The 72,089-nt window shown below is 47.1% G+C and overlaps 1 protein-coding gene across 2 annotated transcripts; it reads left to right on the top strand.

The window, feature by feature from the left end:
* The first annotated feature begins 12,460 nt into the window (after positions 1-12,460).
* On the top strand, positions 12,461-62,839 carry MED17 (mediator complex subunit 17). 2 transcript variants are annotated; one of them, XM_044286158.1, is made up of 13 exons: positions 12,461-12,774; positions 26,526-26,692; positions 32,748-32,967; positions 35,891-36,027; positions 40,526-40,610; positions 40,785-40,790; positions 44,089-44,241; positions 50,386-50,516; positions 50,612-50,796; positions 58,029-58,166; positions 59,174-59,291; positions 60,551-60,710; positions 62,568-62,839. In XM_044286158.1, the coding sequence occupies exons 1-13, from the start codon at positions 12,540-12,542 to the stop codon at positions 62,771-62,773; spliced, it is 1,941 nt and encodes a 646-aa protein (XP_044142093.1). In that variant the 5' UTR covers positions 12,461-12,539; the 3' UTR covers positions 62,774-62,839. The 2 variants fall into 2 exon arrangements, with proteins under 2 accessions (XP_044142093.1, XP_044142094.1); XM_044286159.1 differs by lacking the exon at positions 40,785-40,790.
* Positions 62,840-72,089: the final 9,250 nt, after the last annotated feature.

The raw sequence follows: 72,089 nt of genomic DNA, 5'->3' as shown, positions 1-72,089 counted from the left end.
GCGGACTGAAACAGCGACTTGGTAAACTGTCAGGAAGGTCCTTAAAAATATCACATGTATGAAAATGAATCCAGCACGGATCTGCGAGGATTTTCACACACCAGCGACATCTAGATCTGCCATTGCTGACAGTGGTTATTTATTACTGCCCATTGGTATAATTTTTGGACTGCAGGTTCAGAACAAACCATTGCTTTTTCTGATGCTTTTGTGTGTATAAACACAGGCAAGCATCTGTCTTAACCCCTTCATTACAGGGCCACTTTTTACCTTAAATTCCAGGCCGATTTTTGCAAATCTGACATGTGTCACTTTGTATGGCAATAACTTTACAATGCTTTTACTTATCCAAGCCATTCTATTTTCTCGTGACACTTTGTATTTCATGACTGTGGTAAATTTGAGTCAAAATATAAAATTTTTATTTTAAAAAAAATCACATTTACCGAAAAAATGTATCAATTTTCAAAATTTCAATTTCTCTGCTTTTAAAACACATACTGATACCTCCTAAAATAGTTATTACTTTACATTTCCCATATGTCTACTTCATGTTAGGATCATTTTGTAAATGACATTTTCTTTTTGGGGACGTTAGAAGACTTAGAAGTTTAGAAGCAAATCTTCCGAAAATTTCCAAAATCCACTTTTTAAGGACCAGTTCAGGTCTTTGTGAGGCTTACATAATATAAACCACCCATAAATGGCCCCATTTTAGAAACGAAACCCCTCAAGGTATTTAAAACTGATTTTACAAACGTTCTTACCCCTTTAGGTGTTCCACAAGAATTAAAGAAAAAAGTAGTTTTTTGTCCGATTAAATCTTTCCAATAACAAAGAGTTAACAGCCAAACAAAACTCAATATTTATTACCGTGATTCTGTAGTTTACAGACAACCCCCCCCCCATATCTGGTCGTAAACTGCTGTACAAGAACACGGCAGGGCGCAGAAGGAAATGAACACTATATGGTTTTTGGAGGGCAGATTTTGCAGGATTGGCTTTTGGGAGCTATGTCGCAAATGAAGACACCCTGAGGTAGCCCTACACTGGAAACCCCCAAAAGGTGACCCCAATCCAGAAAATAGACCCCTTAAGGAGTATTTCAAGGTGTGTAGTGAGCACTTTGACCCATCAGGCATTTCACAGAATTAGGGAACACTTGGCTGTGAAAATGAAAAATTACAATTTTTTCCAGAAAAGGTTGATTGACACCCACATTTTTCACTTTCACAAGGGTTACAGGACAAAATGCACCCCACATTTTGCTACCCATTTCCCTTCGAATACGCCTAAAACCACATATGTGCTCAAAAAAATAATGCATGGGCTCACAGCAGGGCTCCAGAGGCAAAGTAGAAAATATAGTTTTTGCAGGCTTGAATAAACAGACATGGATTTTAGGTGCCATGTCGCATTTAAAAAAAATCCTGAGGTCCCCAGGAATGAAAGACCCCAAGAAGTGACCCCATTTTGAAAAGCCACCCCCGTACGAACATTTTAATTCGTAGAAAGGGTACTTTTCAGCAAACAGGTGTCTCACAGAAGGCAGAAACACTTGTTAAATGATTTCAAAGCACACATTTCTGAAAATGAAAAATTACTAGACCAAATAAATAAATCCAGACCCCAATTTTTCACTTTCACAAGGTGTTAAAGGAGAAAATGCACCCCAGTATATGTTCTCCATTCAGGAAACACCCCATATGTGCTTGTAGCCTGCTGTATGGGCGCACAGCAGACAAACAGCTAAATATGTTTTTTGCAGGCCTGAATTGGCAGACATGGATTAAAGGTGCAATATCGCATGTTAAAAAATTCCTGAGGTCCCCAGAAATTAAAAACCCCAAAAAGTGACCCCATTTTGGAAAGAGCACCCCGTACGAACATTTTAAGTGGTAGAAAACCAAACCGGTGTCTCACAGAAGGCAGAAACACTTGTTAAAGGATTTCAAAGCATACATTTCTGAAAATGAAAAATTACTAGTAAACCCCAATTTTTCACATTAACAACGGGTTAAAAGAGAAAATGCACCCCAGTATATGTTCCCCATTTTCTCCCCATTCAGGAGACACCCCATATGTGCTTGTAGCCTGCTGTATGGGCGCACAGCAGGGCTCTAGACGCAAAGTGCAAAACGTGTTTTTTGTAGGCTTGAATAAACAGACGTGGATTTTAGGTGCCATGTCAAATGTTAAAAAATTCCTGAGGTCCCCAGAAATTAAAACCACAAAGAAGTGACCCCATTTTGGAAAGAGCTCTCCCGTACGAATATTTTAAGTGGTAGAAAGGGTACTTTTCAGCAAACAGGTGTCTCACAGAAGGCAGAAACACTTGTTAAAGGATTTCAAAGTACACATTTCTGAAAATTAAAAAAATTACTAGTAAACCCCAATTTTTCACATTTACAAGGGGTAAAAGGAGAAAATGCACCCCAGTATGTGTTCCCCATTTTCTCTCCATTCGGGAAACACCCCATATGTGCTTGTAGCCTGCAGTATGGGCGCACAGAGGCAAACAGCTAAATATGGATTTTGCAGACAGGCCTGAATTGGCAGACATGGACTTTAGGTGCCATGTTGCATGTAAAAAAAATTCTTGAGGTCCCCAGAAATTAAAAACACAAAGTGACCCCATTTTGGAAAGAGCACCCTGTACGGACATTTTAAGTGGTATAAAGGGTACTTTTCAGCAAACAGGTGTCTCACAGAAGGCAGAAACACTTGTTAAAAAAAAGTTCAAAGCACACATTTCTGAAAATGAAAAATTACTAGCAGACCCCAATTTTTCACTTTCGCAAGTGGTTAAAGGAGAAAATGCACCCCAGTATATGTTCCCCATTTTCTCCCCATTCAGGAAAAACCCCATCTGTGCTTGTAGCCTGCTGTATGGGCGCACAGCCGAGCTCTAGATGCAAAGTGCAAAATATGGTTTTTGCAGGCCTGAATGGGCAGACATGGAGTTTAGGTGCCATGTTGCATGTTAAAAAATTCCTGAGGTCCCCAGAAATTAAAAACCCCAAGAAGTGACCCTATTTTGGATAGAGCACCCCTGTACAAACATTTTAAGTGGCGGAAAGGGTACTTTTCAGCAAACAGGTGTCTCACAGAAGGCAGAAACACTTGTTAAAGAATTTAAAAGCACACATTTCTGAAAATAACAAAATTACTAGCAGACTCCAATGTTTCCCTTTCACAAGGGGTTAAAGGAGAAAATGCACCCCAGTATGTGTTCCCCATTTTCTCCCCATTCAGAAAACACCCCATATGTACTTGTAGCCTGCTGTATGGGCGCACAGCAGAGCTCTAGATGCAAAGTGCAAAATATGGTTTTTGCAGGCCTGAATGGGCAGACATGGATTTTAGGTGCCCTGTTGCATGTTAAAAAATTCCTGAGGTCCCCAGAAATTAAAAACCCCAAGAAGTGACCCTATTTTGGATAGAGCACACCTGTACAAACATTTTAAGTGGTGGAAAGTGTATTTTTCAGCAAACAGGTGTTTTACAGAAGGCAGAAACACTTGTTAAAGGATTTCAAAGTACACATTTCTGAAAATGAAAAACTACTAGCAGACTCTAATTTTTCACTTTCACAAAGGGGTTAAAGGAGAATATGCACCCCAGTATATGTTCCCCATTTTCTCCCCATTCAGAAAACACCCCATATGTGCTTGTAGCCTGCTGTATGGGCGCACAGCAGAGCTCTAGAGGCAAAGTGCAAAATATGGTATTTGCAGGCTTGAATAAACAGATGTGGATTTTAGGTGCCATGTCACATTAAAAAAATTATTGAGGTCCCCAGAAATTAAAAACCCCAAGAAGTGACCCCATTTTGGAAAGAGCACACCCGTACGAATATTTTAAGTGGAGGAAAGGGTACTTTTCAGCAAACAGGTGTCTCACAGAAGGCAGAAACTGTTGTTAAAGGATTTCAAAGCACACATTTCTGAAAATGAAAAATGACTAGTAAACCCCAATTTTTCCCTTTCACAAGGGGTTAAAGGAGAAAATGCACCCCAGTATATGTCCCCCATTCGGAAAACACCCCATATGTGCTTGTAGCCTGCAGTATGGGCGCACAGCAGACAAACACCTAAATATGGATTTTGCTGACAGCCTGAATTGGCATACATGGAGTTTAGGTGCCATGTTATATGACAAAAAGTTCCTGAGGTCCCCAGGAATTAAAAACCCCAAGAAGTGACCCCATTTTGGAAAGAGCACCCCTGTACGAACATTTTAAGTGGTAGAAAGGGTACTTTTCTGCAAACAGGTGTCTCACAGAAGGCAGAAACACTTGTTAAAGGATTTCAAAGCACACATTTCTGAAAATGAAAAATTACTAGTAAACCCCAATTTTTCACTTTCACAAGGGGAAAAAGGAGAAAATGCACCCCAGTATATGTTCCCCATTTGCTCCCCATTCAGGAGACACCCCATATGTGCTTGTAGCCTGCTGTATGGGCGCACAGCAGAGCTCTAGAGGCAAAGTGCAAAATATGTTTTTTGCAGGCTTGAATAAACAGACGTGGATTTTAGGTGGCATGTCACATTTAAAAAATTCCTGAGGTCACCAGAAATTAAAAACCCCAATAAGTGATCCCATTTGGGAAACAGCACACCCGTACGGACATTTTAGGTGGTATCAAGGGTACCTTTAAGCAAACAGGTGTCTCACAGAAGGCAGAAACACTTGTTAAAGAATTTAAAAGCACACATTTCTGAAAATAACAAAATTACTAGCAGACTCCAATTTTTCCCTTTCACAAGGGGTTAAAGGAGAAAATGCACCCCAGTATGTGTTCCCCATTTTCTCCCCATTCAGAAAACACCCCATATGTGCTTGTAGCCTGCTGTATGGGCGCACAGCAGAGCTCTAGAGGCAAAGTGCAAAATATGGTATTTGCAGGCTTGAATAAACAGACGTGGATTTTAGGTGCCATGTCACATTAAAAAAATTATTGAGGTCCCCAGAAATTAAAAACCCCAAGAAGTGACCCCATTTTGGAAAGAGCACCCCTGTACGAACATTTTAAGTGGAGGAAAGGGTACTTTTCAGCAAACAGGTGTTTTACAGAAGGCAGAAACACTTGTTAAAGGATTTCAAAGCACACATTTCTGAAAATGAAAAATTACTAGTAAACCCCAATTTTTCACTTTCACAAGGGGTAAAAGGAGAAAATGCACCCCAGTATGTGTTCCCCATTTTCTCTCCATTCGGGAAACACCCCATATGTGCTTGTAGCCTGCAGTATGGGCGCACAGAGGCAAACAGCTAAATATGGATTTTGCAGACAGGCCTGAATTGGCAGACATGGACTTTAGGTGCCATGTTGCATGTAAAAAAAATTCTTGAGGTCCCCAGAAATTAAAAACACAAAGTGACCCCATTTTGGAAAGAGCACCCTGTACGGACATTTTAAGTGGTATAAAGGGTACTTTTCAGCAAACAGGTGTCTCACAGAAGGCAGAAACACTTGTTAAAAAAAAGTTCAAAGCACACATTTCTGAAAATGAAAAATTACTAGCAGACCCCAATTTTTCACTTTCGCAAGTGGTTAAAGGAGAAAATGCACCCTAGTATATGTTCCCCATTTTCTCCCCATTCAGGAAAAAACCCATCTGTGCTTGTAGCCTGCTGTATGGGCGCACAGCAGAGCTCTAGATGCAAAGTGCAAAATATGGTTTTTGCAGGCCTGAATGGGCAGACATGGAGTTTAGGTGCCATGTTGCATGTTAAAAAATTCCTGAGGTCCCCAGAAATTAAAAACCCCAAGAAGTGACCCTATTTTGGATAGAGCACCCCTGTACAAACATTTTAAGTGGCGGAAAGGGTACTTTTCAGCAAACAGGTGTCTCACAGAAGGCAGAAACACTTGTTAAAGAATTTAAAAGCACACATTTCTGAAAATAACAAAATTACTAGCAGACTCCAATGTTTCCCTTTCACAAGGGGTTAAAGGAGAAAATGCACCCCAGTATGTGTTCCCCATTTTCTCCCCATTCAGAAAACACCCCATATGTGCTTGTAGCCTGCTGTATGGGCGCACAGCAGAGCTCTAGATGCAAAGTGCAAAATATGGTTTTTGCAAGCCTGAATGGGCAGACATGGATTTTAGGTGCCCTGTTGCATGTTAAAAAATTCCTGAGGTCCCCAGAAATTAAAAACCCCAAGAAGTGACCCTATTTTGGATAGAGCACACCTGTACAAACATTTTAAGTGGTGGAAAGTGTATTTTTCAGCAAACAGGTGTTTTACAGAAGGCAGAAACACTTGTTAAAGGATTTCAAAGTACACATTTCTGAAAATGAAAAACTACTAGCAGACTCTAATTTTTCACTTTCACAAAGGGGTTAAAGGAGAAAATGCACCCCAGTATATGTTCCCCATTTTCTCCCCATTCAGGAGACACCCCATATGTGCTTGTAGCCTGCTGTATGGGCGCACAGCAGAGCTCTAGAGGCAAAGTGCAAAATATGGTATTTGCAGGCTTGAATAAACAGATGTGGATTTTAGGTGCCATGTCACATTAAAAAAATTATTGAGGTCCCCAGAAATTAAAAACCCCAAGAAGTGACCCCATTTTGGAAAGAGCACACCCGTACGAATATTTTAAGTGGAGGAAAGGGTACTTTTCAGCAAACAGGTGTCTCACAGAAGGCAGAAACTGTTGTTAAAGGATTTCAAAGCACACATTTCTGAAAATGAAAAATGACTAGTAAACCCCAATTTTTCCCTTTCACAAGGGGTTAAAGGAGAAAATGCACCCCAGTATATGTTCCCCATTTTCTCCCCATTCAGGAGACACCCCATATGTGCTTGTAGCCTGCTGTATGGGCGCACAGCAGAGCTCTAGAGGCAAAGTGCAAAATATGTTTTTTGCAGGCTTGAATAAACAGACGTGGATTTTAGGTGCCATGTCACATTTAAAAAATTCCTGAGGTCACCAGAAATTAAAAACTTCAATAAGTGATCCCATTTGGGAAACAGCACCCCCGTACGAATATTTTAGGTGGTATCAAGGGTACCTTTAAGCAAACAGGCGTCTCACAGAAGGCAGAAACTTGTTAAAGGATTTCAAAGCACACATTTCTGAAAATATAAAAAATTACTAGCAGACCCCAATTTTTTTTCTCACAAGGGGTTAAAGGAGAAATTGTACCCCAGAATGTGTTACCAATTTACTCCCCATTCAAGAAACACCCCATATGTGCTGGTAGCCTGCAGTATGGGCGCACAGCAGACAAACAGCTACATATGGATTTTGCTGACAGGCCTGAACTGGCAGACATGGAGTTTAGGTGCAATATTACATGTTAAAAAATTCCTGAAGTCCCCAGAAATTAAAAACCCCAAGAAGTGACCCCATTTTGAAAGGGCACCCCTGTACGAATATTTTAAGTGGTAGAAAAGGTACTTTTCAGCAAACAGGTGTCTCACAGACGGCAGAAACACTTGTTAAAGGATTTCAAAGCACACATTTCTGAAAATGAAAAATTACTAGTACATCCCAATTTTTCACTTTCACAAGGGGTTAAAGGAGAAAATGCACCCCAGTATATGTTCCCTATTCAGGAAACACCCCATATGTGCTTGTAGCCTGCTGTATGGGCGCACAGCAGACAAACAGCTAAATATGGATTTTGCTTACAGGCCTGAATTGGCATACATGGGTTATAGGCGCAATATCGCATGTTAAAAAATTCCTCAGGTCCCCAGAAATTAAAAACCAAAAGAAGTGACCCCATTTTGGAAAGAGCACCCCCGTACGGACATTTTAAGTGGTAGAAAGGGTACTTTTCGGACTGTTTCAGCAAACAGGTGTCTCACAGAAGGCAGAAACACTTGTTAAAGGATTTCAAAGCACACATTTCTGAAAATGAAAAATTACTAGCAGATCCCAATTTTTCACTTTCACAAGGGGTAACAGGACAAAATGCACCCTAGTATATGTTCCCCCATTTTCTCCCCATTCAGGAGACACCCCATACGTGCTTGTAGCCTGCTGTATGGGCGCACAGCAGGGCTCTAGATGCAAAGTACAAAATGTTTTTTGCAGGCCTGAATGGGCAGACATGGATTTTAGGTGCCATGTTGCATGTTAAAAAATTCCTGAGGTCCCCAGAAATTAAAAACCCCAAGAAGTGACCCTATTTTGGATAGAGCACCCCCATACAAACATTTTCAGTGGTAGAAAGGGTACTTTTCAGCAAGCAGGTGTCTCACAGAAGGCAGAAACACTTGTTAAAGAATTTCAAAGCACACATTTCTGAAAATTACTAGCAGACTCCAATGTTTCCCTTTCACAAAGGGTTAAAGGAGAAAATGCACCCCAGTATGTGTTCCCCATTTTCTCCCCATTCAGAAAACACCCCATATGTGCTTGTAGCCTGCGGTATGGGCGCACAGCAGAGCTCTAGAGGCAAAGTGCAAAATATGGTATTTGCAGGCTTGAATAAACAGATGTGGATATTTTAGGTGCCATGTCACATTAAAAAAATTATTGAGGTCCCCAGAAATTAAAAACCCCAAGAAGTGACCCCATTTTGGAAAGAGCACCCCTGTACGAACATTTTAAGTGGCGGAAAGGGTACTTTTCAGCAAGCAGGTGTCTCACAGAAGGCAGAAACACTTGTTAAAGGATTTCAAAGCACACATTTCTGAAAATGAAAAATTACTAGTAAACCCCAATTTTTCACTTTCACAAGAGGGAAAAAGGAGAAAATGCACCCCAGTATATGTTCCCCATTTGCTCCCCATTCAGGAGACACCCCATATGTGCTTGTAGCCTGCTGTATGGGCGCACAGCAGAGCTCTAGATGCAAAGTGCAAAATATGGTTTTTGCAGGCTTGAATAAACAGATGTGGATTTTAGGTGCCATGTCCCATGTTAAAAAGTTTCTGAGGTCCCCAGAAATTAAAAACCCCAAGAAGTGACCCCATTTCGGAAACAGCACACCCGTACTGACATGTTAAGGTGTGGAAAGGGTACTTTTGACCTAACAGGTGTTTAACAGAAATGAATATGTAGTGGTTGGTGAAAAGTGGATCTGTAAGCTATGCGGACTAAATCAGAGATATCAGGTGGAAAAACTACAGGGTACATCATGGATGAAATTAAATGAATGCTCCATGGATGAGTGGTAGATTCTGAAACAATTTTTGATGCACAGGCCAGGATTTTCAGGGCAGGTCTCGCAAGTGAAAATGGTGTCTTTCCTCATCCCCCTTTTAGAACACACCTTGCATCTTTTTTAGGTCCTTCCCTCCCTCGCTGTTTGGGGGACTTCACCAGGGAAATGTTGGTACGCCGTAACTTGTAGAAGCTTTGGGGCCCTCAATAGCTTGATTTGGAAGGGCCTTTATCACCACCTCTTAAATTGTAGGAATGTTCTTGTCTGGGCTCTAGATCTAAATAGCACGTACGCATTGTACTGCGCCATCTGTACGAGGTGCACGGACAGCTTTTTGTACCACACTTTCGTGTGGCACTGTAGGGCTTCAGAACAGGATCTGAAAGATCAACCCCTTCCATCTGCCTGTTGAAGTCCAGAATGCAGTCTGGTCTGGGGACAGTGGTTGTGGTACCACGTACAGCGGCAGGGGAGCTGGTGTTACTGTGAATGGTGGTCAGTAAAAGGACATCCCTCTTGTCCTTAACCACCAGCATGTTCTCATGTAGTAGAGCACGGCTCTGATTTTTGCGTACTGTGCCGCACGCCACAGTACATCTGGAACTTAGTGACCGGAACAGTGGTAGACTTGTGTAGTAATTATCCACGTATAGATGGTAACCCTTATCCAGCAGTGGGTGCAGTAAGTCCCACACTATCTTCCCACTAACTCCTAGGACATTTGGGGGGTTCAATCCGGGTGTCCCTTCCTTCATAAACCTGGAACTTGTGAGTGTACCCAGAGCTACTCTCACAGATTTTATACAGTTTTATGCCATACCTTGCCCGCTTGCTGTGCAGGTACTGGCAGAATCTTACCCTGCCTTTGAAAGGTAATAGGGATTCGTGTATGCAGACATTTTGTTCTGGGGTTTACACTTCGGAAAACTTTGCTTTGAAGTGGTCAAGGACGGGCCTAGTTTTGAACAGACGGTCAAATGTGGGGTCATTCTAGGGTGGGCACTGCGCATTATCGTTGTAATGTAAAAACTTAAGTATTGATTGGAATTGATTACGGGCCCTGGTATTACTGTAAACATCCGCACTGCAATACTGAGAAATCCATATGCAGCAAGAGCCCCCAAAATGTCATCATCTCTGCTGCACTTACTGGGGTCCAACCTTGGGGTCTAGCGTATGGCGATGTGTGGTTCTGGGAAATAAATTGCTGGGCGTATAAATTTGTTTGGGTTACCATAAAATTTATTAAATCTTCATAAAAAAAAAAAAGATTTTAAAAAATATCAATTTCTGTGAAGCCCGCACAGTCTATCTGAATTCCTGAGTTACCCACAAACTCAGGAATTTGGGGCTGATAATTGTCAGGGGCTCACTCTGGGGGGCCGCCTCCGCTGCTACCCTGTGGCGCCTTCTAGAGGGTCCCTCATCAGCGGATGATTATGAGGGGATAGAGGAGTAGAGGAAAGTGGCATCCTCTTCTCCCTGCAGACTCAGTATCGGAGGCAAGTATGGCGTATGCCTCTTCAGCTAGTAGTATACTCATTGGGACGGATGGGCCATTTTTATTTTATTGGGGTGCGACGTGTGAAATGTGTAAACCTTTATTTAGTGTGAGGTGTGTGTAGTACTTGCACACGTGAAGGGCCTTGTAATAAATTAGAAATAAAATTTAGTAAAAAATAAATAAATCCCAAAAAAGTCTTCTGCACGAAATAAATTAACTTGCAGTGTAAACTGAGCAGACGCGATCAGTAATGGACACTACTGGGCGGTGCTCAGTGGTTGCAAAATGCACGTACGCAGATGGTGCGTTCGTGCAAAAATTGACACTTAGGGTCCATTCACACGTCCGAAGAATGTGTCCGGAACGGGTGCGGTCCCATTAATTCTCTATAGGGCAGGAATGGATGCGGAGAGAACACAGTGTGTTGTCCGCATCCGCATTTCCGGAGCACGGCCCCGAACTTCCTGTCTGTGGCTCTGGAAAAAAATAGAACATGTCTTATTCTTGTCCGCAATTGTAGACAAGAACAGGCAGTTCCATGGGGGTGCCGGCCGGGTGTATTTAAATTGCGGATCCGCAATACACTACGGACGTGTGAATGGACCCCAACTGAAATATATATCTAACTACCACTAACTGCAGGTGTTTTTTCACACAAATTTTTTTTTTAAATAAAATAGAAAAATGTGCAGATGCGAATGAGCACACTACTGATCGGTGCTCTGCAGCACGCACACAGATCGTGCAAAAACTGTAGTATAAAAATTCACTACAGTGTCAAAAAAGTGAACACTGGCTAAAAATTTACTTATATCTACATATATAGAACTCTATATATATATATATTTATTTATATAAAACCCTAACTACAATTTCTTATTTTTGAACAAAAAAAAAAAAGGAAAATTGGCAACAAAAAAAAGCGCAAAAAATAATCCCTAGGTGCTGATCAGTCACGTATGCACTGAAAAGCACGTGGCGGTCAGAGCTCGCACGCACAAAAAGTGGTGCAGAGCTGGAAAACTAAATGGCGTCCGGAAAAAAAGGACGGGGGGGGGGGGTTCTGCCCTTTCTTGTGCTGCTGTAGCGTTATTCCTGCCAATCACAGTGCTGGCAGGGGACGCCAAACACTGGCGACCCGTCTGACCTCAGGGGAGACTGGTGCTGACTAGTTCAGCACCAGTCACCCCTGTACCACCCCCCCCCCCCTGCAGCTCTATGAATAATGGGGGTGAGGGGGCGGAAAAACCTCCCTGTGCCCGTAGGAAAGATGGCTGCCTGCCGTGCAGATCAGCCATCGTATGCCGGCCACCGAGAGATTTCGTTCAGGGATCGGGGATACACAGCGCCGTACATGTACGGCACTGGGATTTATCCTACGGGTTAATACAGATAGATCGCCATCTGTGCTACCCATAGCTCTCCCCAACATGAGTATCAGCTAAGTCAAGTGACCACTGACATCACACCTCATTTCCCATCATGAAGGCCCTCAGCAAAGATCTGCGCCCTCGTGGCCCCAGAACACAGTACATGCCCGCTCCCCCTCAGATCTGCGCCCTCGTGGCCACAGCCGGATCTGTACTATAAACCCCCGTAATTGCACCAGATTCCCCTTCCACTCCACTTGAACCCCACCGCCCCCCGAGTATGAGCTCTATACGCTGCCCCTCAGCCCTCACTGCTCCCCACGAAGCTCTGTGCACTCCACCACTGCCGCGCACATTACGTCACTACGCCGCTCGCACGCACAGCCCCTCCTCCTTTTCCACCAGCAGTCGGGGTTTGTCATGTGACCTGAAGGAGCATGTGACCAGTGACGTCACGAACCTCCTTCTAACAACTCCATTCTAGCGTCTACCATTCAGCCATCACCGCTCCTGTACAGATCTGACCGATCATGTCGGGGGGGCCGGCGGTACAGATCAGCATCGAGTCTTCCGGCGAGAAGCAGATACAAGAAGTGGGGCTGGATGGCTCGGAGACCTATGTGCAGCCGCTGTCTATGTCGCAGAACCTGGCCCGCCTGGCGCAGAGGATAGACTTCGGCCAGGATTCTGATGAAGAAGGGACTGGGGAGGGGATCGCACCCCAGGAGAACGACTGGGGGGATCAGGAGGAGGAGGAGGAGGAAGGTGAGTGTGGAGGGAGATCGGCCGATGTGGTTGCTGTCATTTATGGTACGCGGGGTTTTGACTGATTGCAGATCTCATTGGATTTCCCATTGGTTATATCTTATTGCTGACATCCCTTTCCCCGATTCCACCTCCCATTGAACATGCCTGGCCAACCTGCGGCCCTCCAGCTGTTGCTAAACCACAACTCCCAGTGTGCCCAGACTGCCTACAGCTATCAGCACACAACAGAGCACGGTGGGAGTTGTAGTTTTACAACAGCTGGAGAGCCGCAGGTTGCCATAGAAGATGCTCTCTATAGATGTCAATGGGATGTGAGCCGATGATCTAATGTTGTGGCAGATGACGGGGTAGAGAATGATTGGCCATGTTGGATTTCCACATGCCCACTCCCTTTTTTTCTTTTCGGGGACACAAGCCTCCTCCAGAGGTGTTGAGCTTGTTCCCCTCTCTTTACGTGTAATGGGGGCAGTGACAGACGTCAGCTCCACCAACATTTAACCTACAGATTGCTCTAAAAAAAAAAAAAAAAAAACTGTGTGTCCTGCGTTTCATATTTAAAGGGCTGTCTCACTTCAGCAAGGGCCATTTATCATGTAGAGAAAGTTAATACAAGGCCCTTACTAATGTATTGTGAGTGTCCATTTTTCCTCCTTTGCTGGCTGGATTCATTTTTCCATCACATTATACACTGCTCGTATCCATGGTTACAGATCACCCTGCAATCCAGCAGTGGTGGCCGTGCTTGCACACTATAGGAAAAAGCACTAGCCTATGCACGCTCCCATGGTCCCGGCTACCAGAGAGGCTGACACTTTTTTTCCTATAGTGTGCAAGCACAACCACCGCTGATGGATTGCAGGGTGGTCGTAACCATGGACGAGCAGTGTATAATGTGATGGAAAAATGAATCCAGCCAGCAAAGGAGGCAATATGGGCAATCGCAATACATTAGTAAGAGCCTGGTATTAACTTCCTCTACATGATGAATGCTATTTACTGAAGTGAGACGACCCCTTTAACATAGGCTTTGAGCTCAGATCTAGGGCCAGTGGTTTTGGGGGGGAAAAAGCCACTAAAAGGCTATGAAGGGGGTCATCTCATCTGAGACATTGATGGCGTATCGCTAAGATAGGTTGGGTCCCACCTCAGAACGTGAGAGCAGCCACGCAAGCACAGTCACCCCCCGTTCATTTCTGTGGGACTGATGGAAGTACAATCTACAATCGCTCAACTATTTTCGTAACTGCCATAGAAATGAATAGAGAAGGCTCCATGGGGGGGGGGGGGGGTCTGGAGATGGGTCTCATAGTTGGGACTCATGCCTATCTGACATTGGAATGTCTCAGATAAGACAACCCCTTTAAGATAACATCTGTAATAACTGATGATGTGGAACCCACAGACTCAGCTCTGTTTGCAGATTTCTAGTGCGTGCCGTCTGCAGTATATCGCACTTTTAAGGGGTTGTCTCTAGTGTTGAGCGACCTTGTGTTTTCAAGTTCGGCATTCGGGTTATCTAAGAATTCCATTATGGATTCCGCTACCATGGACCATAAGTTATCCTCCATGGTAGCGGAATCCATAATGAAATTCTTAAATAAAAACCAAAATTTGTACTCTGAACTTGAAAACACAAGTTCGCTCAACACTAGTTGTCTCACTTCAGCAAATAGCATTTATCATGTAGAGAACGTTAATACAATGCTCTTACTAATGTATTGTGATTGTCCATATTACCTCCTTTGCTGGCTGGATTCATTTTTCCATCACATTATACACTGCTCGTTTCCATGGTTACAACCACCCTGCAATCCAGCAGTGGTGGTCGTGCTTAGAGGTCGCAATAACACCTGCTCAAGCATCTAGGCCGTTTTACTCCCGGGGAAAAGTCTAAGGCCTCTTTCACACTTGCGTTGTCCGGATCCGGCGTGTACTCCACTTGCCGGAATTACACGCCGGATCCGGAAAAACGCAAGTGTACTGAAAGCATTTGAAGACGGTCCTGGTTGCCATAGTAGTAGTGGGGAGCGGTATACTTACAGTCCGTGCGGCTCCCGGGGCGCTCCAGAGTGACGTCAGAGCGCCCCATGCGCATGGATGAAGTGCCATGCGATCACGTCATCCATGCACGTGGGGCGCCCTGACGTCACTCTGGAGCGCCCCGGGAGCCGCAAGGATGGTAAGTATACTGCTCCCCCGCTGCCCACTACACTTTACCATGGCTGCCAGGACTTTAGCGTCCCGGCAGCCATGGTAACCATTCAGGCCGGATCCGGATCAATGCCTTTCAATGGGCATTAATTCCGGATCCGGCCTTGCGGCAAGTGTTCAGGATTTTTGGCCGGAGCAAAAAGCGCAGCATGCTGCAGTATTTTCTCCGGCCAAAAAACTTTCCGGTCCGGAACTGAAGACATCCTGATGCATCCTGAACGGATTTCACTCCATTCAGAATGCATTAGGATAAAACTGATCAGGATTCTTCCGGCATAGAGCCCCGACGACGGAACTCTATGCCGGAAGAAAAGAACGCAAGTGTGAAAGAGCCCTTAGGCCCCTTGCAGACAAGCAGCGCAGCTCCCGTCCTGACCTCCCAGCGCTGACGGGGTCACATAGCATTAAGATGCTATGTAACCCTTAGGCCTCTTTCACACGGGCGTCATGTTTTTTGCCCGGATAAGAGGCGGGTGCGTTGCGGGAAAATGCGCGATTTTTCCGCGCGAGTGCAAAACATTGTCATGCGTTTTGCACTCGCGTGAGAAAAATCGCTCATGTTTGGTACCCAAACCCGAACTTCTTCACAGAAGTTCGGGCTTGGGATTGATGTTCTGAAGATTGTATTATTTTCCCTTATAACATGGTTATAAGGGAAAATAATAGCATTCTGACTACAGAATGCATAGTATAATAGTGCTGGAAGGGTTAAAAAAATAAAAAAGTTAACTCACCTTATCCTCTTGTTCGCGTAGTTCGTTCCCGGTCTGTTCTTTGCTAGCTGTGGGCTTGAGCTGAATGACCTGTGGTGACGTCAGATCACATGCTCCATCACCATGGTCCATCACCGTGGTGATGGAGCATGTGATCTGACATCACCACAGGTCCTTTAGCCCAAGCCCACAGCTAGCAAAGAACAGACCGGGAACGAACTACGTGATCAAGAGGATAAGGTGATTTAACTTTTTTATTTTTTTAACCCTTCCAGCACTATTATACGATGCATTCTGTAGTCAGAATGCTATTATTTTCCCTTATAACCATGTTATAAGGGAAAATAATACAGTGAATAGACTGTCACCTAGCAACCATGCGTGAAAATCGCACCGCACTTGCTTGCGGATGCTTGCGATTTTCACGCAACCCCATTCACTTCTATGGGGCCTACGTTGCGTGGATTATCGCAACGCACAAAGAAGAGCATGCTGCGATTTTCACGCAACGCATAAGTGATGCGTGAAAATCACCGCTCATGTGAACAGCCCCATAGAAATGAATGGGTCAGGATTCAGTGCGGGTGCAATGCGTTCAACTCTCGCATCGCATCCGCGTGGAATACTCGCTCGTGTGAAAGGGGCCTTACAGTTCTGGAACGTATTGGATAACACTGGCAGCATTATGTGCTGGGACATCAGGCCGGGAGCTGCGCTTCGAACTCGCAGCGTGACAAAACGCTCGTCTGCAAGGGGCCTAAGGCGTACCGTTACATCTTAGGGCTGTTTCACACGAGTGGATGCCGTGCGTGACATCTGCTGCGTGAATGACAGCCAAGACCCGATGCGGACAGCAGAGGCACGGAGCAGTAACATGACTGATAATGCTCCGTGCCTCTCTGTGACCTCTTTACTACGAAATCAGAGTGACAACTTTATCTCACTGTGATTTTGTAGTAAAAAGGTCACAGAGAGACACGGAGCATTATCAGTCATGTTACTGCTCCGTGCCTCTGCTGTCCGCATCGGGTCTTGGCTGTCATTCACGCAGCGGATGTCACGCACGGCATCTGCTCGTGTGAAACAGCCCTAAGACTTTTCCCTCACATTCATCAGCGCAGCCTGTAATAACCAATAATAAAGCTCCTTACAGCAAGGAGCGTTACAGGCCCCTGCAGCAGGGGAGGCTGGCGGGAGCTGGAAGAAGGAGGGGGAGGGGCGGCTGTAGTAAGGAGAGCGGGGTGCGCTAGCCAAACATGGCCTGGACATCAAGATGGACGCACAGAGCAATGTGACAGCAGCAGTGTGGGATGTATGTATGTATGTATGTATCTGTGTGTGGGGTATGTATGTATCTGTGTGTGGGGTATGTATGTATCTGTGTGTGGGGTATGTATGTATCTGTGTGTGGGGTATGTATGTATCTGTGTGTGGGGTATGTATGTATCTGTGTGTGGGGTATGTATGTATCTGTGTGTGGGGTATGTATGTATCTGTGTGTGGGGTATGTATGTATCTGTGTGTGGGGTATGTATGTATCTGTGTGTGGGGTATGTATGTATCTGTGTGTGGGGTATGTATGTATCTGTGTGTGGGGTATGTATGTATCTGTGTGTGGGGTATGTATGTATCTGTGTGTGGGGTATGTATGTATCTGTGTGTGTGGTATGTATGTATCTGTGTGTGTGGTATGTATGTGGTGAATGCACAGCAGGCTATTATAGCCAAGTGATAAAGTACAGGGAGGGTCCGCCATATTGGACTGGACATCACTTCGCTATAGTTACCTCATGTTAGTGGTTTCCTGCACGCTCACCTCTCAGGCCCTGTTCACACCACCGCTGTTTATTTATTTTGTTCTGCTCCATTAGACGACCAGAATAGCGAAACTAACGGGCACGTAAGGGTGGGTTTTTGTCTTGCGTTTAGCATACACAAAAACCATATGCGCTAACGGACGCCTCAGACAGATGCCATACTGTGTCATCCGTCTTCATAGAGTTCCATTGTAAAAAATTATTATTTTTCAGGATGGGAAAGCGTGGTGTATCATGTTTTTCCATCCTGCAAAGTGCAGCATAGGCTAACGTATACTGGTTTTTTTAATGTATTATTTTTTTTTACAATGGAACTCTATGGTGTCACAGTACGGCGTCTGTCTCGGGCGTCTGTTAACATATATACGTTTTTTTGTGTGTCCGTTAAATGTATGACAAAAATGTGATGTGAACCCGTCCTGACGGACCGGGAAGAAGCTGAACGGACCCCGCCGACTATGATGGAGTCCATTCAGTTTCCATTCATAGTCTTTTTTACCAGACAAATAAGTGCTGCACACGAGGCTTTTTTGTCTGGTCTTTCGACAGAGCCCTGACCGGACCCTCCAACGCCGATGTGAACAAGTGTAGGCCTGCGGATTATGTATTTGTGCTCCTGCCACTCTTGTTCTCCACCTCGGCTAAAAATACTCTTCAAAAATGGTAAGAGGGGTATTTTTACTGTTACAGAAAAAATGTAGTGCGACCTCTGGCCATAACAGTGCGTCATCCGCAGATCCCTGACATATCACTGGCGGAAGCCTCCCAACCCCCCCTCCCCTCGAGCTGCGGCGCGGCCCTGCTCAGAAGTGGGAAGCGGCGGCAGGGCACAGGGAGATGAGCTCTTCCATTGTGGAAGCGCTCATCTCCATAGTCATCTGTATCGCAATCGCCGTCCTCAGGACAGCGATACAGATGGAAGTGCTGCGGCGGTGCAGGGGAGGGAGAGGCGTGTCCCTTTCCCTTCCTCTGATCGGCTGCAGGCCTAGTGCCTATCAGAGGCCGGCGCAGGCGGCGCAATTACATCATCTCGCCGCCTGAGCCATACAGCGCGGGACACAGGCCGGAAGAGGCCTGCACCGCATCACTGACATGGCGGTAAGTATAAGTGTTCTTTTATTTTTTTTAGATGTACAATAGTTTTACAGGCACATTGGGGGGGGGGGGGGGGGGGCCTGTTATTCTGGCACTTGGGGGGGGGGGCTGTTATTCTGGCACTTGGGGGGGGGGGGCTGTTATTCTGGCACTTGGGGGGGGGGGGCTGTTATTCTGGCACTTGGGGGGGGGGGCTGTTATTCTGGCACTTGGGGGGGGGGGCTGTTATTCTGGCACTTGGGGGGGGGGGGCTGTTATTCTGGCACTTGGGGGGGGGGGCTGTTATTCTGGCACTTGGGGGGGGGGGCTGTTATTCTGGCACTTGGGGGGGGGGGCTGTTATTCTGGCACTTGGGGGGGGGGGGCTGTTATTCTGGCACTTGGGGGGGGGGGGCTGTTATTCTGGCACTTGGGGGGGGGGGGCTGTTATTCTGGCACTTGGGGGGGGGGCTGTTATTCTGGCACTTGGGGGGGGGCTGTTATTCTGGCACTTGGGGGGGGGCTGTTATTCTGGCACTTGGGGGGGGGGGCTGTTATTCTGGCACTTGGGGGGGGGGGGGCTGTTATTCTGGCACAGTGGGGGGGGGGCTGTTATCAGTGTCATCTACGGGGGGCACTAAGAAGGAGTATATTATACTTGAAAATTATGGGGGACACTGAGAGCATCTACTGGGACATTTTATACTGGTACATTATAGGGGGCACTAGGAGGAAGGAGGGTGTGGAGCACTATGGAGGCATTTACTGGGGGCACTATATAGGGGTATTTTATACTGGTACATTATGGGGACATTAGCTCAACTGGGGGCATTACAAGGGGGTATTTTTTGCACGGTCACATTATAAGGAGAATTATTACTACTGGGGGGGCATTATGGTGGGCTTTATTACTCCCCAATGGTATGACCCCCTAGTAGCAGCACCGGCCTCTCCCGGCTCTGCTATCCCTCTGCCCCTTCTCCAAATCCTTATTATGAAATCTTTCTCATTAGGATAAAACACCTCATCAGCTCCGCCGAGCCCCCGGCCAAAGTGTTGAAGTGGCGTCCGAGATCCCCAAGGGCCAAGCCAAGTAACTGTAAGTATTCATGTGGAGTATGTTTATGTTATGTGGGGGGGTTCAGTCAGCACAACCCTATGCAGGTGCAGATTGCTATGGCGAAATACAGATACAAACGCAAAAACACAAATGCAATCGCACTCTGCAACCAGCACTCTGCCCTGCCTCTATGCTGGATGTTGAATGATGCATTGGTGTACATTTTGGCCAAAGCGTAATAAGCCACTCACCACGTCAAGGTCGCCTCCATGAGTGGTCCCTAACACTAGTTGTGACAGCCACACAAATTCCAGGGAGCGCAGGCACAGCATGCACGCCAAGCACACTCTGCTTGTAACCTCGTCCGGTGCCATTACAACTTTCATCGGATCCACGGATGCAAGTACCAACATGCATGGCCCATAACAGTTAGGAACTAGTGTTAGGGACCACTCATGAAGGCGACCTTGACGTGGTGAGTGGCTTATTACGCTTTGGCCAAAATGTACACCAATGCCTCATTCAACATCCAGCATAGAGGCAAGGCAGAGTGCTGGTTGCAGAGTGCGATTGCATTTGTGTTTTTATGTTTGTTATACACATATAGCATACACTGTGCCACACAATATACAGTATACCGCTACTGTGCCACACAATATACAGTATACCGCTACTGTGCCACACGATATACAGTATACCGCTACACTGTGCCACACAATATACAGTATACCGCAGACACTGTGCCACACAATATACAGTATACCTCCACACTGTGTAGTCTGTTCTATAAGCACCATTGTTTTGTGGCAGCGGACAGAAAATCAGAAAATAATCTGGAAGTGCCCCTCCCGAGACCAGGCTCTGGATCCCCCACATATCAGTTTGTGTCCTGATGGCACAGATACAGTTGAAATCAGAACATGCGGGGGTCCAGACACCTGGGTACCGGGATTTGGATTTGGACCATGGTCCGCCCTTTCAGTACACCAGTAAGAGAAGGGAATACCACGAGGGGACTGCACCCAAAAAGGGAGCTAGAAGAGGCGCCATACTGTATTACTACAGGGACCAAACCCTGCCCCATGCTGGGAGGAAATGGAAGGCAGCCCGCTGTGATCAGAAAGATGGAGAAAGAAAACACATTCACTCATCAATAAGAATGGACGAGCAGAAGTACGATAAGTCACCAGCAATATTTATTCCTCAAGAAGTGGAGGTGGACCATGGCAGGTGCTGATGGATCGAGTAAGAATTTTTGCAGATCAGGAGGTCCAAAGACTAACCCAGGTTCTACTCAGGGGGTTCAGGCGGAAGTCCACCCCAAAAAATTAAGTCTCGTGGTAGTAGCTGTAGTCTGTGTGGTGCTGCACACGTATCGGTCTTGTCATTGCTGTTTATGTGCATGAAGTTGGATGGTGATGAAGATGGAGTCTTCCCATAGGTTGGGTTCTGAAAAGCAAATATAAATATGAACAGATGTAGCAGAGCTTAAAGGGTATTCCGGTGCGGTGAAAAGCCGGTCTGATGGGCTACTCCTCTCAGAAAACAGTCCAGGACGTTACTCACCTCCCCGATGTGATGATACCCAGACCGCGCTGCGCTCCACCTCCTGCTTGTGTACCCGACATGGCAGTAAATGGGTGGAAATGCCGTTCTGCCAGTCATTGGATGATGGGAGTAATTGCCGCAGCCAGTGATTGGTGGAGCGGCATTCCCATCTATTTCCTGCCATGCTGAGTCCACAAGCAGGAAGTGGAGAGCAGCGGCGCCCAGGACCGTCAGACCAGGAGCGAGAAGGTAATAGAGTAACATCCTTTATTGTTCTCAGACATTCCCTGCCCATCGGGCCGGCTTTTCATGGCTCCGGAATACCCCTTTAGTTCCTTATTGAGGTCTTGTGGCTGCGCGGTTATAACGCTCTGTGTTAGGACGTCTGTGGATCTTTTATATTACAGTATGAGATATTTATGGAGGAAAATGTCTTTAATCTACAATTGGATTTGGTGGGAAAATTATGGAAATTTTGCTGCATGTAAAAGTCACTTACCTGGGCAAACTCCAAAGACTCTTACAGCAATTTTCACGCCCCCTCGGAGCACTGCGCAGTTTTCTTCTATCTTGATGTTTATGACAGAAGAAGCGGATGTTGGTCTTGTGCTCCTTTAAATGCAGTCCCTGCGGCACAGGGGACAGCGGTGGCTGTTTTGGAGCCATTGGTCGATGCAGGCCTGGTGGTAGATGTGGCCGCAGGGCAGTGATGTCACCTGCTCACCCCGGATGAAATCAGTGAGGCAGATGACACACGACTGTTTCTCCTCAGCATTGATGGTCCTTGCAGGGAGGTCTCCAATTTGCGCGGCCCTGGAGCTTGGTGGAGGCTGGTGGGGCACACCCAGTGGAGCCGGTGTTGGGGGCTCCGGCGGTGGTATGGCCTGAGGTCTCATGGTGCCCATCCCCTGCAGCTGTATTAGAATGTTAAAGAGGCGTTCTGCAGGGTGTATGGGAGACCTCCTGGGTGGCTGCATCTCCCTGGTCCTGCGGCTCGGTGGTATGGGCCGAGGATGATGGAACTCAGGGGTGGTGGTCTCTGCACTCTCCCGGCTGCTCTCCCCAGATGGTCGGGGGGCTTGGGCCGGCGCAGGTGTTATAGGAGAGCGGCTCCTCTCTCTGGCAGATGGTATTTGCCGATGAGGAGCTCTGACTCCGGAGACATTGCGATGTTGCCTGTCTCTCCTGGATGTTCGCTGAGCGGATCGCAACCGTTCTCGCAGGATAGTCTGACCTAAAAGAGTAACAATGGAAGTATTTCTAGTATGTGATTGTTATAGAGCCCTACAGACTATAAACACAATGGTCAGGACTCAGGAGAGGACCTCACTGACTTCTATGGGAGAGTTTTCTAGGCATGCTCTGTGACCTGTGCAGAGGTCATTGTACAGGGAAAGAAGAGATGAGCTCTGACCATCACCTGGTGGATCCTGTGTTATCTGTCATCCAAATCCTGCCTGTAATGGTATAATCTCTGTGTACAGATAAGGGTACTTTCACACTTGCGGCAAGGAACTCCGGCAGGCTGTTCAAGCGGGTGAACAGCCTGTCGAATCCGTGCTGCCGCTAGTGCACACATACCCCCGAACTACCGCTCCGGCCCCATTGACTATAATAGGGGCGGGCTGGAGCGGTAGTCCGGGGCATGCGTGCACTAGCGTCGGCACAGATCCAGCAGGCTGTTCACCTGCCGGAGTTCCTTGCCGCTAGTGTGAAACTAGCCTAAGCAGGTAACTGCAGTTAAGTGATCTGTACAGACCAAGAAGTTGCACCTATTATGAGGCTTAGTGGAATTCATGCAAAAACTGCAGGATTTCATGTTTTTTTGTTAAAGTATAGCTATTGACTTAGAAAATTAAAAAAACATCACCAAAAATTCACGGGGCCGCACGCATGCGCATTACCTCCCATTCCCGGCCATCTCTCATTCTCCACATTCATGTAAGAAACAGAACACGGCAACCTCTTATCATTGGTTGTGACGATCTGGACAGGGTCTGCTCCACTGAGACTGCTAGTGATTCTGATACACTAGCAGCCTCAGGAGTGTGCATGTACAGGTAAGGGGCGGGATTATATTATTTAAGCACCGCTTGCCTGCTGAATCACTTACAGCAGAGGCACCGCCCCCACTACAGCTCGGGAAGTGCCCCGGGAGCCGTGCACAGAGGACTGAAATGAGCAGGTGAGACAACCCCTTTATAGAGGACCTTTTATCGGTCCTGACATTACAATATAAGTACCTGGCACTGTAGGACATGTTGAGGAGATGTCCTTAAGCTTATTCTTTTTCCTATGGGCTGCTCCGTTCCCCTATTGTGCCCCCTGTTCTGGTTTCCCTCCCTGTATGCTAATCCATACCATCTGTACAGGAAGGAGGACACAGCCATGACACCCTCTGAGAAACATAGCCATCTCCTCCTCCCCTTACGAATGGTATGGATTAGTAGAAAGGGCGGGAAACCAGAACTGGGGGCACAACAGGGGATCGGAGCAGCCCATAGGGAAAAAAATAAGCTTGAGGACATTTCCTCAACATATCCTACAGTGCCAGGTACTTATATTGTAATGTCAGGACCGGTGGAAGGTCCTCTTTAAATCCGCTAGACAGGCTAACCATACCACCCACTTTACATATCTTGAGTGAGTGGTGTAAAAAAAAAAAGAATTCTCAAAATATGTGAGTAAGTAAGCTCCAAAATGTATAACATCTTTAAAAGCAGAATTTTGGTGTACTGCCCCCCCTCCCTCCTTCAACATCTTAATATTCACCCCCTTAAACATCTCAGTTATCACCAGATGACATAGTTGCCCCCATGTGTCCTGTTGGAGTTTAGACTGGTTGTCCCCACTACAGATAATGAAATTAAAGTCTGCCCAATTCTTCTTCAGAGTGTCACTTACCCTGGTTCTCGGGGCGACTGAGCCAGGTGTTGTTATCAGCGTTTAGCCGTCGTAATTCCCGGGATCCCATCTCTGGTTTCCCGAGCTGGACCTGATGACAATGTCCTCAAGTGGCCCCGATGTTTTTGGGCCTTGAAGGGGAAAATAATCGGAAGCAAACACTAGAAAACGTTCTAGCTCTCTCTTCCGGAGCCAAAATGCAGTTTACACCGAGGTGTGAACTCAAGAAAATGGCGCTGAGCCGACTGTGCAGAGGTGTCTTCTAGGTTCCTGGACATTGTGATGTCATAGAGAGGAACCTGTTGTAGATCACTGCTCTGTGACATCACCACAGCCTGGCCGCCATGATGCTTCCTGCCAACTGCTCAGTATCTACAATGGTTGTTATCTCCTCTAGATTATTAGCCTTATTTTTCACTTATGTGGTATTTTATTAAACTTTTTCTTCTTTTTGGATCCCCTCCCGGCTTTGTCTGTAGTGAAACTGCATCATGAAGTTTATGTGTGTCCAATAGTGGCGGAAAAAAAGTCAGATTGTGGCGCATGCTGTATTTACACCATAATATGTGACTTTTTGTGCTTGTCGCTAATTTACCAAAGTAGTTAAAAAGGTGAGGAGCGAAGCCTCATGTCTAATCCAGCTCCTGGGGGACATGGATTCGACTTTGTGGTGCACGGAGGGTCTGAGAAGTGTCTGATTTATTAAGAATCGTCTTCCCCTTCATATATCTGGTCCATCTCACTCCGGCGCCCAGAAGATCAGGTCTGACGTAGGAATCTCCAGTCTGGATGAATCCGGGCACAGAGTCCCTGCCGCTCAGGACTGTGCAGTGTGGGCCCTCATTGTGTCGCTGTATGGTGCTCTGTGGGGTCCATGTTACATAGAGAATACATTGGTTATATGGCGCCCAGGGGAGCGTGCCGCCATTTATTTTCAGTGGATTGAATAGCGACCCCTTTATGCCGCACACTGCAGGGCGCTGACATAGGAAATCCATCCCTCCCCCATCTCTTAGTGCAGCTCCCCAGTTCTTGGCCCCTCGCATGGATTCTGTGTGTAAACACTGGACTCCAGCATCACGTCCATAGCAGTGAAAATGGCAGTTCAAAGCATTCAGCGCATGTGCAGACACGCAGCAGGATCCCTGTATCTGCGCATGCGCTGAATGCTCTCTGAGCCGGCACAGAAGAGGACACAGCCGGGCACACGGGTAAATGACGTGACCTCCGCCATCTTGATTGCTGTAGACGCGGCTGCTGCTGGCGGCCAATGTTTGCACATGGAGTCCATGGACGGCAGGTTTCCCAGCACCCACCCACCTTGGCCTTGTAAAGGGGGCTTCAAAACGTAATTGACCCCTTTAATCATCTCCATGTGGAATACAGTAGAAGACCACCACCGGTATTTTTTGCCTATAAGATACACGACACAGGGGTCAGCAGCCTTCCACACTTTAGCCCTTAGCTGGAACTCTATGGTGACGGATGCCGCAGTATGTCACCTGTCTGAGGCGTCTGGTAACATACATACGTTTTTTGTCTGTCTTTTTAAATGTATGACAAAAACGTGATGTGAACCCAGCCCGGCCAGCGAAGAAGCAGAAGAGACCCCTCTGACTAGGATGGAGTCCATTCAGTTTCTGATCGGGATCCTGTCTTTTTACCAGACCAAAAAAGTGCTGCACACAAGGCTTTTTTTGTCCGGTCTTTTTGACAGAATCTGCAACAGCGGCTCCAAACGCAGATGTGAGCAAGTGTAGGCCTACGTATTATGTATCTGACTTACCGCGGCTTTCATACTCCTCCTCGGGTAAAAATACTCCTCAAGAATGGTAAGAGGAGTATTTTTACTCTTCCAGAAAAAATGTAGTGCGATCTCTGGTGGCCGAGCCTGCAGGAGCCCACATAGGCTGGTGCTTTTTCCTATACTGTCCAAGCACGACCACCACTGCTGGATTACAGGGTGGTCATAACCATAGAAACGAGCAGTGTATGATGTGATGGAAAAATGAATCCAGCCAGCAATGGAAGCAATATGGATAATAACAATACATTAGTAACCTTGTATTAACTTTCTCTACATAATAAATGTCTTTTGCTGAAGTGAGACGACCACCTTAAGCCTCATTCACACGACAGTATTTTGGTCAATGATTGTGAGCTGAAACCAGGATCTAAGGTCTAAGGAAAAGATCTTCTCCTGTGTTTAGAGCCGCACCTGGTTTTGACTCAATCACAGATGGAAATCACTGACCGAACACGGACTGTGTGAATAAGGCCTTACCCAGCCCTGTTGGAATGTAGAACTCTGTGCATTTTACGATGTGAGGTCCGGTAGCTTTATACTCCTTTTTTTTCTGGATGAAAGTGAATAAATGTTTTTAGTATTTTATTCACTATTTACGAACCTCGTTCCCCGCAGGTCTGGTGAAATTTCAGCCATCCCTGTGGCCCTGGGACTCGGTGCGGAACCATTTACGAGGAACCCTGACTGAGATGTGTGTATTGCACGATGTGCTGGCTGTGGTGAAAGACAAGAGGTTCATGCACCTGGATCCTGTCTCCCAGGAGTCGCTAACCCCAAAGCAGGTATGTACGTTCCGGGGTCACTACTGCAGCCTGTAGGTTCATTCCTATTGTGGATCTTTATGCAGATTTGTGCAGCCGCCCTCCATTCATTTTCTATAGGGCCACCGAAAAAAAGCCGAGCGCTGACTCAGCTATTTTTATGGGGAGACTGCTTGGTGGTGGCCGGACCAGAGTCCTCCAGCCACCACCTTACGGGCTGCATTCCCGATATAGGCACCGGCATATATAAAACAATGGGGGCATATCCTAGCGAAATGCCCCCGTTGTCTGTGATGAGACAACCCCTTTAAAGAAGCTCTGGTATAAAAACGGTTCAATCTCAAGCCCTTCTCTCTCCTCATCTGAACCATCGTCTAAGCGGATTTATGGCCAAATCAAACTTGAACTTGGTTCTAAATCAACATAGAAGATAATTTAGGGATGGAGAGACAAGGGCTGGAGACTGAACCGTCAGACGAGATCTTGATTTTTACTGTGAACGGCATTCTGCAGCTGATAATAGCTGTGATACATAGAAGCAGCAGAATCCAAACAATGCAAAATTTTAATAAAACCCTATTGCAAAAATACATGGATCTGTTTGCTGTAGTGATAGAACACTTGGCGCTACGCATTAGAGAGGATGAAACCTTTTTGGGGGATCTCCAGGGGAAATAGAGAAGAGAAAATAGGGCTTTATGCTGATGATCTACTCCTGTTTATGGGGGAGCCTGAGCGGACTCTCCCGAGTGCGATTGATGTGATAGAGAGGTTTGGCACCTATTCGGGCTTGCACATAAACTGGACGAAATCTGCTATTATGCCTCTCTGGACACATGACTGGCCGGGAAGCTTCCATAATTTACCGGTGGTGTATCACTTTAAATACATTGGTATTGTGATCACAAGGGACCCTCATGCGTCAGTGGCAAGAAATATAGACCCTATAGAATCTTTGTTCACTAAAAAGTTTAAGACATGGAAGTCATTGCCGCTTTCGGTAATGGGCAGATTGAACTTGGTCAAGATGGTGTTACTTCCAAAGGGTCTCCATCTCCTGTCACATGCTTGTGCCCCGGTCTCTAAAGCCTTCTTTGACAGGTTGCATTCGCTAACAGCGGCTTTTGTCTGGGGTGTAGCTAGGAGGAAGCTTTCCCTGAGCGTACTACAGAGATCTAAACTTCAAGGCGGGGCAGCCCTGCCTGACTTTTTCCTATATTGCATAGCTAGTCAGCTGAGGTATATAGCGGCATGGGTGAAGCAGGGGGACTTGCCGGGGCCGGAGTACTGGCTGAAAGAGTATCTTAATCTGACTATCCTGTGGCCTGTGTTGGAGTCCCCTAGCCTGATACTGCCCATAGGCTGGCTAATCAAGTCTGGAAAGCAGCCAAGCTCAACTCGTATAAGGATTTACCTGATGCAGTTCCAGTCTGGGATAATCCCATGTTTCCGCACTTAGCGAATCTGGAGGGGTCGGTGGTTTGGAAAGGGTGTGGGGTTCGGTCCTTGGAGGACTTGTATGTAGGGGGCGTGTTAAGATCTCTACAGAAATTGCAGGAGAAGTTCGAGATTCCCCACACTCTTTTCTACAGGTATCTCCAGTTAAGGCACCCCCTAGCTGCTCAGTTTAGTGGCGCGAATCGGAACATCTCTAAGTATCCCTTGATAGGGGTGCTAAGATCCCAGGGTCCCAAGGGTATAATTTCTGTATTATACACTCACCTGTTGGGAGACCGCATGGTATTCCAACCTTTGGAGGTAGAGGCGAAGTGGAAAGCTTCTATTCCTACACTTGATGCTGAAGAATGGGAAGAGGCTCTGTTAGTGCCCGCTAAAGTTTCTCCTTCGGTGAATAACAGACTAACTCAGCTGTTTATACTGCATAGAAGCTATTTATCCCCTCTCAGATTGTACAGAATGGGGGGATCTCCCAACAGCAGGTGCCATAGGTGTCAGGAGGAGAGGGCTGATTTCTGGCATTTGATTTGGGGTTGTAGTTTTCTTCTGGCCTTTTGGAAAGGGGTTGTGGATGTCCTCTCGACAATGGTCCCTGCCCAGGTAGCCAATTGCCCTAAAATATGCATTCTAGGAGTGCTAGATGAGGAGCTGTGGACGCATCACCAGAGGGTGTTTTTGGGGGAGGCTCTGTTCATGGCCAGGAAGGCGGTAGCATTGAGATGGATGGCTGACAGGCCTCCTACAGTCAGCCAGTGGAAAGCACTAGTAAATTAAGCTGTCTATGGAGAAAGTGGTCTATGCCCATAGGAAGTGCCCGCAGAAGGTGTGGGGGAGTGGTGCTCCTCGTCTCAGACCTTACACCCCATGCATATGCACTCTGTGTAGGCAGAGCCCTGTTCGAAATACCCCACTGACTGGTATTATGTAGCAATGTAATAAGTGTCTGCACAGGACGTTATGGAACACAATTTTCTGACTATTCTGATGTGATTGCTTCTTTTAAGTGATGTCGCCTCTGTCTTTTATGCTGCTCTTGTGTAATGTAATATGAAGTCTGGAACTCCCCTGCGAGGGCTGTGACGGCTTCCTGATGTCTTGATTTATGCCTTCTGTTAAACTTCAATAAAACGAGTTAAAAAAAAAAAAATAAAAATACATGGATTTAATTAACAATCTTGGGCCCCGTAGATGCTCATAGGTTTTAAAGCCTATGGGCGCCTCTGGGGCAGTTTTTTTGCACAGCGCTCACAGGGCCCAAGATGATGACTATGACATATCGAAGGTTTTTTAAGCTTTAAGCTAAATTCTTTGTGAACTGATAAAAATTTAGCTTAAACGGGTTCTCTGGGAATTAAGAAAATGAAAATACTTAAATATTACTTTATTATAAATATATTCTTAAATACCTTTCATTATTTATGATGGCTTGTTTTGTCTGGGGATCAATCATCAGCGTAACAAAATGGCTACTGTCCTATTAGTTCACACAAAACCTGTCCTGATTGCACAAAAGGACAAATTACTTTACAACACTGAGGTAAAGAGCTGCATCATCCCCCTCTCTGCTCTGCTTGTCAGGGGTTATCTTGAATACAGATGATAAGATCTTAATTTAGTTCATGAGGAGACATGAAGTACAGAGAGGACGGACAGGACAGGCTGTGGTAATGGAGACTGCATACAAGAGCTGCTGCTCATCAGCCACACCTCACCCTCCTCTCATGTCTCCTCATCATCTCCATTCCCACAGAGATTCACCTGTATTCAGGATCATGATTCCTGACAATTTATAAATAAGCCTCAAAAAAAGTACATTGCTTAGTGGCGTCGCAGGTCCCAATGGTGACGTGGGTACAGTTCACACAGGTGAAAGCGTTTCTTTTGGTTGGACCGCGCTGCCTCAGAAGTCACAGGAAGTCCACAATCGAAGCCAGCAAAATAATCACGGACATGTGGAAGCAACCAGGCCAGTCAAAGCCTCTCCTCCTCTCCTTTCCAAGCTTCTATGGAACACCAAAATTGCATCCAATAGTGAAGTACCGTCATGCAAATTGGAGTAAAAATGGTTTTATTATACTCACAATGTACAAGTATATACGAGCAATATACAATGGATCAATCACCCGACCCAGGTTTTGCTCAGTCAAGCTTCATCAGGGGTATTCATCCCACCCACTCCAGGGCGGTCTTATAACGGGTCAGGTTGGTTTGCACCCGCCTACCCACTCACACATGATCCAATCAATTATAAATTTAAATAATCAAGACCTCAAATCACACAAATGCATGTCCAATAAAACAATATGAAATCCATAAAATACATAAAACAGGGACATTACAAATAGATCTATCATACATCGGTATATAACCTCCTGTAGCGATCTATGACTACTCATATTCCTTTACTATCAGTTTCATTCATACTACTCCCTCTTTACTCTAATAAGTCTCCTAACCAATCACAGACCACATTATCCTTAGCCCACCCTCCTCCATTCATAAAGACGGCAACTCCCCCACATCACATTATATCTCCTGGCCAATCACAGATCAAATTAGCCTTAGCCCGCCCTCCTCCATTCATAAAAACGGCAAATCCCCCATATCGCATGATGTTGTCCAGCCAATTCAATTCCACAACCTTGGAAGGTCCTAGCTCGATACAACACCACACTCACAGGTCCTAGATCAACCGAGAACACTTCATCGCTTCAGGTAAGACAAGGTTTTAAATCAAATTCGGCATTCAGGCCTTTTGGTTGTAACGTTCCCATTTTATATATCCATTCCACCTCTCGTTTATTTATCCGTTTTACTCCATCCCCTCCACGCCAGTGTGGCTTGACTTGTTCCAACCCCACAAAGAACAAACCACTGGGATCTTTTCGGTGCACCATTTTAAAGTGCATCGAAACACTATGGGTTTCCAGCCCCCTCTTGATATTCCTCACATGCTCCTGAATTCTCATTTTAAGCTTCCTGAGGGTACGTCCCACATATTGGAGTCCACATGGGCACTCCAACATGTAAACCACCCCTACACTCTCACAAGTAATTTGCCCTTTTAACCTTTTATATTCACACTTTTTTCATTGGAGTGCACAGATTGAATATGCATTTTATTTTATTTTTATATTTTTCCGATTCTTACATGGCAAGCAGAACCCACGCCAGTTAAACTTGTTCCCTTTGATTATCTTCTCTTGATGATTAGCACTATGTACTAGTTTGGTACGTAGACAGGGAGCCTTTTTGAAAATAACTACCGGTTTTTGTGGAATATCCTTCCCCAGCACAGGGTAATTTTTTTTTAAAGTGGACCAATTTTTCCTAATTGCATCTTTTATCAAACCCGCCTGCGTATTGATTCCTGACAAGCAGAGCAGAGAGGCGGGTGAGGCAGCTCTATGGCTCATTGTGGTGAAGTAACTTGTCCTCCTGTGTGATTAGGACAGGTTTTGTGTGTACTGATAGGACGGTGGCCATTTTATTTCTCCTAATGATTGCTCCCTAGACAAAATGAGCCATTCTAAGTAATGAAAGGTATTTGTGAATATATTTATTATAAAATAATATTTAAGTATTTTCATTTTTTTAAGACCTGGAGAACCCCTTTAAAGGGAATAGCCCATTTTACACTTTGGTGGCATATCGTTGGGATATGCCACCAGTGTCCAATAGATGAGGGTCCCAGAGGCGGGATCTGCACCTATCTCTAGAAGGGGAAGCCCAAAGTGAACAAGGGCGCACCACCCTCCAATCACTTCCATGGAAGTTCTGAAAATAGCCGATCACTGGCTCAGCTATTTTTGAATCTCCCATAGAAGTGAATGGAGAATGGATTTTTAATTGACTTCAATGGAAGTTCCGGGAATAGCCGAGCGCGCTCAATTGGCTCTTTTTGGAACTCCCATACAAGTGAATGAAAAGCATGCCACACATGTGCGGTGCGCTCTACTTCTCTTTGATGGTCCAGTTCCTGAGATAGATGCTGGTCCCATTAGTGGCATATCCTAGCTGTATGCCACCAAAGTGCGAGATGGGCCAACAGCTTTAAATCAATGTTTTTTGAGCGGTCAGGAAACTACAAATCGAGCAGTCAGAGCTGCTTTCTGACCGATGGGTGAGAAGTAGAACAACTGTCTGAAGAGGTGGCGGAGATGAAAGCTGTAGAGGACAAACTGCTGAACATTTGTAATAACGACCAATTTTTAGCCCAAAAATAAGTAGAATGCAATGATAAAAAATGGCCCCAAAGGTGTCCATAGTGTTTGAAGGGATTCTCAACCATTTGAGGGAACAATTCCCACGGATAATCTGATAGTGTTCTGCTGTTGGGACCCCCATTGATCACCTGTAATCTAAAAGTGAACCTGACGCAGGGGAAGTAGAGTATAGAAATCAGTAGCCCGTCAGTGTAATACACAGGTGTGAGGGGTCTTCTCTCTGCACTGCAGCTAATCACTCAATCGCTGGCAGCAGCAGTGACCCCCCCCCCCCCCCCCCCCCCCAAGCACCTCCTGCATGTCGAGTGGGGACCCGGTAAGCGTTGGAACGGTGGTGGAGCGGTGAGGTGAATAATGGTTTGAAGTTGGTTTTTGTTTTTTACTTCTTTCAGAGTCAGCACAGTTTGCTGTTGGTTTCTAAAAGGAAATTCCTTCTCGGCGCTGCCCAGATTCTACTTAAAGGAGGCGAACGATTGTCAAAGTCTGTAGCAGAGAACCAGGAGAACAAGAGGCAGCGCGACTTTAATTCTGAACTGCTGAGGTTACGCCAACATTGGAAGCTGAGAAAGCTGGGAGACAAGATCCTGGGGGACCTGAGCTACAGGAGCGCAGGTAGATCTCGTATAATATGGTATATGAAGCTCGGCTTTCAGCTTCTACACTAAGAGCAAATGGGTCTCGGATGACTGGACAAAGTTTGTCACTTCTAATCTATCCTCCCGAAACCGTGATGTCAGAAAATCCTTGTATGCAGCACGCGTCCTTCTGGTAGACTGTGCGATGAAATAGGAATTAGACTTACCGGTAATTCGATTTCCAGGGAGTCCTTCATGACCGCACCACTGGAGGTTGTTCTCCTTTGACCTTCATGGGACAGGAAACACAGAGGTTAAAGGGGTTATCTGAGACTAAAAAATGTCCCCCATATGCCCGGGCCCCTCACACTGAATCTACTTTTACCTGGCTCCCCGTGTTGCTCCCAGTCCCCACACCGCCGCTCCTGCTTCTCCCCGTGCGTGGATGAACACATCCAGTGTTTGCAGATAGCCAATGGCAGACGACAACAAGCCTCGTCCCCGCCTGCTATTTGCTGCTCCCCCCGACACCAGATTTTTTCATCCACGCACGGGGAGAAGCAGCTGCAGCGGTGCGGAGACCAGGACCAGGAGGGCGCAGGGAACCAGGTAAGTAGATTCAGTGTGAGGGGCCCGGGCATATGAGGGGGCATTTTTTTTGTCTGGGATAACCCCTTTAAAAATCCCCTCCACTGTTTTCCAGATTACCACATCAAGATGGATGCAACTGATTTAGTAAAACCATAGGAAGTCTTATATTCTAAATTCCCATAGTAGTTAGTAAGGGAGGGAAAGTACGGGTGCTGTCAAAGGCTACGTGCACACAAATGTTTGTTTGTTTTTGTTTTGTTTTTTTGTTTTTTTTGCAGATAGGATGCGGACCTATTCCTTTCAATGGGTCCGCAAAAAATGCGGACAGCACACCGTCAGTGCTGTCCGCATCAGTATATCCATTCCATATGAAAAAAAGACGGATGGCATACAGATGTCATCCGTTTTTTTTTTTTTTTGTGGACCGCAAAACACACACGGCGTGTGCATGTAGCCTAAGTCTAATTTCTATTTCTCAGTTTATCCCTCATGACGGCACCACCGGAGTAATACTGGATTACATCTTCTTTTGGGGGGCAAAGCCTAAGAACGGCATGTCCAAGGTGTTTCTGACTAGATAGAACATTCCATCTAGAATCAGGGAATTACTATGAGAACAGAAATCTGAGTCTACAAGAGAATCTAAATCTTGAAAAGATTTTATTTGGAAACCCAGGACCAACCCTGACACTACCTCTCATCCAAATCTCTGACCAACAACCCTGCGTCTGTCCATAGACTTGTATACTTATTTAGAAACGTAGGGGTTCATTTACGAACCAGAAATACACCTATATTAATCGCAGTCTGTGACTTTTTCCCACTCACGCCAGGTCTAAAAAAGAGGTGTAGGAGGGCTGGGCGGCCCGTCTCATTTACTATTTTCTACACCTACATGGCATCTGCATAACTACTGCGGATCCACCGCCAGCTATAGGGGATATTAAGACCGATGTCTAAAAGGACCTTAGAATATTGGTGATCAGGAAATAAAGTATTGGCAAGAAAGATGGCTGACCTCCACTCCTAAGACTAGTTCAGATGATAAGTACCACCTGAGGGAGGAGAAAGAGGCCACAGTCTCAGATACTGTAACATCATATATAAGTACTGCTCCAAGATGTAGACCCCTTGCTGATGTTCATTCACCAGAACCCATAATATGATAATTGACCAACCCCAGGGTGAGCTACAAGGCATTGGTAAGAGGCCGAGCCCTGGTGCGCAGTGTGCTCTCCTTCACTTTGGGGGGGTTCCTGAAGGTAGGTGCGCACTTATTGGTGACCTATACTAGGGGTATGCCATTAATGTCTGATGGTCAAACTCCTTTAACCAACCCATGTAGGGTAGAGGCAGCAGCCCACTGGATAACTGTTAGATCAGTGGAGGACTGACAGCTGAGGGCCCATCAATTTTGAAAACGGGGGCGCCATATGCCTGAAATGAATGGAGCGAGTGGTCAAAGATTTATATTGCTGCCCCACTTTTATTAGGGACTGGCGAGATAACGGCACGGAGCTTCACTGTCTCCAGCAGTCTGAGAATGAATGATCAACCTCCTCTCCATTCATATGGGGCCCTCTGTCTCGTGACTGATGGGGGCCCCAGCGGTTGCCCCCACCCTTTAATAATGGCTGGATATTCTATATTCATGGGTATTCAAACATGTATTACCCATGGGTGTCCGACCAACAAAATAGTGACCATAAGACTCTTAGCTTATGAGACAGTCTGGTGCCTCTTGTGCTAGACCTCATGCACACATGTATGAGACCCTACTGTTTCTCTTTATGCCCCCAATTTGATGATGGGGGGGGGGGGGGGTACTGGTCAGTGGGAGACATCAGTCGTGACCCAGTAATTGTGATACATTGATAGTAATGTTAAAGTGGCCGACCCCTCTAAAGTAACAAGGCTGTAGAGCTGTTGAGAACACCATGAAGACCACTGCAAAAATGCTGAAACGTGTGTGTGTGAAACCAGGCTAAGGCGCCATTCTCGCAAAAAGCCACTGGGCAGCCACGCGGGACCCACTTACCATTGTTTTCAATGGGAGGCCGAGGTTTATGGCCGCAACTGCACCAAGAAACCGTGGCCGCATGAAACAGGACCATGGCCTCCCATTAAAGACAACTGGCGGTGTATTCCGTGCAAGTGCCCGATGGCATTTTGGCACAGAATCCTCGCCACATTATGTCTGTAAAAACCGCCATATGACTGGCCTTTGAAAGAACTGAATCCTTTTTGCTTACAGGTTTAATGGCTGTTTATTTGCCGGTTGTCCTGTAGAATTCTCAGGATCCGATCTCTGCTGGTTCCTCATGTTCCTGCTCTGACGTCCTCTCCTTTCTTTTTCCTCCATGGGGTAGGTTCACTCTTTCCTCACCAAGGAACATTCGAAGTCATAAAGAACACGGACATAGATCTAGATAAGAAAATCCCAGAGGACTACTGCCCGCTAGACGTACAGATACCCAGCGATCTGGAGGGCTCCGCTTACCTGAAGGTCTGTCATTTTGTTTTTTAGATCCTTATAGCATCTTAAACCTAAAATGTCACTGTATGTTACCCCAATGCCACACACTCATTCACCCCATGTAGGACTCCCTGATTAGGTCCGATGACTATCTTAGCTGTTGAAGGCTCTGTCTGCATCTACTGGAAGCCACTGTGCTGGTGTGAACTAGGCTTGGCTCATTCCTTTTTGTATTGGCAGCAGACACACGTCCTTCATAACATGGGGGGAAAAACTATAAATTTGGTATCTCCATAATCGTGTATAGGTGCAGAAAAACGTTAACGGGTTTTCACATCTCAGTATTTGTGGCATACCGCCAGGATATGCCAAAAATGTCCTGTAGTAGTGGATCCCAGCTCTGGGACCTGCACCTATGTCCAAAACGGGGCCTCTAAAGCGAAGCGAGAGCAGTTGCACATGTGCGGCCTCTGTTCTTTCACGACTGGAGGAGTTCTGAAAACATGCTGTGCTATTACCCGAAGTCCCAGAACGGTGAGTGGAGAGGTATCTGCACATGTGGGGTGTGATATGCCACAAATGTTGAGATGGGTAAAACCCCTTTAGCATGGCATTTCTGCCACCCAGTTAAATCGAAACCCAAAAATGGTGGAATAACAGTGGTGCCGTTAAAGAAAAAAATAATCTTGTCCCCCCAAAAAAGCCCTACAACTACGTCAGTGGAAAAGTAGCAAGCTATGACTTTAGGAAGGCGGGGATGAGAGATTTTCTCTGCTGCCAAAATTGGTTGACTTGGTCCTCAACCCTTTCGTTACCAGTGGTGTGCCGCGCATGGCGCCCGCTCGCAAGTGCAGCGGACATCTTGGCCGGCAGGTCTCTTCTGTTAGAAACAGCAGAGACCTGCGGCTAATTACTGTGACAGGCAAGAATGCCAATTGCGGTAACTAAAGGCTTTAGATGCCGTGATCAAGTGAAATCACCGCATCTAAAGTGTCAAAGACTTGGGGCTGTCGGTAGTTGCTTTGAGTGCGCTGAGCCTCGCTGACAAAGCTCACAGCATTCATGCTGAAGTTCTTGTTTTGGCCACCAGATGGCAGGCCAACATAAGAAATGAGCAAATATACAGTAATAAATTCATTTTAAAAATCCCTGATTGTTCAAAATTAAAAAAATAGATTTTATGTATAAGCTTCAAAATCATTACAAAAAATGTGAAAGAAAAGTGTATATAAAAAATATAGAAGTTTAAATCACCCCCCCCCTTTCCGTAATAAAAAAATAAATAATCTAAATAACAAAAAAATATAAACATCATGGGTATCACCGCGACTGAAAACGCCTGCACTATTAAAATCTAAAAATATTTTTCCAATACGGCGAATGGCGTAATGGAAAAAAGGGTCAAAATGGCCAATTTGGCCTTTTTTCATTGCTTCTGTTAACCCAACATTTTTTATAAAATGTGATCAAAAAGTAACACGCACACCAAAATGGTATCAATAAGCACTATAGATTGTCCCGCAAAAAATGAGCCCCCCCACAGCTCAGTAGATATAACTATAAAAGCAGTTATGGGGGTCAGGATATGGTGATATTTATATATTATACTGTCCTCTGGTGTATATACAGTATACTGTCCTCTGTAGTGTGTATGTGTGTGTATATATGAAAAACAGTGGCAGCACCGTCCCTGATATGAAGTAGTGGGTGCAGCTGGCCCAAAATGGATTAAAGCCAATCCAATAAATACAAAATAGAAAAAGGATGGGCAGCACTCCAAGAAATAACAAAAAAACTTTATTTACCCCAATGGAGCATGCGACATTTCGGCTCTAGACAGGAGCCTTCCTCAAGCTATATATATATATATATATATATATATATATATATATATATATATATACAGTACAGACCAAAAGTTTGGACACACCTTCTCATTCAAAGAGTTTTCTTTATTTTCATGACTATGAAAATCATAGATTCACACTGAAGGCATCAAAACTATGAATTAACACATGTGGAATTATATACATAACATAAAAGTGTGAAACAACTGAAAATATGTCATATTCTAGGTTCTTCAAAGTAGCCACCTTTTGCTTTGATTACTGCTTTGCACACTCTTGGCATTCTCTTGATGAGCTTCAAGAGGTAGTCACCTGAAATGGTTTTCACTTCACAGGTGTGCCCTGTCAGGTTTAATAAGTGGGATTTCTTGCCTTATAAATGGGGTTGGGACCATCAGTTGCGTTGTGGAGAAGTCAGGTGGATACACAGCTGATAGTCCTACTGAATAGACTGTTAGAATTTGTATTATGGCAAGAAAACAGCAGCTAAGTAAAGAAAAACGAGTGGCCATCATTACTTTAAGAAATGAAGGTCAGTCAGTCCGAAAAATTGGGAAAACTTTGAAAGTGTCCCCAAGTGCAGTCACAAAAACCATCAAGAGCTACAAAGAAACTGGCTCACATGCGGACCGCCCCAGGAAAGGAAGACCAAGAGTCACCTCTGCTGCGGAGGATAAGTTCATCCGAGTCACCAGCCTCAGAAATCGCAGGTTAACAGCAGCTCAGATTAGAGACCAGGTCAATGCCACACAGAGTTCTAGCAGCAGACACATCTCTAGAACAACTGTTAAGAGGAGACTGTGTGAATCAGGCCTTCATGGTAGAATATCTGCTAGGAAACCACTGCTAAGGACAGGCAACAAGCAGAAGAGACTTGTTTGGGCTAAAGAACACAAGGAATGGACATTAGACCAGTGGAAATCTGTGCTTTGGTCTGATGAGTCCAAATTTGAGATCTTTGGTTTCAACCACCGTGTCTTTGTGCGACGCAGAAAGGGTGAACGGATGGACTCTACATGCCTGGTTCCCACCGTGAAGCATGGAGGAGGAGGTGTGATGGTGTGGGGGTGCTTTGCTGGTGACACTGTTGGGGATTTATTCAAAATTGAAGGCATACTGAACCAGCATGGCTACCACAGCATCTTGCAGCGGCATGCTATTCCATCCGGTTTGTGTTTAGTTGGACCATCATTTATTTTTCAACAGGACAATGACCCCAAACACACCTCCAGGCTGTGTAAGGGCTATTTGACCATGAAGGAGAGTGATGGGGTGCTGCGCCAGATGACCTGGCCTCCACAGTCACCGGACCTGAACCAAATCGAGATGGTTTGGGGTGAGCTGGACCGCAGAGTGAAGGCAAAAGGGCCAACAAGTGCTAAGCATCTCTGGGAACTCCTTCAAGACTGTTGGAAGACCATTTCAGGGGACTACTTCTTGAAGCTCATCAAGAGAATGCCAAGAGTGTGCAAAGCAGTAATCAAAGCAAAAGGTGGCTACTTTGAAGAACCTAGAATATGACATATTTTCAGTTGTTTCACACTTTTTTGTTATGTATATAATTCCACATGTGTTAATTCATAGTTTTGATGCATTCAGTGTGAATCTACAATTTTCATAGTCATGAAAATAAAGAAAACTCTTTGAATGAGAAGGTGTGTCCAAACTTTTGGTCTGTACTGTATGTACACACAGTTTACTGTCCTCTGTAGTGTGTGTGTGTGCGTAAATACACAGTATACTGTCCTCTGTAGTGTTAATTACTTTACACCGTTTAGTGTCATCTTCGAAAATTGATACTTTACTGTGCAAGCCTTCTACAAGATCATTAATAAATATATTGAAGAGAATAGGGCCCAATACTGACCCCTGAGGTACCCCACTAGTGACAGTGACCCAATCTGAGTGTGTACCGTTAATAACCACCCTCTGTTTTCTATCATTGAGCCAGTTACTTACCCACATACAGGCGTTTTCTCCCAGTCCGTGCATTCTCATTTTATATACTAACCTTTTATGTGGTACAGTGTCAAATGCTTTGGAGAAGTCCAGATACACGACATCCATTGATTCGCCGCTGTCAAGTCTACAACTTACCTCCTCATAGATACTGATTAAATTAGTCTGACATGACCGATCCCTCACGAAGCCATGCTGATATGGCGTTATTTGCTTATTTCCGTTGAGATGCTCTAACATAGCATCTCTCAGAAAACCTTCAAACAGTTTACCCACAACAGATGTTAAACTTACCGGCCTATAGTTTCCAGGCTCTGTTTTTGGACCCTTTTTGAATATTGGCACCACATTTGCCATGCGCCAATCCTGGTCCGGTGATGCTTCTCTTCTTGTCAGAGAGTGCAACTGAGCATGTTCTGACAAGTAGAGAAGAAACTTTACCAGACTGGATTAATGCGTAGCCAGCAGACCAAAACAAATGGTGCCTGCATGCCCACAGCAGGTTTACTGGTCCAACATTTTAAGACATGGTCTAGACACCATAGTCCTTTTTTTTTTTTTTTTTTTTTTTAGTTTTTTTTCTTTTTTTGCTTCATATAACATAGCTAATTAATAATTAACAGTCCTTTAGCCTTACACAAAATCTTTTTTTTTTTTTTTTATACTATAATGGGACATCTCACAAATAGTTTGACCACAGAACTGCATTTGTTATGTTGCAGGTTTCCATTCAGAAGCAATCATCAGATATTGGTGACCTCGGCACAGTGAATCTGTTCAAAAGGCCAGTGCCCAAAGCCAAGCCAGGTAAATTTTGAGGACTACATGTGCTGTATAGTGGGTTCTCCCACAGTCCCCAAATTTAAAACAAAAATAGTAATGGGCTGTTCTAGACATTAACATAAATACTCGCCTGTTGCTCCGTTCTTTCTCTGTTGCGGTCCTGCGGTGATGACGCTGCGACTCCCTGCTCTTCACAAGTTGGAGGTTTGTTTGTATTTTATTACATTATTAAATGTTCAAGGGGTTTTCTGGTTACACAAAAAATAACAGCAGCATTATGTAAGTCGGATGATGAAGTTCTCAGAACATTTTGACTCCTCCAGGGTAACTGTGATCTGTGATCCGCACCTTCTGTGTTTAAATCCCCTCTCAAGACTCACGGGGAGCGTCTGTAGCATCAGATCTCTGCTTCTCCTCTCCGTCACAGCTCTAACGTCGCATATCCAAGCCTGCTTGGAGCCCTGACCGATAAACCCGCGCTAAGACAAGGCGTCATTGCTGGCATCACATCTACAGGGAAAGGTCCAGGAGAATGAGCCCTGAGAGGCAAGGTCGCTGATGATGTGTCTGTAAGGCAGAGCCTCATATGTAAATGTGATGTCATCGGGTTAGGGAACTAACAACAGAAAATGTCACATGGCCGTCCATGGAGTGCAGGAAAATGGGGCATCACAGATCACTGAAAAGCCAGATTACCCCATTAATAACTGGGTATTTATTTCAAGACTCTAATATTGAAGAGCTAGCCTTAGGTTAGGTCATCAATATCAGAACCTCAGGGGTCCAATTGTCGGCACCTGTGCCAATCGGCTGTTTGCAGGAGCCACGATGGGCCGGAACAAGCACAGCTCTGTACCCTGTGTGGTGGCTCGGAAATGTCCTGCAAGCTCCGTCCCCATGGGACTGACCTGGATGTACTTTCCAACAGCGCTATCCTGTCTACTAAGCTGTGCTGACACATTGCAGCCCCCCCCACTGAATTCTGTGCTATGTTTTGTGCCGTTAGGTCTTGTAGTGCAGTAGAGCTCTCCCTAAAACGTGCTTTAAAGGGGCTTTTCAGGACTTGCGTTTTAAAGGGGTCCTGCCATGATTGATGTCAAAAATGAAAATCCGAGACCTCATACAGTACATGACAACCTCTTCCTAATAGGGATGAGCGAACTCGTGGAAGTTTTGGGTTCGGCCGAACTTCAGGTCAAAGTTCGGGTTCGGGACCCGAACTTGACCCCGAACCCCATTGAAGTCAATGGGGACCTGATATTCACTTTATTATTTTTTGCTATAACATGGTTATAGCGGAAAATAATAGCATTCTTAAGACGGAATGCAAAAGAATAGAATATGGCCATTTAGGGGTTAAAAAAAAAACACACGGTGAGCGCGGGGACATCATCACAGGTCCTTTTGGGGGTCCTGCTGAAAGAAGATAGAAGACAATGCGGCAGCGAAATCAAGTGGATGAGGTGAGTTGTTGTTTTGGGGTTTTTACCCCTAAATGGCTATATTCTTTTACATTCTCTCTTAGGCTACTTTCACACTAGAGTTATTTGAATCCGGCGTTCAATTCCGACACCGGAACTGCCCGCCGGATCCGGAAAAACGTGTGAAAACTGATTACATTTGAATCCTGATCAGGCTTTCGATCACAATGGAAAAATGCATTGGAAAAAACGGATCCGCCATTTATGGACTTTAACTTTTTTTTCCTATTTTTTGGGTTTAACATGCAAAAGCCGGATCCGTTTTGACTGAACACACAGGGCCGGATCCGGCGTTAATGCAAGTCAATGGGAAAAAAAGCCTGATCAGGCGTTCAGTCAAAGTGTTCAGGATTTTTGGCCGGAGGTAAAAATACTGCATGCTACGTTTTTCTGAAAAGCCTGATCAGTCAAAAAGACTGAACTGAAGACATCCTGATGCATCCTGAGGGACGGACTCTCCATTCAGAATGCATTAGGATAAAACTGATCAGTTCTTTTCCGGATTTGAGCCCCTAGGACGGAACTCAGCGCCGGAAAAGAAAAACGCTAGTGTGAAAGTAGCCTTAAGAATGCTATTATTTTCCGCTATAACCATGTTATCATGGAAAATAATAAAATGAGCCCATTTCAGTGAAAAAGTCCAGGATCGCAAAGTTTGGTTTCGCTCATCCCTACTTCCTAACAAAGCTAGAACCGGCCCTGTACCTCACATGGGTCCAGGGATCTCCTTATTCACTGCTCCAGTTCCTCTGCTAGATCAGGGCTGGCAAACCTGCATCTCTTCAGCTGTTGCAAAACTACAACTCCCACCATGGCCGGCTGATAGCTGTAGGCAGACTGGGCATGCCGGGAGTTGTAGTTTTGCAGCAGGTTGGCCATCCCTGTGCTAGGTTATCTTCAGCCTGGCAGCTCGGGGGGCATGTCCTTTCTGCTGCAGCTCTCTCCCTGTAACTGTGTCAGCTTCTAACAGAACCTGTGGCTGGTGCTAGTTAAAGATTTAAACTGAGCATGTGCGACCAGCTCAGTAAAACGGACAAAAAAATAAGGAAAAGAACAAACAGCAGGTGGCGCTATACAGATACATTTTATTGAATAGCTCACTGGCTATTCTTAATTTTTAATTACATGCAATTACAAAAGTATTAAGATCCAGGTGCTGGTTTGAAAAGTGTAGCATATTATCAATATCGATGGGGGTTTGACTTCGGCACCCCTGCCAGTCAGCTGTTTTGAAGACCCCCAACTGATCAGACATTAATGTCCTATTCTGAGAATAGGTCATCAGTATTTAAAGGGGTTGTCCAGGAAAAGATAATTATGACTTATCCTCAGGAGAGGTAATCCGTTTCAGATCAGTGGGGGTGCAACACCCAGGACCCCGGCCGATCAGCTATTCCTAGGCCAATGACATCACAGTACATCGGTCACATGACCCATTCAAGTCAATGGGGCTGAGCTGCAATACCAAGCACTGCCACTATACAATGTACGGCGCTGTGCTTGGAAAGCTGCTGGGAGCCTGCATCGCTCACCAGAGCATCGGTGAGGGGCAGCGGCTCCATGAAACCGCGGGGGTGCTGGGACTCGGACCCTCACCCATGTGATAATGATGACCTATGCCAAGGAAAAGTCATCTTTTCTAGGAGAACTCCTTTAATTCCTGGAAAACTGCTTAGGGCAGTGTTTAGTCAGTGTTTGATCAGTGATTGTGAGCCAAACCCTGATGCTGGTGCAGATCTTTCCATTCCACCGTCTCTCAGTGAAGCCTCCACTGCTGGTTTTGGCCCGCTATCACTGATCAAACACTGCCGCGCCCTGGCCCCTTCAGACCACAGATCACCAAGGGTGCGGAGAGCCAGACCCCGACCGATCTGATAATGATGGCCCGATCTCAGAAGACCCCTTCTATTATCATGTTTGTTATTTGCTCTATTCCAACTGTTCTGCTGGTGGCATCTGCTGCTGATCAGCCTGGCGCTCTCAATATTTAATTCCCCCTCCCCCGTGCTTCTTGGTTCCAGGGACACCACATTGGCAGACGAGGCTGGAAGCTGCACAGAACGTCCTGCTCTGCAAAGAAATATTTGCACAGTTGTCTCGCGAAGCCGTTCAGATCAAATCTCAAATCCCTCACATTGTCGTCAAGAACCAGATTATCTCACAAACATTTCCTGGTAAGAAGAGTTCTCCATCTTTTGTCTCTTTCTTCCTCCGCAGTGTGCGCCATCCATATTCATGGTGTAGCCGCCTGAGAGAATTGGGGGGGGGGGATGTGACCATAAAAGCCTGTAGCAGTGACTCCCATCACACTGAGTGCATACTGGTGACGTGATCTCGGTGTCAGGACGGGATATGCATTGGCTGCTGCCTTGGGTGTCGTCGTCGTCGTCCGTCCCCCCCCCCCATGTCGAGCACCATTGATAGGCTTGTGTCTGCCCACAGGCTCCTCAAGTAATGGTTTCTTGCAAATGCTGATGCAAAAAAAGCTGAATTAGGCTACTTTCACACTTGCGGCAGAGGATTCCGGCAGACAGTTCCGTCACTGGAACTGTCTGCCGGATCCGTCAAAACGCTTGCAAACTGATGGCATCCTGATAAGTATGACAAATGCATTGAAATGCCGGATCTGTCCCTCCGGTGTTATCTGGAAAAACGGATCCGGCATTTATTTTTTTCACTTTTTTTATTTTTTGCTGTCTGAGCATGCGCAGGCCGCAATGCCGGATCCGTTTTGCCAGAACACTCTGGGCCGGCATTAATGCATGTCAGTCAGACATTTCCTATCTTTTGCAGTGCGAAGGCACAGATCGGAAGCCCACGGAAACACATCGAAGCCTTGCACGTCCATGCCTCTGCACCGAAAAAGGTGAGGCTATCTTGTGGATAGCGGACCCATTCAAGTCAGTGGGTCCGCATCCACAATGCGGAGTTCACACCGCCGGAGCCCTTGTATTAGCAGTCTGACGGCCATACCTTTAGTCTGAATGGGGCCTAAGGCTGTGTGCACACATGTTGGATGGATTCCTACCCTACAGTCTAATCATAGGACCAGATATGGCGGGCAGCCGAAAACCGCATGAGCCTGCTTGCCGCAGACTCTGTAGGTTTAACTTCAACACTCTATAGAGATCAGATGCAGCCGTGTGGTTTTTAGCCGCATGACACCCACATCTTGACTGCCTGGCACCTACCATGTCTGGTCCTACCCCTAGGGAATATTCAGACATAGCAGTTGAGGTACAGTCAACCACAAATTTAAAAAAAAATGCCCGCTTCTTTGCAACTAATTTCAATGTGGTTCTGGTTTTTACAGGTGAAACATGTTAAAGAAATGGGTTTCGCCTGTAACAACGCTACCGCAGCAAAAAACGCCTGCGCCCCTGGTGCCACTGTGCTCTTAAAGGTCCATTCACATGTCCGCAAGTGTTTTGCGGTCTGCAAAATACGGACACCAGCCATGTGCGCTTCGCATTTTGCAGTCCGCACATGGCCGGCACTATAATAGAAATGCCTTCTCTTGTCTGTGGCTGCGGACAAGAATAGCAGATGTTCTATTTTTTTGCGGGGCCACAGAACAGAAGTGTGTACCGTGTGCTGTCTGTATCTTTTGCAGCCTCATTGAAAATTAATGGGTCTGCACCCGTTTTGCAAAATTGTGGAATGGATGCGGACATGTGAATGGACCCTAAGGTGAGTCTAGGCGTACCAGACACAGTGCAGCGCAGACGCATTTCGACTGAAAACCACATTGACGTGGTATGTGTGCGAGTGGCTGTTCATCGGTGGTATGTGTGCGAGTGGCTGTTCATCGGTGGTGGGTGTGCGCGTTGTTGGTCATCGGTGGTAGGTGTGCTCTTTGTTGGTCATCGGTGGTGGGCATGCGCGTTGTTGGTCATCGGTGGTGGGCGTGCGAGTGGCTGGTCCATCAGTGATGGGCGTGCGAGTGGCTGGTCCATTAGTGGTGGGCATGCGAGTGGATGCTGACAGGTGCTGATTAAAAAAAATCATATTTAGGGTCCATTCACACGTCCGTTTTTTTTTTCCTGATCTGTTCAGTTTTTTCAGAAACAGATCAGGACCAGATCTGGACCCATTCATTTTCAATGGGTCCTGGAAAAAATCGGACAGCACAATGTGTGCTGTCCGTTTCCGTTGTTCCGTTCCGCATGTCCGTTTAAATATAAAACATGTCCTATTCTTGTCCTGAAAAATCGGATCCTGGTACAATACAAAGTCAATGGATCCGCAAAAAACGGATGACATACGGAAACATTTTCAGGAACAACGGATCCGCAAAAAACTGACCGTTTTTCAGGATGAAAAAAAACAGGACGTGTGAATGGACCCTAAGGCTGCCTGCTGCCACTATTCCGGGGGATCTTGATGTATAGTGCATTAGTATGGACTTCAAAATGGGTTGTGTCACTTCAGCAAAAGCCATGTATTATGTAGAGAAAGTTAATACCAGGCACTTCCTAATGTATTGTGATTGTTCATGTTGCTTCCTTTTCTGGCTGGACTCATTTTTCCATCACATTATACACTGCTCATTTCCATGGTTACGTCCACCCTGCAATCCATCAGCCGTGGCCGTGCTTGCACACTATAGGAAGAGGCACTGGCCTCTCTGGTGGCTGGGATTGTGGGAGCATGCACAGGGACACATGCACAGTAGCTCCCTTCCCGGCCACCTTGTATCTGCACTACAACAGTGGCCGTAACCCCTGGATACAAGCAGTGAATAATGTGATGGAAAAATGAATCCAGCCAGCAAAGGAGGCAATACGGACAATCACAATACATTAGTAAGTGCCTTGTAATAACTTTCTCTACATAATAAATGCCATTTGCTGAAGTGAGACAACCCCTTTAAGTATAAAAGTACAGAACTGGACCACATCATTATGGGGATAAAATAGTTGTTTCCATAACCACTGTCTTTTTTAACCCCTCTCTTCCATGTTGTATCCTGACTTTGCCTCCCAGGGCACATCATGTGTTAAATCATTTCTAGTTTGTATTTAACACTTTCTTCTTCTATTTTGTTTCTTTAAAAAAGCGCCTCGGATGCGAATAAGTTTTACGCCCGGTTATAGTTAATAAACACGAGAACAAAGCGCCTCGGGGAGGGAGTTGCGATCTCTTTCGGTTGCGTACGTTTCCATGTTAGACAAGCCCCTCGTTTCTGCTCTTGTAAATGCAGCCTCCCCCGTGGTTCATTCTTTGTGCCCCCGGTAAAACCTTCTTATTTTATGGAGCTGGAACACCGGAGGCTCCTTGGCATAAAGGGAGGCACAGCCGGAGAGCTGACACGTCGTGCCGTTTCCTTGGCAGCCTTTGTACTAGCCCAGCATCCATCTTTCGCTGTGCACAGGCTGTTCTCTGGCGCTCCACACTTCCCACATTGTGTACGGGGCTTGCTTTGTATGCAGCTTGCTCGCTGTATTGTATGTTTGGTTTGGGGGGGGGGGTGCCAAGTCCCTGTACTGATGGTATATATCCGCCATTTGTTCTTAAAGGGCATCTGTCAGCAGTTTTGTACCTATGACACTGGCTGACCTGTTACATGTGCACTTGGCAGCTGAAGGCATCTGTGTTGGTCCCATGTTTATATGTGCCCGCATTACTGAGATAAATTGTTTTATTATATTCAAATGAGCCTCTAAGAGCAATGGGGGCGTTGCCGTTACACCAAGAGCTCTCTCTGCACTTTCATTCACGGGGCCAGGCAGTAAAAACTTCTCGCCTTGTCCTGTCAAAGTGCAGAGGACGCAGCAGTTGCAGAGAGAGCAGAGCCTCTAGTAAGGCCGAATGCACACGGCCGTGAGCGGTCCGTGGTATCCCGGCCTGGATTCCTGCTGAGTGCAGGAGCGCACGGAGTCATTGGTTGCTATGATGCCGTGCGCTTCGTGCTGCCGCTGCACTACAGTAATACACAATACGAGTGTATTACTGTAGTACAGCGGCGGCATGAAGCGCACGGCATCATAGCAACCAATGACGCCGTGCGCTCCTGCGCTCAGCAGGAATCCAGGCCGGGATACCACGGACCGCTCACGTCCATGTTCCACGGCCGTGTGCATTCGGCCTTACAAATCTGCTGACAGATGCCCTCTAGCAACCCAGGCATAGTGCCTAGAATGGTTGATCATGCTGAGTACAAGGAACCCTCTCCAATGCGTGTTTATTGAGCCCCTTGGAGCACCACTTAGTCACCCCCTCTCTCAGTGATTGACAAGGCTAGGCATCCCCGCTGTTCCGATACTTGCCCGTAAAATTTTGTGCATGTGGCGTCAAAGAGTTGCAGTAGATCTCATTAGGCCGTCCCATTACAGAGATCCGAGCTCCTGTTGGAACACGCACAAGATTTCTGGGCCAGCCATCAGAGCAAGCAAGTGACAAGGGGGGGGTGAAGCGGTACTCTGAGGAGCTAGCCCCGCCCCTCAGTGCTCCGAGCACTTCATTAGCATAAAAGTAGAATTTCCTCAATTCAGACACATCGCAAGAGAGGAGCCCTTTGCACTCAGCATGATCAACCCTTCCAGACAATATGCCTGGGTTGACCCTGCTGACCGATGCTCTTTAATGGGGGGGGGAGTACATCGTTAAAGGGGTTGTCTGATGGTTGAAGAAATGTAATTGGCTGCAGGAACTAAAAAATAAAAAAAATCATTCACCAGTCCATGCCGTGCATGTTAACACTTAGAGTATAGTGATGAGCGAACTTCTGTTTTAAGTTCGGCGTCTAAAGTTCGGCTTCCGGTTAGCGGAGAATCCCGATATGGTTCCCGATATGGATTCCGACTTCCGTTGTGGTCCGTGGTAGCGGAATCAATAATGGCCGATTATTGATTCCGCTACCACGGACCACAACGGAAGTCGGAATCCATATTGGGATTCTCCGCTAACCGGAAGCCGAACTTTAGACGCCAAACTTAAAACAGAAGTTCGCTCATCACTATTAGAGTATTCATTCCCGTAGTGATGAATCGAGTGACTGCACAAATGCTAGACGCCATTCCGTTTATGCAGGGTATCAGGACCCCCATTCTTGTCATGTGTGGGGGTCCCAACTGTCAGACCCCACAGATCAGAAGCGTACTTACTATTGTAAAGAGAGAATAAGTTAAAAGCACATTGCCATCCCGTTGAATAATACATTCTGACTGTCAGCAGCTAAAGCAGCTGCCACTAGAGGGAGCTACAGCTTAAGCCTCATTTATAGTGAAGTATCCAGTAAAATGCACTTTTTTACAGTAGGACCTTATGGGTGGCAGATTGTCCTGTATGACATCCATCAAAGCCATCCAATTAATATATATACGATAAACTGAGGCCATATAAACAGAATCCATCTCCAGTGAGCCTCCTGTTGTGATGGTCTTGTGAGTGGAGACATGAGTTTGCTGTGAAGTGAGAGGTGCTGTGACTGGCTGCTGAGGTAGGGGGTGTAGGGTGGCGCTGCTGTGATCTCTAGTGGAAGGAGGACCTCATGGGACTAATGGGTATTTTTGGGAAGGAAGGCCTGCTGTGAATACTGGGGAAATGGAGAGGAGAGTGGGATCACACATAGCAGAGCCGAGGCTGCGGTGACTACATGTGATTTGCATGGCTCACATGGCTAAGGTCAAACAAACAGGGCAGCGTTTTAACCTGTTCGGCCCACACTTCTGTCCAGGTTACAATATAAAAAGGGCAGAGCAGAGTAACAGACTACACACAGGGTTTGTTTGTAGTCTGTAACCATGGAGACGGGTAGGTCTGCACAGGAGCTGTAGACACAATACAGAAGGATGTTTTGAATCAAGACGATTTGCTCACATGCTTCACTTTTCCTTTTGATGCACTGGAGCGATGGACCATTTTAAACCATAGGTGGTCCTGGTCATCCAGAGGTTTAAGGGATTGTTCACCTCCCTGCACTACCCGTGCAGAAGAAAGCATACTTCCCTGCTCCCTGCCGCTGGGTTCCTGCTCCTTCGTTCCCCCGATGCCTTTGGTCTCTGCCTGTCCGCATACTGTTTGATGCAGGTAACGTGGCTGCTGCAGCCAGTGAATGGCCGCAGCAGTGATGTGTACCCTGTGCGTCATGTGGGACATGTCACCGCTGTGGTCTGTCATTGAACGCAGCAGCCACTTGACCCACGTTAAACAGGATGTTGACACAGAGAGACCAGGGTGAGACAGCGGGGCGCGAAGTAGGGGGAGCAGGTAAATGCTTCCCTCCAAAGGTCCAGCAGTGTGAGGGTCTGGCACAAAGGCCCCCCGAAAGTCAGCATCCTTGTAACGTCCGTGTGTTTGTCTCTCCTCGCTCTCAGGCCTCCAGCTTTCTATATCCTTCTGTCACTCCACAAATGACAAGAAGTCTCAGAAGTTGTCTTCAGATAAGATTAACCCAGAGGATCATCTGTATGTCCTAGAGCACAACCTGCACCAGCTCATCAGAGAGGTGAGCGATCGGGGGGGATCTGCTGGTGGCCATAGCAATCACTACTGGCATGGCTGACTTCAATATCCTGGATTTTGTCCATTTCATTCTCTCAGTTCCACAAGCAGACGCTGAGTAACATTGTCATGCCCCATCCAGCGAGCGCTCCGTTTGGTCACAAGAGGATGCGACTTGCTGGGCCTCAGGCTTTTGATAAGAATGAGCTTAATACCTTGCAGCAGAGCGAAGGCCTCCTGGAAAAGATCATCAAACAGGCCAAGCACATATTCCTCAGGAGCAGGTGAGTGGTGGCAGGGAAGATGAGAGCCTTCCTAACGTAATCTCAGTATTTATTACCATCTTTAAAGGGGTATTCCGGATGTAGCACGTTATCCCATATCTGCAGGATAGGGTACAACTTAGGGCTGGGTGATATGGCCTAAAATCTAAATAATATATCGCGATATATCGTTATATCGCACATGCTTCAAATTATATCGCAATATATTATTTTCTCCTGTATGTATACAAATTATATGGCCATTATCATCCATGTCCCCCAGCCAGCGCCATCAGCCCCATGTGCCATTGCCACCATCATCATGTCCCCCAGCCAGCGCCATCAGCCCCATGTGCCATTGCCACCATCATCATGTCCCCCAGCCAGCGCCATTAGCCCCATGTGCCATTGCCACCATCATCCATGTCCCCCAGCCAGCGCCATCAGCCCCATGTGCCATTGCCACCATCATCCTGTCCCCCAGCCAGCGCCATCAGCCCCATGTGCCATTGCCACCACCATCATGTCCCCCAGCCAGCGCCATCAGCCCCATGTGCCATTGCCACCATCATCCTGTCCCCCAGCCAGCGCCATCAGCCCCATGTGCCATTGCCACCACCATCATGTCCCCTAGCCAGCGCCATCAGCCCCATGTGCCATTGCCACCACCATCATGTCCCCTAGCCAGCGCCATCAGCCCCATGTGCCATTGCCACCACCATCATGTCCCCCAGCCAGCGCCATCAGCCCCATGTGCCATTGCCACCACCATCATGTCCTCCAGCCAGCGCCATCAGCCCTATGTGCCATTGCCACCATCATCATGTCCCCCAGCCAGCGCCATCAGCCCCATGTGCCATTGCCACTATCATCATGTCCCCCAGCCAGCGCCATTAGCCCCATGTGCCATTGCCACCATCATCATGTCCCCCAGCCAGCGCCATTAGCCACATGTGCCATTGCCACCACCATCATGTCCCCCAGCCAGCGCCATCAGCCCCATGTGCCATTGCCACCACCATCATGTCCTCCAGCCAGCGCCATCAGCCCTATGTGCCATTGCCACCATCATCATGTCCCCCAGCCAGCGCCATCAGCCCCATGTGCCATTGCCACTATCATCATGTCCCCCAGCCAGCGCCATCAGCCCCATGTGCCATTGCCACTATCATCATGTCCCCCAGCCAGCGCCATTAGCCCCATGTGCCATTGCCACCATCATCATGTCCCCCAGCCAGCGCCATTAGCCCCATGTGCCATTGCCACCATCATCATGTCCCCCAGCCAGCGCCATCAGCCCTATGTGCCATTGCCACCATCATCATGTACCCCAGCCAGCGCCATCAGCCCCATGCCATAGTATGATGATACAACCGTCTGCATCCGTTGAGAACAGATCCAATTGTTTTATCTCTAAAATAGCCAAGACGGATCAGTCTCTAAAACCATTTAAGTCAATGGGGAACGGATCCGGTTTCTTTTGTGTCAGAGAAAACGCATCCGTCTCCATTGACCTACATTGTGAGTCATGACGGATCCGTCTTGCTCCGCATCCCAGGACGCACTCAAAAACGCTGCTTGCAGCACTTTGGTGTGCGTCATGGGAACGCAACAAAACTGAATGCATTCTGGTGCACTCCGTCCTATCAGTTCAGTTTTGTCCACATGCGCTTCGCCGCCCCTCCGCTCCATTCATTTCAGAGGTCCCCATCATTGCAAGTGATCTGTGGGGTCTCAGTGGTACGACTCCCTCCAATCCAATAGTTATCCCTTATCCTGTCGATAGGCGATAACGTATCTCGACTGAATATCCCTTTAAGAGTTTCTAGGATCATGAAGCATCACTCTGATGGGTGTCCAACCTTGGGTTCCACCACAAGATCCAGGTGGCTGGAGAACCTCTGTGCATGGCATACGGAGGGTTCTTTCCAGCAATGTCCGCATGCAGTGGGACAACGGGCACTACATTCATCAAACATATCCATAGGCACCCATGCAGCCGATGGACGCCTATATAACTGTATTTATTAGAGGTGTATATCAAGATATCCTCACATCACAACAAAAACCAGTGTCAACGTACCCGAAGATCATTCTCAGGATCAGTGGATGTGCCATAGGTTGAACTGCCAGGAACCATAAAGTCCTGGCAGCATGACATCTTTGTAACCCTCTAAGGCAGGGATGTCAAACTCGTGGCCCTCCAGCTGTTGCAAAACTACAACTCCCATCATGCCTGGGCATACTACAGCTATCAGGGAATGATGGGAGTTGTAGTTTTGCAACATCTGGAGGGCCATGAGTTTGACATCCATGCTCTAAGGGCTGTATTACACCAGCAGATTATCTGACCAATATATGTCCTATCAGACCAATATCATCTGACCAATGATTGGTTAGAAAATCTGTTGGTGTAATTCAGCCCTAATATTCCAGCAGTAATCTGATATCCAACAGCTAGCAGCAGCCACTTAAAGGGGTTATCCACCTTTCTCGCTCGTATCATTGGGGGACAAAGGACCGTGGGTATAGCTGCTGATGCCGCTAGGAGGCGACACTAGGCTAAAAAGTGTTATCTCCTCCCACCAGCTATACCCCCTCCAGCCTGGAGAGAGCATATCAGTTTTTAGCTTAGTGTCGTAGGAGGCAGACAATTCTGCTCTTTTTTTGTTTTAATTTCCCATTTTTACAGGTAGGGGGAACAAAATCGCCTAGCCTCCCTGTTCCCCCAGGGAGCATGGCCTGGTGGGTTTCCCTCCCCGTCTAGCCTTCCACAAGAAGAAAAAGTGGACCAGGGCAGCCTCGCTCTCCTGCATCCCGCCAGCCGAAGGGTCACCTGGGTCCAGCCCTCCCTCCATGCTAGCTCCCTGCCACTTCGGTGCCAGCGGCTGAAGAGGTGACCCTGCTGGTCCACCAAGGGAGGGTGAATGGAAGAGGAAAAAGATGGGGTGAGTACTCTGGTTCGTTCCAGAGGCATTACCCTGATCCCCTATCTGGACTACATCCTCGTCAAGGCTGCGACCTTCGGTCAGAACGAGGACAGTTTACACATCACCCTGGCTCGTTTTGGCTGGTTGGTGAACTTCCAGAAGTCATCACTGCCCCCCAGCAGGCGGATCACTTTCCTCAGCATGATCCTCGACATGGCCGCAGCAGTAGTCCGCCTCCCCCGGGACAAGAGGTTTTCCCTTCAGCGGTCGGTTCGTCTTCTCCTCCGGTCACAGGCGTCCGTCGATCCGGTTTTGCATGTGAGTGGTGGGTACGATGGTCTTTTCCATCTAGGTGCTCCCTTTTGTGTAATTTCACACCCATCCTCTCCAGCGGGCGATATTGTCATCCTGGGATAAGACACAGAGTTCCTTGGGCCATACCATCTCTCTTCCCCTGCAGGTGCAGTCAACCCTCAGATGGTTACTCTCAACTCCAAACTTGGATTCCGGCAAATCTTTTCTCCCGGTCTCATGGTCGGTCATCAACACCAATGCCAGCTTCATCGGATGGGGCGTAATCTTCCCACCTCGAATTGTCTAAGGCAAATGGTCTCCGTTGGGGTCCAGACTGCCCATCAACATCCTGGAACTTCGGACCATCCATCTGTCCCTGCCACATTGGACTCCTCTCTTGAGGGGTCTGCCGGTCCGGATCCAGTCGGACAATGCCACAGCAGTGGCGTACACCAATCATTAGGGGGAGAACCTGCAGTCAGGCGGCGATATCGGAGTCGGCCAAGATTCTAAGGTGAGCGGAGGAACATGAACCAGCTCTATCGGTGGTCTACACTCCATGAGTGGAGAATTGGACAGCGAACTTCCTAAGCCGGAAGACCATGGACCCGGGCGAGTGGTCTCTGCACGCAAAAGTGTTCAGCTCCATCCTTTGGGGCCGTCCGGAGGTGGATCTGATGGCATCCAGGATCAACCACAAGCTTCCCACCTTCACCTCACGGACAAGAGATCCCCGGGCATGTGCAGTAGACGCACTGGTGGCCCCATGGGACGGCTTTACCCTCCCTTCTTCCTCTCCTACCCCGGGTCCTTTGCAGAATCGGGAGGGAGGGCATCCAGACGATTCTCATCGCCCCAGATTGGCCGCGCCGAGTCTACTACATCGATCTCGTTCGTCTTCTAGGCGACGCTCCGTGGCCTCTTCCACTGAGGGATGACCTTCTCACTCAGGGACCCGTCTTCCACCAGCATTTAGAATCGCTAGGTTTGACGGAGTGGCTATTGAGACCGCCATTCTGAAGCGGCGTAGTTTCTCTGTAATTCACACCATGATTAAGGCCAGGAAGCCAACGTCGTCCAAGATATATTACAGCACTTGGAAAACTTTCCTGCGCTTCTGTGCGGACCGTTGCCTCCCTCCGCTCCTTTTTTCCCTTCCCATGATCCTCTCCTTTTTGCAAATGGGGTTGGATTTGGGTCTTGGTCTTAGTTCTCTAAGGGGCAGGTGTCAGCGCTTTCAATCTTTTTCTAGCTACCTCTGGCGCAAAAGACCTCCGGTTAAGACCTTTTCTCCAAGGGGTGGCTCACACTGTCCCTCCTTATCGCCCCCCTTTACCCTCTTGGGATTTGAACCTTGTGCCTGGTTCTCTCCAATCAGCTCCCTTTGAGCCTCTTGACACGGTTTCTCTCTGCCTTCTTTCCTGGAAGGTTGCCTTTCTGGTGGCGGTCACCTCCATCAGACGGGTGTCTGAATTGGCTGCGCTCTCCTGTAGGGAGCCCTTTCTTGTTTTGCAGCAAGATAAGGCAGTGCTTCGCCCTGTGCCTTCTTTTCTTCTGAAGGTAGTCTCCGTCTTCCATGTCAACAAGGACATCGTTCTCTCCTCATTTTGTCCCTCGCCTTCACATCCTAGGGAACGGGACCTCCACCAGCTGGATGTGGTTCGTGCCCTGAGGGTCCTCGCAAGGGTTTGGCAGCCTCCAAAGGAACGATTGCTAGGTTGATCCACTTGGCCATTGCTGAGGCGTATCGGTCCCGGGGCAAGGCTCCGCTCCTCCGTATCACGGCTCACTCGACCAGGGCGGTGGGCGCTTCTTGGGCCCAGTTTCCACCAGGCTTCCGCTTTGCAGTTGTGTAAAGCGGCAACCTGGTCTTCCTTTCACATGTTCGCCAAGATCTACCAGGTGCATACGTTTTGAGTCTGCAGACGCCGCTCTGGGCCATTGCGGTATGTTAGACTCCTGCAGCTGTGACTTCCATGGGTATGTGGTTTATCCCTCCCCGTGGACTGCTTTGGGATGTCCCACGGTCCTGTGTCCCCCAATAATACAAGCGAGAAAACAAGATTTCTGTGGACTCACCTGTAAAATCTTTCTCGCTGAGTTCATTGGGGGACACATCTCCCACCCTTTTGTTTGTTCTCTAATTTTGCCGCAGGTGACGGCGGTTTAACTGGTGGGATCCTCGGTTTTGGGTTCGGACTCGCTGGTTATTGTTATGTTATTCCATTTCTGATTTTCTTTTCCTCCTACTGCTTGGGCACAAACTGATATGCTCTCTCCAGGCTGGAGGAGCTAACACTTTTTAGCCTAGTGTCGTCTCCTAGCGGCAGCAGCAAGCTATGCCCACAGTCCTGTGTCCCCCAATGAACTAAGCGAGAAAGAGATTTTCTAGGCGAGTCCACAAAAATCTCGTTTTTTTTCAGACTGATCTATTCTCTGGATTGGTCATCCGCATAACGTGTAAATGATAGTGCGGCAGAGGTTAGGGGTAAGTGGGTGGGATACTACAGCGTTAAAAACCATTGGATAAGATGGTCACATGATCTGTGGATACGGCATTACATTGGTGTCGCCGTACTCTGTATTGACAGACATTATTCTTCCATCCCAAAGGATTTTGGGAAAAAACTAATTGTTCGCAAATGTCTTAATGTCGTCTGTTATTCAAGCTTTTGGCAATTTTTTTTAAGTTTTGGCAGTACTGCGGTGTACCTCACGAGACCACTGACCTGCTGTCAGAGATGCTTTCTGTCCCGGGCATGCACACCAGACGGGGTCACTGGTCTCGGCAGTCACGTGTCCCCAGGCGGCACATGACCCCGTATGGATATGTAGATGTCTGGCACTGGAAGCATCACTAAAACCCCATTTTAGGCAACCATATTTTTGCTCCGCATCCAATCTGCATTTTTTACAGATCAGATGCGGACCTATTCATTTCAATAGGGCCACAAAAAATGCGGACAGCACGCAATCCATATGTCCGTTCTGCAGCCCTGCAAAAAGATAGAACTTGTCCTATTCTTGTCTGTTTTGCGCACAAGAATAGGCATTGTTACAATGCGTCCGCCCCAAAAACAATTAATGTGACATGGACGTCATCCGTATTTTTTGCGGACTTCAAAATACATACATGTGAATGGGGCGCAAGAGGAGTTTCTGAGCTGGAGCCGAGCGGCCGGACCAGGTGAGTGGATATGTTTCTTTAGGTACAGAGCAGTAATGGCCAAAAGTAGAAATTTGCCAAAAGCTTTGTGTTGGCATCATCTGTTTACGCTTTTAACTGATCGGTTTCTAGACGACAACTGATGGTTTCAGCTCATTCCCAGCTTTCCTGTCTGTTTTAGTAAACTCTTGCCCCTCCCCTTAGAAATGCCTCCTGGAAATATATCAATGTAAGGGATTGTTCACACGACCGTATGGCTTTTTCAGTGTTTTTGCGGGCCGTTTTTAACGGATCCGTTTTTTTGTTTCAGTAGTGTTTCCGGTTCCATTCCATTTTTCAGTTCCGTTTTTCTGTATGGCATATACAGTAAACAGTAATTACATAGAAAAAAATTAGGCTGGGCATAACATTTTCAATAGATACGGAAGACATACGGAGTACATTCCATATGTGTTCTGTTTTGCAGACCCATTGACTTGAATGGAGCCACGGAACGTGATTTGCGGGCAATAATAGGACATGTTCTATCTCTGAATGGAACGGAAATATGGAAACAAAATGCATACAGAGTACATTCCGTTTTTTTTTGTTTTTTTTTGCTGAACCATTGAAATGAATGGTTCCGTATATGGACCTTATACGGACGCAAAAAAACGTTCGTGTGAACGAGCCCTAAGACAACCACTGGTGTCAGTGTGGGGATAAAATGTATTGACAAGAATTGTCAATTTACATTTCAAGGAGGAATAACTGAGGGGCAGCACAATACATTGTACTGTAATTGTGGAGAACATTTCTGTGCTGAGGTGTCCAATGCTCATTTAACCTATGTGTTTTTTTTGTTTTTTTTCCTGTTACTATAGGGCGGCCCGCACTATAGACAGCCTGGCCAGCAAAATCGAAGACCCCCAAATCCAAGCCCATTGGTCAAGTATCAATGATGTCTATGAGTCTAGCGTGAAAGTCTTAATAACTTCCCAAGGTTATGAACAGATCTGCAAGTGAGTGATTGTATTATAGGGGGTTGTCTCATGACCACAACTTATCCCCTGTCCACCGGATAGAGGATAAGTGTCTGATTTGGCAGGGGGCTGGCTACTGGTGCACCATCTGATCACTGGAATGGGGGTCCACGTTCCCCATTTGAATGGAGCAGCAGGCACGGCTGTCAGTCACTCCATTCAGGGGCTGCCGCCAAGTACATCAGACACTCATCGCCTACCCTGTGGATACAGTATAAGTTGTTGTCATGGAACAACCCCTTTAAATTACAAACTTTTAACTCCTCTTTCCCCCTGTGTCTTTCAAGCTATTGCAAAACCAGAACTCTCAGGATGTTGTGCATACTGGGAGTTGTCGTTTCGCAGCAGTTGAAGATAGACTGCTTGCGGACCCCTGATGCATTAGAGGTGAAATCCATGTCCTTAGTGGGGGAGAAAATTTAACAGGATCTGCCACAGTGTATATAATGTCGCGTGGGGGTCGGGGTCGGCGATGACCGACTTTACAGGCCCCCAATGGTTAAAGAGTACAAGTCACAGTTTCCAGGCACTCCTGTATTTATTCCCCCAGAAATGAGCCCAGCAGCTACATCTGGGGAAAGTGGTGTGCTGGAGAAGCGAGGGAATGGCAGAACCCACTACAACACTTATCTGCCATTCCTTAAAAATCCAGCCCATCGTACACTTTGAACAACGTGCCTCGGCAAACTGCACTTTACTGAAACAACCCAGTTTTCGGGATTCTTTTTACATCACCCATCTGAGCGTTCTGGATGAGATGTATACCCCCTGCAGTACTTCACCAGACACCATGTTACAATGTATATAATGCAGAAAGGACACCTTTCAGGCACACACTCTGCTACTTGTGTACTATGGATTAGATATTCCATCTCCTGGTCATTTCCCGATCAGCCGACATCCTGGCGCAATTGTCGGCGCTCATATTGAACTATCAGCACTGTGCGATTTCTTTTTGCTTCACTTTGTCATTTTTCTTCCTCCAGATCCATTCAGTTACAGCTGAACATCGGGGTGGATCAGATAAGAGTTGTGCACAGAGATGGGAGAGTGATCACCCTGTCCCATCAGGAACAGGAGCTGCAGGACTTCCTCCTGTCACAGGTGACGTCTCCCATGTGTCCTACATTCCTGCAGATTTCTACGCTGGTTAATTACGCTTGCCTAGTACTTTTGTCCGTGTGCGGGGAAACCTGTGAGCACATGTCAAATGTATGAAAGCAAGGGTTATCAGAATACTGGTGGCCTAGCCTTAGGATAGGCTATCCATATCAGATCGGCATGCTCTCATTCTCGGCACCGTCGCCGATCAGCTGTTTGAAGGGGCCATGACCCTTACGCAAGCCTCTTCATTGTTTACATTGGTCCATCTACCTGCGGGCAGTCTTAGTCGGGACGATGCAGGATATCGCAGCATTGTCCCATTCATTACCAAGCAGTGCCACTGAGAACAGTATGGCACAATGGACATAAGAGGCTGCAGCGCTCACCCGAGCACCACTGCCCCAACAATCGGCTGTTTGGAGGGGCTTTGGTGCAAGAATCAGGCCCCCACCGAGTTACAGTCACTGAGTTTTCAGAAAACTTTTAAAAGGTTTTGATTGGTGGGGGTCTCTTGTTATGAGCAGAGAGAAGCGCTGCCATTGGAGATGGGCTCAACAGAAAGCCTATGCTCCAGTCTCGCTTACGTCTCCTGCAATAAGGAAGAGCATGCTACGTGAGTGCATCTCCTAGTACTAGAGATCGGTGGGGGTCCCGGTGCTCACAAAGAGGAGAGCAGCGCTGCTATAGCGCACTCTCATTGTAGGAGACTGCCTCAATAGAAAGTCTATACAACGGTCTTACTTCCGTCTCTCGTACAGTGAGGAGAGAGCATGCGATGTGAGCTCATCTCCTAGTTCTAGCGATCGGTAGGGGTCTCGGCTCTCGCTATTAGGAGAGAGAAGCGCTGCCATAGCTCGCTCTCGTCATAGGAGATGGGTTCAATAGAAAGCCTGTCTCATTTCTGTCTTCTGCAGCGAGGAGAGACTGGGCTATGCAAGCGCATCTCTCCCCTAGTTCTAGTGATTGGTCGGGTGTCCGCACTCAGACCCCCACTGATCAAAACCTATGATATGTCATATCCAATGTTGTCTGAAGACTCAGTAACCATCCTACTGATGGTCTATCCTAAGGATAGCCAGTGAATTTTTAGAACTTGGATAACACTCCCCCCATCCCTTACATGATGCCATTTTCTCTTTCTTCTGCCACCACTAGAGGGCGCTTGCTGCATACTGAAAAGGTCTGAGTGCTGCTTATCCTGTATTTTACAAGGAGCCGGACAGGTTCTTATTATTCATTGCTGTCTCGTGTTTTCTCAGATGTCTCAGCACCAGATCCTCGCCGTTCAGCAGTTGGCCAAAGTCATGGGTTGGCACGTCCTCAGCTTCAGCAACCATGTTGGTCTTGGCCCAGTAGAGAGCGTTGGCAACCCATCATCGATAACTGTGGCTTCACCAAATGGGGATTATACTGTTTCAGGTACGTGGACCGTTGACTCTCATGGTTTCCTGCATTCTCAGGCCCTACCTTTAGGGAGAGGGGTGCACTCACCATAGTTAGCATTCATCCAGTGAGCAGTGCTCAGGGATTTCAGCTCTGGAGGTTGCAGAATTGTGAAAGGGACTGCTTGTGTTACAAGATTCTGCACTAAGTAATAGGAACAAATCACAGAACCATAAGAGGGTGATTATCGTCCTATGCTGTGACTGTTTCTGTGGCCTCGGAGTCTCACAGAACCGGATACCACACATTGTGCAGGCGCAGGACGTCACTACTCCAAGCTCCCTTTTGCTTTCAGATTCCAGAGACAATCGCTCGAGTCTTGCCCTTGGCTGTTGTTCTGTAGTTGTATATGGCTTGTTCCTGCTGCACAGAGGGCGGTGTTATATACTGCCATGTGGAGCACCGTTCTGTATATAGCAGAGCTCCGTCACCATGAGCTGGTCAGAGCCTGCGCCGCCTCCTGGGACTGATAGAGTGCCTCCCATCATTAGGAGGACATAGATTTCCTGTCATTTGTGGCCTATTAATGTAAAGATTTAGTGTGAAGAATCCATTATGTAATGAGGTCTGTCTCATCTATCTCCTATCTATGTCATGCTGGACTTAAAGACTCTGCTTTTGCTATATTGATAGCCTATCCTCAGGATAGATCATCAATATCGGATCAGCTGGTTGAAGAGAACGCAGCACTCGTATGAGCACCGTGTTCTCCTCACTGCTCACCATCGACAGTGTAGCAGCAAGCAGTGTAATCACACCTACAGCGTTCCATTCACTTCAGTGGGACAGCTCCCTCTATTTCACTGGAACCCCCTCCAATCTGATATTGATGACCTATCCTAAAGATAGGTCATCAATATACTTCTTTAAAGGGGTTGTCCCATCACAGACAATGGGGGTATATCGCTAGGATATGCCCCCATTTTCTAATAGGGTAGTGGTGGGACCCGCACCTACAACGAGAACGGAGCGGGGAGAGCTGTGGCTGGAGGACCCTGGATTTCCCGGGGTCTGTCCACGACCAAGCGCTGCTCCCATAAAAGTGAATGGAGTGCACCGCACACGCGCGGCCCCTGCTCCCATTCATTTCTGTGGGGCAGACTGAAATAGCCGAGCCAGGCTATTTTCGGCGGCCCCATAGAAATGAATGGAGGGCGGCTGCGAATGCGTAGTACTCCCTCCGTTCATTTCCCTGCTCCGTTCTCATTGTAGGTGCGGGGACCCGCACCTATCAGACAATGGGGGCATATCCTAGCGATATGCCTCCATTGTCTGTGATGGGAAAACCCCTTTAAAGGGAACCGGTCACATTGAACATGGTGTCAGAGCTGCAGGTTATAGAGCAGGAGGAGCTGAGCAGATTGATGTATAGTTTTATGGGGAAAGATTCAACAAAACTTGCATTTCATTCATTTATATTCCGTTGAAGTCCAGGAGGCGGTCCTATCCGTGATTGACAGCCTTCTCCCTATGACTTTGTATACAGAGATAGCCACTAGGACCGCCCCCTGGACTTCAAAGCCCAGAACAAGCAGGAATTTAACTGAATAACTGAAGTTTTACTGAATCTTTTCCCATAAAACTATACATCAATCTGCTCAGCTCCTCCTGCTCTATAACCTGCAGCTCTGACACCATGTTCAATGTGACCGGTTCCCTTTAAAGCTTCACTAGTTGCTAAACCGTATGCTCGCTATGTCATATTCTTTAATAAAAAAAATCTGCAAAAGTTCTGTGTTTAGAGCCGCACCTGGTTCTGGCTGAAAATCACTGACCGAACACTGACGTGTGAATGAGGCTTAACTATGGCTTCTCTGTATACTCTCCTTACAGTGCGCAACGGACCAGAGAGCGGCAGCAAAGTCATGGTGCAGTTCCCCCGATGTCACAGTAAAGAGGTCCCCAAGAGCGACGTGCTGCAGGACACCAAGTGGAATTACCTGCGAGGACCCTACAAGGAGGTTCAGTGGAATAAAATGGAGGGCCGCCATTTTGTGTATAAGATGGAGTTATTAATGGCGGCGCTGACGCCGTGCTAGACTGTTACAGGACACAACCAGGGATGATCTCGATCATTTCATTCTAATAAATGAGCTTTTTTCTTAGCCCTGTTTGCTAGCCATATATGTATAGGGACGGTCAGTCATGTCTGATATGTGTCATATTACATGTCGGCCATTCAGGTGAATAGGAGCAGGGCTGCAGTAACCGGGCACAGCGGTCGAGCTCTCTAGGTCCCGTGCCTGGTTCTGGTTCTCAAACCCAGCAGATCGGCGGGGGTGTCAGGAGTCAGACTCCATCTGATACTGATTACCTAACCTAAGTACAGGCCATCCATAGTAAACTCCTGGATATTGAGCATGGGATTTGATCCTAAGAATGGAGCTGCCACGTTCCGAAATTCATGTGGAGAGTTTTCCCATGTGGATTCTCCAGTCTTCATTAAATTCTTTGACAAATTTGGAAACGGCCAAGCCTGCTCCTGTTATTTATATCCAAATCGTTTGCAGATGGGAGAAGATGACCAGATCTTCAGAACGGTGGAGTCCCAGCCTTCCACCTCGCCGTTTACAGGCCAGCTCACAGGTTGGCATCATGGCCTTGCAGCCCTGTGTTTATCTCTGCCAGGGGTGACACTTGCATGGAGATAATGGGGTCTGCCCTTGTTTAGTCTGATCCCTCCTGGGTGAGTGGTGAAGCTGTCAAGCGGAGAAGTAACACATGACTGACTACTACTGATCCGACTACTCAAAGGAGGCTGCACCCATGGAGGCACACAGCAATGTTTAAAAAATAAATAAAAAAATGGTGGCAAAGGTAGGCACTATACCTGGTAGGATGGATCCTGCTGATGAAATGATACTTGCCTTATGGCAATCGTTTGCGGCATTACTGAGAAAAAATATTCTTCATGCAGATGAGGGCTTCAGCAGGATGTGGCCAGCACTGGAAAACTGAGGTGCACTGAGGGGCTAGGCCTGTCCCTTGGTGCCCTGAAGCCCTCATTTGCATGATGCATAAGTTTTTTTTTTTTGTTAGTTTTTTCCCTCAATCAGTTTTCACATGACAGGTATCTTCCCCACCAAACAGAAGGTGTGGTTTTAATAGGGTTGACGCTGGTGACAGGTGTTCTTTAAAAGTTTTGAAGGCCAAACCATTGATCCCCAGTGACTTCATAGTTTACATTTTTATCTTCGGGCTGATCGTTGTATGTGGCGAGTCTCTTCTATAGTGCGTAACAAGAATGAGTCATTTGCAGGATCTGGAATTTCCAGTTTGATCAGTGTGCATTGGAATTAACCCTTTTCTATATATAACTTGCACTGAAGTGATGGACGTGGCTATGTACTGTAAGTGTGTCCTCCTACAGATACAGGACATATGAAGCCATCGGTAAGCTTCTGGATATTCCAGTAATACCTTCCACACCCCATTAGAGGTGTCGTAACATGGTGATTGACCAGTACCTGAGAATCTGTAGCTGTTTCTCCATGGAAGCCCAATTCTTGAGGACTCTCCTCTCAGCAGCTCGCACTTTAGAATAACAGAGTTTACACGTGACCACTATGGTGGCAGTAGTAGGGAGCGTCTCGCACATGCTGAAAGCCACACATCCTACTGCTGCTCTGTTTCTATAGAAAATGCATGGCTTTATGCTTAAAGGGGTTCTCCGCTTTCGACAATCCCTGCTTGTTAGAAGGACCCTTTGACAATAAGCTAATCGTAAAGTGTCCCTATGTTGGCGAACGCAGTGATCTGTGGGGGTGCCTGGCACTAAGGGGGTCATTAATCATGACCCCCTACTAGTGTTGATCGAGCACCAAAGTGCTCTGTTGCTCGAGTAGAACACTTTTTGGGATGCTTGGGTGCTCTACAGAGTACCTGTCACAAATGTAGTAGGGGAGAACACCAAAAGACAACAAGAAGGAAGGTGAAATACACTAGGCTTCACCGCTAGGGAAGGAAAAGGGTCATCACCTATAAAACCCTGCTCCTGGCCCTAACTTCTATCTGTATGGGCACCTCTCGATGGTAGAGATGCCCATACACAGGAACCTAGAAAACCCTGATGACCCTCTGATGCCTTAAAGGTAATGACAGGGCATAGACAACCCAATCCTTCCTCCTGTGCCTCCAGTACCCTAGCCTCGAGATCAGGATAAAGAGCGGATATGACTACCCCTTCAGATAAAATGGGACTAGGGTAATTAGACTCACCCACCCCCAGGAAAGCTATGCGACAAAGCATCCGCCTTGACGTTCTTAACCCCAGGGCGGTAAGTGACGATGAAGTTAAATCTGGTGAAAAACAATGACCATCTGGCCTGCCTTGGGTTCAGTCACTTAGCCGACTCCAGGTAGGCCAGATTCTTGTGATCCATAATAGGATGAATTGCTCCTTCCAACCAATGACGCCATTCCTCGAACGCCAACTTAATGGCCAGCAATTCCCTTTTCCCCACATCATAATTCCTTTCAGCAGTCGAGAGTTTTTTAGAGAAAAATGCACATGGGCGCCATTTACTGGGTGAAGGACCCTGCGACAAGATTGCTCCTACCCCTACCTTGGACGCGTCAACCTCAACAATAAATGGGTGAGACGTGTCCTTTGGAACCAGAATAGGGGCTGAAGCAAAACATTCTTTCACAGCCGAAAAAGCCTGTAATGCAACATTAGACCAGATAGAAATATCAGTACCCTTCCTAGTCATGTCTGTTAAAGGTTTAACCACCAATGAATAATTCAAGATACATTTACAGTAGTAGTTGGTAAACCCCAAAAACCGCATAAACGCTTTTAGATTTTCGGGTCGGTCCCAGTCCAACACAGCACGGAGCTTCTCTGGATCAATGCGAAAACCTGAGGATGAGAGCAGATAACCCAGAAATTGCACTTCCTGTAGCAAATACTTTTCCATCTTAGCATACAACTTATTCTCTCTTAGGATCTGTAACACCTTTCTCACATGATCCTGATGAGTCTCCATATTAGGCAAATAAATTAGTATGTCATCAAGTTATACAACGACAAACCTCCCCACCAGATGATGTAATTGACAAAGTGTTGAAAAGACGCAGGAGCATTGGTTAACCCAAAGGGCATGACCAGTCTGTAGTGGGAGATGAAGGTAGATTCGGAGCTCCAGGGGCAGATTTTACAGATTGCATCCAGAGGAAGGAGACTTCTTTCAGCAATAGAAATAGACGACCCTAGTGGAATGGGCCTTCACAAACTCTGGAGGATCCAATGCCTGAGAAACGAAGGACTCTCTTATGGCCGCCTTAATCCTGCGACTAATACAAGTCTTGGACGCCTTACGGCCTTTTAGACCTACCGGCGAACAGGATAAAGAGGTTCTCATCTATCCTGAACTCCCTAGATCTATCCACATAGATCTGGAGGCATCTCGAGATATCCAACGGATGTTTGACTGGATCTCTGGAGGAGGCAGGCCAAAATGGCAGAAATCTGGACCTTTAGAGTAGATGGAGCAAGGCCTTTGTCAAGGCCGTCCTGCAGGAATTGAAGTATCACAAAGATGGGCGGATCTGCAAACGCCACCTGTTTAGAGGCACACCAAGACGAGAAGATCCTCATAATTCTGGAGTAGTCTTTTTTGGTAGAGTCTGCTCTTAAATGTGACAATGTTCTCAGGACCGACTCTGAGAGCCCTTCTATTCTGGGAAGGGACTGATCAACCTCCAGGCTGTCAGGTTGAATCTGGGCAGAGATGAGTGTCCCACGACACCAGGGTCTGCTGAGGGGGGAGCCTCCAATAATGCCCTTGACTCATCTGAATGAGTTGGGTAAACCAGGATCTCTTGGGCCAAAACGGTATGATTGCTATCACCAAGGCCTGATCCTGACGGATTTTCATGAATACCCTCGGTATCATGGAAAACGGAGGGAAGATGTAAGCCAGCCGGAACCACCACGGTATTGACAGAGCATCTATCGCCAGGGGGTTGTCCTCCCTGTAGAGGGAGCAGAACCTCTCCACCTTGGTGTTGAACTATGAGATCTACCTCTGGCAAACCCCACTTGAGGACTATCTGCCTGAACATCTCCGGATGCAAGGACAACTCCATCGTCGGTAGACCGTGACTCAGGCGATCCGCGATCATATTGAGAGAACCTCGAATGTGGATGGCAGACAGGTGGGAAAGGTTCGACTCTGCCCACCGAAGATTCATCCCGATCTCCGAAAGGAGGGGTAGAGATCTTGTGCCACCCTGCTTGTTGATGTACAGAACCGCAGTCATATTGTCTATTTTTACCGCCCTGCCCCAGATTCGGGGGGCGAAGTGAAGGAGGGCTAGCCGGATGGCTTGAATCTCGTGGAGATTGGAAGAGAGTAGCCTCTCCTGAGGAGACCAAGTCCCCTGGACTGGGAAATCGTCTAGGTGAGCGCCCCAGCCTACTTGGGACTTGTCCGTTGTCAATATGACCCAGAATGGCTGGGTTATAGACTTCCCGCCCAGGAGATGGAACCACCATCTCGGGGAGCTTCGAGTTTGACAAGACGGGGAGCACCTGGAATCGAGCCCGGCAGGGCTGCCATCCCACTTGGAAAGGACCTCCGACTGTAGAGGGCGGAGGTGCCACAGAGCCCAAGGGACTGCATCCGCAGCCGCTGACATGAACCCCAACATCTTCATGAGAGTCCGGATAGGAACTTGAGGAGGAACAGATAAGAACCTTGCCAGGTCCTGAATCCGAGTTCTTCTTTCTGGAGTCAACTGGAGTGACCTCCCAACGGAGTAGACTATAAACCCTAGGTAGGTTACCGAAGTCGACGGGCTCACGTTCGACTGCTGCCAGTTGATGATCCACCCTAGGCGGACCAGAAAGGACATAGCAATATGAAGATGGTGGGAAAGGACTGGAACCGAAGAGGCCTTTAGGATCCAATCGTCCAGATAAGGAATTATGGTCAGTCCCTGAAGTCTCAAAGCTGCCACCACCGAAACCACTACCTTGGTGAAGGTGAGAGGAGCAGAAGAGATCCTGAAGGGCAAGGCGATGAACTGTAGGTGCCTGCAGACCCCTGAGACCTGGACCGCGATCCTGAGATATTTCCTGGAAGCAGGCTGGATCGGGATGTGAAGATATGCATCCTTAAGGTTCAGAGTTGTCATCACGTCTCCAGGATTGAGAACGTAAACAACTGACCTGATAGTTTCGATACGAAACGTTGCCTTCTTTATATATCGATTTGAAAAATCTCAAATCGATAATCATCCTGAGATCTCCAGATTTTTGGGGGACTAGAAAAATCGGAGAATAAACCCCTAAGCCCCGTTCTCCTGCCGGAACCTCCTCCAGTGTGCCCTTGAGAATGTAGTCCTAAATGTAGGACTCCAGAATTGCCTGCTTGGCAGGTTGTAAGCGCCGGTTGTTGATGAATCTGTCTGGAGGAGGATATTTGAGAATGATTAGGTAGCCCTTGGATATGACCTTTTAGGACCCAAGGGTCCAGAACTTCCTTGGCCCTAATTTCCTTGAAGTGGGCCAGACGCCCCCCGACAGGTACAAGGGGGCAAGGGATCTGAAATACTTCTGGAAGAACGGCAGGAGTAGCGGGGGCTAACCAAGAGCCTCGGGGAGGCCCATAGTCAGGAGGGCTTTGGCTCCTCTGCGAGGGCGCTTTGAATTTCTTCGCTGCACCCCCCAGTCTGTACGCGATCTTGCGTGTTGGCCAGACCTACCGCCACGGTCTAGCCTGCCGTGCCCCCGAAAGGGCTGCTGGGGAAGACTTTTGCCCTTCTTATCGGAGAGGCCCTCCATCATTTTATCTAATTCTGAGCCGAACAAGCGGTCCGGCTCAAAGGGGAGACCGCAAAGGTTATATTTGGAAGCATTGTTTGCGACCCATGGTTTGAGCCATAATGGCCTGCGGGCTGCTGACACCAGGGCCATGGATTTGGCCGCCAATTTTAATTGTAATTGTGCGGTGTCGCACAGAAAATCCATTGCTAGATTAGCGGTCTTGAAAGCGGCCAAGATGTCGTCACGCGAGATTCTCTGATCGACATCCGTCTGGATCTGGTTTAGGCGGGCCCGGAGAAAGGAAGAAACCTCAGTGGCCGCAATAGCGGTAGATGCGGAAGCTGCAGCTGCAGAATAGCTTCTTCTTAAAGTGCACTCTGCCCTCCTATCAAGGGAGTCTTGCAGACTAGACCCATTGTCTGCTGGCACCAGAGTGCGCATGGACAATTTGGCTATAGCCATGTCCTTGGGAACGGAACCCCTCGATTCCGTCTAGGATTTCACCATGGGAAACATGGTCTTGAATTTTTTGGTCAAGACCGGACCCTTCTCAGGCCTTTTCCATTCCATCCGCATGACGGAAAGAAGGGTCTCATCCGCCTTTAAAAACACGCTGTGCCTGACCGGCGGGATCAGAGGACTCCCCAGCGTCAACATCATGGTCCCCTGACCTGATGGACTTTAACAATTTCTGTGTTTTTTCTGGGGGAAAAAACACAAGTTAACTCCTCTTCCGAAGAGAAAGAGACTAGTGTTGAGCAAACTTCTGTTTTAAGTTCGGCGTCTAAAGTTCGGCTTCCGGTTAGCGGAGAATCCCGATATGGATTCCGAATACCGTTGTGGTCCGTGGTAGCGGAATCAATAATGGCCGATTATTGATTCCGCTACCACGGACCACAACGGAATTCGGAATCCATATCGGGATTCTCCGCTAACCGGACGCCGAACTTAAAACAGAAGTTCGCTCAACACTAAAAGAGACCAATGAAATGGCTGCAGGCCTTTCGACGGGCAGGGAGGTATCCATAGGTGCCTGGGTGAGCGCAGGGAGCCTTTCGCCCAATAGGTTTACGACGCCCTTAATAGATTGATCCATGTATCCTTTAACCCATGCATACATCTCTTACATGGTGGGTTCAGTAGATGGTTGGGGCCTACGACAACCTTCGCATCTGGAATAGGGACAATTCTCGTCCAGGAGAGCGCTGCAGTCGAAACAGGCCAGATGTTTCCTCTTCGAAACCGATTTCCGGGAATCCGGGTCTCTAGGTGAAGCCGTAGCTGTAAAGAATTAAGAATTGGTCAATTCTGCCACCAGTAAAAAAATACCAGAAAAAAACTTAAGCAGAGGCCCACCAAGGGAAACGCCAGAAAGCAACCGCTAGTAGCAATGGAATCTGAGTACAATGTACTAGATAGGCTCTGGGAGCTAGCTTGGAGAGAAGCGTGTGCTGCCAGAGGAAGAGCATGAGAACAGAGGCTCCGCCCCTGGAAGGATCTACCCCGATCCCTATAAAATTATCTTTTAACTACTTAATACAGTAATCCCAATCCCCGGAGTCAGGGGGCCAAGTATGCGGGCGCAGAGGAAGAAAAAGCTTCCCAGAGCGGAGAAACGCCGCTGGCCGAGGACCGGAAGTGACGCCAGAGAGGCCGACGTAACTTCCGGAAGATGCCGGCGCCCACGGAGACACGGCGGAGCGCCGCACAGACAGAGGAGGGAGGTAAAGGAAAAAAACAGCCCCGCAAAAAGATAGCCGGCTTGAGCAAATATAAGAGAAAAACTGCCGAAGCCAGCAGTATAAAAGAATACATGCTTCCCCCCCAAAAAAAAACAACAGAAAAGGGGGAGAATCTGTCTCGCTTGCCAGTCGATGTTAGGGTTATGTTTGCTTAACAATGGTAGACCCAACACCAATGGAGCAGACCCTCCAACACATAACAGGAGATAGATTCCTGATGAAAATCACCCACCCTTAAATGAATGTTATTCACTACCTGCGAGAGGCATTTTTGGGTGAGAGGTGCTGAATCAATTGCAAAGACAGAAATAATTTTCTCCAATACATTAGTAGTCAACCCATGAATGCGAACAAACTGTCCATCAATCAAGTTAACTCCTGCCCCACTGTTGATAAATGCTTTGATTTTCACACCACCTTAGCAGACAGGAGAAAACGGGTACTACCAGTAAAAGACAAAAGTAGGTTTTCTTGCTCCCCACCCACACCACCAATAGTAATTTGGGGATTAAACGTCTTTCTTTTTGTTTACACTTTGATGCTGCAAGTATGGACAAATATTTACAAAATGTCCCTCCTTGCCACAACAAAAGCAGACTCCTTTCACATGACCTAAGCTTTTGCCAGTATTTCCGGGAGTAGCTCCTCTTAACTTTATAGGCTCATCACAAGGCGCAACCACCATTGTCTCTCCACCATGAGTGTCAAAGAAAGCAGTACCCTTGTTGGACAGTACGTCCTGAAGGTGAGGACCCCTAGATCTCTCCTTCAGGAGTCTATCAAGACGTACAGCAAGGGACATAGCTGCTTCCAATGACTCAGGATTTTCATGAAAATCCAACGCGTCCTGCAGTCTCTCAGAGAGACCCTGACAGAATTGGCTATAGAGAGCTGGATCGTTCCACTCTGTATCGGTAGCCCATCTCCTAAATTCAAAGCAATAGGTCTCTGAAGAACGTTCTTCCTGCTGCAAACCCCATAAGTTGGTCTCGGCCTGAGAGATCCGATCCGGGTCATCGTATAGAAGACCCAAGGCTCTAAAGAATTCATCTACCGACCGTAGGGGCGGTGATCCGGTCAGCAGAGAAAAAGCCCAAGATTGGGCGTCCTCTTTCAGCAACAGAATAATCATACTCACACGTTGACACTCATCCCCAGAAGAGTATGGACACAGCCTAAAGTATAATGCTCGCCTTGAGCATATAAAATGGTATATATGCTTGCAAGCATGTCACACGTACAGTAGCGCAGGTTTTGTAAGTGTATGCGCAAATAAATTACACCAAATGTCACTGATAATTAGGATGCGCACACGTTATACAGGAGATGTAGCGCAGGTAATGTTGCTGTCCCCAGCGGCAAAAGAATTACACTGAATGTCAGATATTTAGGATGCTCAAATGTTCCACAGGAGATGTAGCGCAGGTAATGTCGCTGTCAGCAGCTGCCAAACAATTGCACTGAATGTAACAGATATTTAGGATGCGCAAATGTAACACAACGGATGTAGCAGAGGTTGTGTCACTCTCAGCAGCGGCCAAACAATTGCACGCAATTTAGCGCAGGTTGCGCTAATAATATATATATTGCTGGCAGATAAAACAATAGTCCTTAAGGACTTTTGGGTCTCTAACACCAACCCTGCCTAAAAAAATAAAACAATTCCTGTCCCTACACTATCTCTCCCTTCTGCGACAGCTCGTCCTGACTAACACTGAGCCGAACCACGTGTCATCGGGTGTTATATAGCACCCGATGACGCGTTCCGGACAGCCAATCACTGTAATGCCAGTAACCAACATGGCTACGGCATTACAGTGAGTGCCAGTACTTCCCCACATG

This window comes from Bufo gargarizans, chromosome 3 (genome assembly GCF_014858855.1).
Source record: "Bufo gargarizans isolate SCDJY-AF-19 chromosome 3, ASM1485885v1, whole genome shotgun sequence".
Classification (NCBI taxonomy): Eukaryota; Metazoa; Chordata; class Amphibia; order Anura; family Bufonidae; genus Bufo; species Bufo gargarizans.
This window is presented reverse-complemented; position numbering and strand designations above follow the sequence as displayed.

Coding starts and splice junctions, on each gene's coding strand:
- MED17 (XM_044286158.1), top strand. CDS start 12,540: ATGTCGGGGGGGCCGGCGGTACAGATCAGCATCGAGTCTTCCGGCGAG. Junction 26,693..32,747: donor AGTCGCTAACCCCAAAGCAG/GTATGTACGTTC, acceptor TACTTCTTTCAG/AGTCAGCACAGTTTGCTGTT. Junction 59,292..60,550: donor AGGACTTCCTCCTGTCACAG/GTGACGTCTCCC, acceptor GTGTTTTCTCAG/ATGTCTCAGCACCAGATCCT.